At 37.3% G+C, this 72,089-nt stretch overlaps 1 pseudogene; it reads right to left on the reverse strand.

Moving 5' to 3' along the window:
- Positions 1-4,484: 4,484 nt before the first annotated feature.
- On the reverse strand, positions 4,485-22,558 carry LOC110584149 (annotated as a pseudogene).
- Between the last annotated feature and the right edge of the window lie 49,531 nt (positions 22,559-72,089).

A 72,089-nucleotide genomic window follows, 5' to 3' on the forward strand; every position in this document is an offset into this window, starting at 1 on the left:
TAAGCAGAGATTTTGCTTCTCACTTCTGGAGATTTTGCAGCACTATTGGAAAGAGAAGACAATTTTTGATGCAAATATTGATAAATATCAACAATATTAAGCTGGAGATGTTAGCAACAGCCACTATAAGTGGAGAGCTTGCTTGAGGAGAGATCCAATAAGAAAGAAAGCAATGCGAAGTTATGATGATGGAACAACTTTTAATGATTTGAATTCATGGATTTAGAGATGCTTGGGGCAGGAACTACATCTGGAATTACATGCACTAATAAATTCCCCATTGGTATTGAAGCCAATTTGAGTTGGATTTCTCACTTGCAACTAAAAGTAAAATAATGAAGGAATGAATGAATGAATAAGTAAATAAAACTAAATTAAAAATTCACGTGAAATCTGTTATTATGTTCCTATAAAAATTAATATTTTACCAAATTTGAAAAACTTGTTTACCTCCAACCAATATTAGTTATAGTCTTGGAGCTTAGAACTTTGAATGGAAAAAAATTATGCTCACAGAATGGAGAATAATTACAATACATAGTAGGTTATGTTGGGAATTAACAAAAAGACAACTGTAAGGCAGATTCTTTTAACAATATTGGAAACAACTCTTGCCAGTCATTGCAGATAGCTGGATGGAATGCCAGTCCCACCCACCAGTGCACCCACCAGTGCACCTGGGGCAAACCTGCCTACAAATGCACCCATAGCAATCAGGGCCCATCTTTGTAGACAGCTGAACTGAAGGCTGGCCCCACTTACCAATAGCAGTTATGGCCAGGCCACAATAGGAGGGCACCACAGGACACCTTCTACATAAGGCCACTATTTTCAAGACCAGAAGATCTAAATGACCTACCTAATAACTTAATACAAATGAACAAATACAGAGAGTCAAATAAAATAAGGAGACAGAATAATATTATCCAAATGAAAGGACAAGGCAAAACCTCAGAAAAAGAACTAAACTATATGGAGATAAGCAATCTACATGATAAAGAGTTCAAAGTATGGTCATAAAGGTACTTACTGGACTTGTGGGAAGAGTGGATAGATTCAGAACTACAACAAAGAGAAAATTTAAAAAACAACAAGTCAGAGCAGAAAAATCTAATAACTGAAATAAAACATACACTACAGGGAATCAACAGCAGATTAGAGGATGTGGAAGATTAAATCAGTGATCTGGAAGACAGGGTAGTGGAAAGCACCAAAGCTGAATAGCAAGAAGAAAAATGAATTTTAAAAATGAGCATAGGTTAAGGGACCTCTAGGACAACATTGGGCATACTAATGTTCACATCATAGGGCCCTAGAAGGAGAATAGAGACAGAAAGTGACAGAAAAATTATTTGATGAAACAAGAGCTGAAAAATTCATTAAGCTGGGGAAGGAAACAGATATCAAGGTCCAAGAAATCATGGAAAGTTCCAAATAAGATGAACTCAAGGAGGTCCACACCAAGACACATGATACTTAAAATGGCATAAACTAAATATAAAAAATTAAAAGAAGCAAGAGAAAAGCAAACAGTTATGTACAAGGGAAATCCCATTAGGCTATCAGCTAATTTTTCAACAGAAACTTTGCAGGCCAGAAGAGAGTGGCATATATTCAAAGTGCTGAAAGAAAAAATCTTGCAACCAAGAACCAGCAAGGTTCAGAATTGAAGGATAAAGAGTTTCTCAGACAACAAAGTTAAAATTCATCACCACTAAACCAGTCTCACAAGAAATTTTAAAGAGAGTTCTCTAGGTGAAATGAAAAGGCCATAACAAAAAGTAAGAAAATTATGAAAGGAAGAAACTTCACTGGTAGAAGAAAACATACTGTAAAGGTAGTAGAGCAATCACTCATAAAGCTGGTATGAAGCTTAAAAGACAAAAAGTAGTAAAATCAATTACATCAACAAAAATTAGTAAAGGGATACATAAAATAAAAAATGCAAAATATCATAAATATGTATATACTTCATATATACATATATCATATATAAGTAATATGTAGAAGAAAAGAGTAAAAATGTAGTGCTTTTAGAATGTGTTTGAACTCAAGTAACCAACTTAATATATACTGTTATATACAGAGGATGTTATATATGTTGTATATGTACCTCATAGTAACCCCAAACCAAAGCCTGTAATAAATTCATACAATATAAAGAGAAAGAAATCCAAGGATAACACTAAAGCAAGTCATCAAATCATAAGGAAAGTGAGCAAGAGAAAAAGAATAGAACAGAGAAGAACTACAAAAATATCCAGAAAACAATTAACAATATGGCAATAAGTACATACTTATCAATGATTAATTTAAATATAAATGGACTAAATACTCCAATCAAAAGACATAGGGTGACTGAATGGATAAAAGAAAACAAAATTCAGCTATATGCTGCCTGCAAGAGACTCACTTCAGACCTAAAGATACATAGAGACTGAAAGTGAAGAGAAGGAAAAATATATTCCATCCAAATAAAAGCGAAAAAAAAGGTGGAGTAGCAATGCTTTTATCAGACAAAAAAGACTTTAAATCAAAGACTGTGACAAGAGAAAATATGGGCTCTACACACACAATGGTAAAGGGATCAATCCAAAAAAAAAAAAAAAAGAAAATAACAATTGTCAATATCTATGCATCCAACACAGGAGCACCTAAGTATATAAAGCAAACATTAACAGACATAAAGGGAGAAATTAACAATAATATAGTAATAGTAGAGGACTATAACATCCCACTTACAGTACTGGATAGATTTTTCAGACAGAAAAATAATAAGGAAACAGCAACTCTGAATGACATATTAAACCAGATGAATTTAACAGATATATAAACAATATTATGTTCTCTTCAAGTGCACATAAAACATTTTCTGGGTTAAACCATATATGAAATGGGAGGGACAGATGAACCATGAGAGACTATGGACTCTGGGAAACCAGCTGAGGGTTCTAAAGGGGAGGAGGGTGGGGGGATGGGTTAGCCTGGTGATGGGTATTAAAGAGGGCACATACTGCATGGAGCACTGGGTGTTATATGAAAACAATGAATCAGGGAACACTACATCAAAAACTAATGATGTAATGTATGGTGATTAACATAACATAATAATAAAAAAATAGAAGAACAAAAAAAATACATATGTTAGGCTACAAAACAAATCTCGATAAATTTAAGAAGACTGAAATAATATCAAGCATCTTTTCCAACCACAATGCTATGAAACTAGAAATCAATTACAAAAAATTTTGAAAAAAAAAAGACGTGGAAGTTAAATAACATTCTACTAAGCAAGCAATAAGTCAGTGAAGAGATTGAAGAATAAATTTAAAAAATACATGGAGACAAACAAAAAGAGAAATACAATTGTTCAAAATCTGTGGGATGCAAGGCAACCTACAGGATGGGAGAAAATATTTGCAAATGACACATCTGATAAAGGGTTAGTATCGAAAATATATAAAGAACTTATAAAACTCAACACCCCAAAAAGGAATAATCCAATTAAAAATGGCCAGAAGACATGAATAGACATTTTTCCAAAGAAGACATACAGATGGCCAACAGACACATGAAAAGATACTCAACATCACTGATCATTAGGGAAATGCAAATCAAAACAGCAATGAGATATCACTTCACACCTGTCACAATGACTAAAATCAACAACACAAGAAACAACAGATGTTGGAGAGGATATGGAGAAAGGGAAACCCTCTTTCACTGTTAGTGGGAATGCAAACTGGTACAGCCACTCTGGAAAACAGTATGGAGTTTCCTCAAAAAGTTAATAATAGAACTACCCTAGGATCCAGCAATTGCACTACCAGGTATTTACCCAAATAATACAAAAATATTAATTCAAAAGGATACTTGCACCATGATGTTTATAGCAGTGTTCTCTACAATAGCCAAATTATGGAAACACCCCAAATGTCCACTGACTGATGAATGGATAAAGAAGATTGATTATATCTATTATCTATCTATCTATCATCTATCTATCTATCATCTATTTATCTATCTATGATGGAATATTAACCATAAAAAAGAATGAAATTGTGCCATTTGCAAGACATGGATGGAGCCAGAGAGTATAATGCTAAGCAAAATAAGTCAGTCAGAAAAGACAAATACCATATGATTTAACTCATATGTGGAATTTAAGAAACAAAACAAACAAGAAAAGAGGGGGGAGAGAGAGGCAAACCAAGAAATAGACTCTTAACTATACAGAACAAACTAATGGTTACCAGAGAGGAGGGGGGTGGGGGGATGGATTAAATAGGTGTTGGGGATTAATTTAAGGAGGGCACCAGGTATTGTATGGAAGTGTTGAATCACTATATTGTACACCTGAACCTAATATTTCACTGTATAATAACTAACTGGAATTTTTTTTCAATTGTTTTACTTTCATAGCTATTGACTTGTTTCTTTATGCCACAGAAATATCAGTTTTGAGGTCTGTGTGACTACACTGTTCACAGGATGGTCACAGGGTTGTTGGATCCTATAAACACTAAAATGGCATTTTCAAGTTCTTCTTGGGGGACTTTGAAGCTGAAGGATTTATTGCAGATAGGATCAATCCTGCCTCTTTAGAAGAAAGTCTTCTTTGTTTTCACAAGCTTGAGTCCATATATCAGCTGGATTTCCACAAAGGGGATGAACCTTGGCTCACATCTGTCTGAAGAAGTTGTTTGGCTCAAATGACATCAACATTTCATCTCCCAGCACTTGGGTGATAGTTCAGGGACAGACACAGCTCCCCTAGCTCTACTTCATTCTGAGAAGTTGGAATTCGCACCTTCTACCAGTGCCCACCCTTCACCAGTTCAACCTCCCACAAAGGCAGGGAAACCTTTTCAATGACACAGTGGCAAGAGAACTTATCAAAATCCACCACTGTTAGCAGCACCTCTAGGAAGGGTTTCTCCAAGGTATAACACTCCTTAAACAAGGGTTTCTGGGTCTTGCATTTGACCCACATCTGCTTAGAATTCTTCTGTTCTGACAGGAGACAGATCTTGATATAAGGGTTTGAGTGGGCCATGTCCTGGTATGAATCATCATGGGAGATGGGGGGTGACAGGTCCTGGCCTTGATCACCCTCACTATCAGGTGGTTGTCCATCAGGTCATACTGGTTGCTAAAGGGCAGCATGCCTAACTAGTACTTGGACAAGATCTCCTTATCTGTCCAGAAGCCCACATCATCACTGTTGGAGTTAAGGGAGTATAGCTGGGGCTCAAACTTTCTGAAATAGCCATCTGGGGCATAGGGCTGTCTGAGCATGGGAGCTAGGTGGGCTCTTTTTTGGTGCTGAAAATGCCAAACTCCATGTGTTTTATATCAATGAGTGGGGAGCTGGGTCATCTGGATTCAAGACTTGAAAGCCTCCGAGTCAGGCTATATGAAGACTTAGATGTGTCTGAGAATGAACATCTTCAACCTGGTATAACTAATTGGAATTTAAATATAAACTTAAAAAGCCACCAAAAACCAAAATCTATGGTATGCAATAAAAGCAGTTCTAAAAGGGAAGTTTATAGAAATGCAGGTCTGCCTCAAGAAAAAAGAAAAATCTCAAATAAACAATCTAAACTTACCCAAAGAAGACAGAAAAGAACAAAGGCCCAAGTTAGTAGAAAAAAGGAAATAATAAAGATCAGAGCAAAAATAAATGTAATAGAGACTAAAAATGCAAGAGAGAAGGTCAGTAAAACCAAGAGCTGGTTCTTAAAAAAAAAAATAAACAAAATTGATAAAACTTTAGCCAGGCTCATGATAATAAAAAGAGGACTCAAATAAATAAAATAGGAAATGAAAGAGCAGAAGTTACAGCCAATACCACAGAAATACAAAGGATTGTAAGAGACTACTATAAAAAATTATATGCCAACAAATTGGACAACTTAGAAAAAATAGATAAATTCCTAAAATATACGATCTTCCAAAACTGAATCAGGAAGAAACAGAAAATCTGAACAGACTAATTACTAGTAATGAAATTGAATTGATAATCAAAAAACTCCAAACAAAGTACAGAACCAGATGGCTTCCCAGGTGAATTCTACCAAACATTAAGAAGTGTTAATATTTATTCTTTTTAAACTATTCCAAAAACTAGAAGGAGGAAAACTTTCATTTTCATTCTTTGAGACTAGCATTACCCTGACACCAAAACCAGACAAAGACACTACAAAAAAAGAAAACTATAGGCCAATATCCCTGATGAATATACATGCAAAAATCTTAAACAAAATATTTGTAAGCCAAATTCAAAAATACATTAAAAGTTCATTTGCCACAATCAAGACTTATTCTGGAGATGCAAAGATGGTTCAATATATGCAAATCAATCAATGTAGAAATGACAATAACAAAATGAGATATAAAAGAGACATAATCATCTCAGTAGATTCAGAAAAAATATTTGACAAATTCATCATCCACTCATAATAAAAACTCAAAACAAATGGGTTTAGAGGTTACATACATCAACAAGATAAAGCCCATAAATGACAAAACTATAGCTAACATCATACTCAATGATGAAACACTAAAATCTTTTCCTCTAAAACCAGGAACAAGATAAGGATGTAAGTTCTCACTACTTTTATGACTGGGACTCCACCTTGGTCTTCTGTGCCCATGGCTTGCTGAACCCAGTTTTAATGAGTACCCCTGATCTTTGATATGTGAGCAAGATCCTCATTTCCCCCCACCTTGATATCTAAGCCATTAATCTACCTTTAGCAGGAACCCTGTTAAACCAGTTAAGGAAGAATCTCCCTACCCTTGAGGTCTCTTCTTAGCATTTTTTCATCTACTGATCTCTTCATTCTGCTTATAGGCTATAAATCCTTAGTTGTCCTTTCTGTATTCAGAGTTGAGCCCAGTTCTCAACTGAATTCAACTGAACTGAAGTCTCTTTCGTCTACTTCAACAGTTTGAATAAAATCTGTCTCACCATTTTTAACAAGGGTCTGATGCAAAATTTTATATTAGCAATTAATTGATGCCATTAAGGGGCGGAGCAAGATGGCGGAGGAGTAGGAGACCTGGATTTCATCTCCTCTCAGGAATTCAGCTGGATAGGGATCAAACCATTCTGAACACCTACAAACTCAACAGGAGATCGAAGAAAAGAAGAGCAACAACTCTCTCATCAGAAAAGCGACCACTTTCTGGAAGGTAGGACATACGGAGAAGTGAATCCGAGGCAATATTCGGGAGGACAGACAGCGGGGGAGGGGCCTCCGTCGGCCGCTTCTGGCAAGTGATAGAACCACGGAGCACAAAATCGGAACTTTTAGAAGTCTGGTCTACTGAGGGACGTCACTCCGGTGGCTAAGCGGGGGGTGGAACCCTCCGGGACAGTGTGGTCTCAGGACCCTCAGGGTCACAGAAAGACCGGGGGTACCTGAGTGTGGCAGAGCTCCCAGGTAACGGAGCAGGGAAGCCAGCTGCAGAGGCGGAGCCCAGGCGCGGGCTCTCAGCTCGGGGTTGCCACAAACCGTGATCCGCGGCACAGTCGGGCCCCTGCTCCTCCAGCAGGGACCCAACAAGCGGCAGATCCGGGGAGACTCACCTTCCTCCCCTGGGAGGACCGCGCGGGAGGGCGCCGCAGGGATCTGCTGGGTTTGGAGACTCCACCCGGGGTCGGGTGCCAGAGATAGAAACGCCCGGTCACAGGCCGGGTGAGCAGGGAGTGCGGCCAGAGACCGGGGAGACAGGAGTGACTGACTGCTTTTCTCTGGGGGCACACTGAGTAGCGGGGCCCCGAGGTCTCGGCTTCTATGGGGTGGAGATTGGGAGGCTGCCATTTTCACTCTCCGCCTCCAAAGCTGTACGGAAAGCTCGCAGGGAACAAAAGCTCCGGAGAGCAAACCCGAGCAGATTACTTAGCCGGAAGGGGGCAAGGGCGGGGCAGTTCCGCCTCCGGCAGAGACATTTGGAAACCACGGCAACAGGCCCCTCCCCAGAAGATCAGCGAGAACAGCCAGCCAAGACCAAGTTTACCCATCAATGAGAACGGCAGAACTCCAGGGCTAGAGGAATACTGCACATAGAATTCATGGCTTTTTTACCATGATTCTTTAGTCTTTCAAAGTTAATTTTTTTTTAACTGTCTTTTTTTTCTTTTTGAATTTTTCTTTTTCCCTTTTTCAACCAACATCTTATCAATCCCTTTTTTTAAAAAACATTTTTATTTTTCATTTTTAGAGTCATATTCTATCCCTTCATAGTAGTTACCCATATTTTTGGCATATATATATAAGTTGATCTCTCTTTAAAATTTTGAGATAGTTTCTTCTAACAGATTAAAATATACCCTAAATCTCTAGTATATGGTATTTTCTACTCCCCTGCCTGATCACATTCTCTCCCTTTTTTTTTCTTTTTTCTTTTTTTAAATCCTCTTCTTTCTTTTTTCAAACAACTTCTTATCAATTCCTTTTATAAATTTTTTTATAATTTCCATCTTTACAGTCATATTCCATCCCTTCATCATATCAACCCTTATTTTTGTACATATATAAATTTTTCGTTCTTTAAAATTTTGGGAGGCACTTTCTTCTAAAAGGCCAAATATACCCAAAATCTAGTGTGTGGCACTGATCTATATACCAGCCTGATCATATTTGATCACATTCTGGTTTTTTTTGTTGTTGTTCTTTTGTTTTGTTCGTTTTTGTTTGTTTTTATCTTTATCTTTTTCTTTTTCTTTTTTCTCTCTTTCCGTTACTTTTTCCACTGCTTCAGGTCTTTTCTGATTTGGTTAGAGTATATTTTCTGGGGACATTGTTACTCTGCTAGCATTTTGTTCTCTCATTAACCTATTCTCCTCTGCACAAAATGACAAGACAGAAAAAATCACCTCAACAAAAAGAACAAGAGGTAGTACCGACTGCCAGGGACCTACTCAATACGGACATTAGTACGATGTCAGATCTAGAGTTCAGAATCATCACTTTAAAGATACTAGCTGGGCTTGAAAAAAATATGGAAGATATAAGAGACACCCTTTCTGGAAAAGTAAAAGAACTAAAATCTAACCATGTAGAAATCAAAAAGGCTATTAATGAGGTGCAATCAAAAATGGGGGTGCTAACTGCTAGGATAAATGAGGCAGAAGAGAGAATCAATAATATAGAAGACCAAATGATGGAAAAAAAGAAGCTGAGAAAAAGAGAGATAAACAACTACTGGATCACGAGGGCAGAATTCGAGAGATAAGCGATACCATAAGATGAAACAACATTAGAATAATTGGGATCCCAGAAGAAGGAGAGAGAGGGGCAGAAGGTATAATGGAGCAAATTATAGCAGAGAACTTCCCTAATTTGGGGAAGGAAACAGGCATGAAAATCCAGGAAGCACAGAGAACCCCTCTCAAAATCAATAAAAATAGGTCAACACCCCGACATCTAATAGTAAAACTTACGAGTCTCATAGACAAAGAGAAAATCCTGAGAGTGGCTCGGGAGAAGAGATATGTAACCTACAATGGTAGAAACATTAGATTGGCAACAGACCTATCCACAGAGACCCAGCAGGCCAGAATGACTGGCAGGATATATTCAGAGCACTAAATGAGAAAAATATGCAGCCAAGAATACTATATTCAGCTAGGCTGTCATTGAAAATAGAAGGAGAGATAAAAAGCTTCCAGGACAAACAAAAACTAAAGGAATTTGCAAACACAAAACCAGCCCTACAGGAAATCTTGAAAGGGGTCCTCTAAGCAAAGAGACAGCCTAAAAGCAACATAGACCAGAAAGGAACACAGACAATATACGGTAACAGTCACCTTACAGGCAATACAATGGCACTAAATTCCTATCTTTCAATAGTTACCCTGAATGTAAATGGGCTCAATGCCCCAATCAAAAGACACAGGCTATCAGACTGGATTAAAAAACAAGACCCATCGATATGCTGTCTGCAAGAGACTCATTTTAGAACCAAAGACACCCCCAGATTGAAAGGGAGAGGGTGGAAAACCATTTACCATGCTAATGGACACCAAAAGAAAGCTGGGGTGCCAATCCTTATATCAGAAAAATTAGATTTTAAAACGAAGACTGTAATAAGAGATGAGGAAGGACACTATATCCTACTTAAAGGGTCTATCCAACAAGAAGATCTAACAATTGTAAATATCTATGACCCTAACATGGGAGCAGCCAATTATATAAGCCAATTAATAACAAAAGCAAAGAAACACATCGACAACAATACAATAATAGTGGGAGACTTTAACACCCCCCTCACTGAAATGGACAGATCACCTAAGCAAAAGATCAACAAGGAAATAAAGACTTTAAATGACACATTGGACCAAATGGACTTCACAGATATATTCAGAACATTCCATCCCAAAGCAACGGAATACACATTCTTCTCTAGTCCCCATGGAACATTCTCCAGAATAGATCACATCCTAGGTCATAAATCAGGTCTCAACCAGTACCAAAAGACTGGGATCATTCCCTGCCTATTTTCAGACCACAATGCTTTGAAACTAGAACTCAATCACAAGAGGAAAGTCGGAAAGAACTCAAATACATGGAGCCTAAAGAGCATCCTACAAAAGAATGAATGGGTCAACCAGGAAATTAAAGAAGAATTAAAAAAAATACATGGAAACCAATGAAAATGAAAACACAACTATTCAAAATCTTTGGGATGCAGCAAAGGCAGTCCTAAGAGGAAAGTATATAGCAATACAAGCCTTTCTCAAGAAGCAAGAAAGGTCTCAAGTACACAACCTAACCCTACACCTAAAGGAGCTGGAGAAAGAACAGCAAATAAAGCCTAAACCCAGCAGGAGAAGAGAAATAATCAAGATCAGAGCAGAAATCAATGAAATAGAAACTAAAAGAACAGTAGAACAGATCAACGAAACTAGGAGCTGGTTCTTTGAAAGAATTAACAAGATTGATAAACCCCTGGCCAGACTTATCAAAAAGAGAAGAGAAATGACCCAAATCAACAAAATCATGAATGAAAGAGGAGAGATCACAACCAACACCAAAGAAATACAAACAATTATAAGAACATATTATGAGCAACTCTATCCCAGCAAATTAGATAACCTGGAAGAAACGGAGGCATTCCTAGAGATGTATCAACTACCAAAACTGAACCAGGATGAAATAGAAAACCTGAACAGACCTATAACCACTAAGGAAATGGAAGCAGTCATCAAAAATCTCCCAAAAAACAAAAGCCCAGGGCCAGATTGCTTCCCAGGGGAATTCTACCAAACATTTCAGGGAGAATAATACCTATTCTTCTGAAACTGTTCCAAAAAATAGAAATGGAAGGAAAACTTCCAAACTCATTTTATGAGGCCAGCATTACCTTGATCCCAAAACCAGACAAAGACCCCATCAAAAAGGAGAATTACAGACCAATATCCCTGATGAACATGGTTGCAAAAATTCTCACCAAAATACTAGCCAATAGGATCCAACAGTACATTAAAAGGATTATTCACCACGACCAAGTGGGATTTATCCCTGGGCTGCAAGGTTGGTTCAACATCCGCAAATCAATCAATGTGATACAATACATTAACAAAAGAAAGAACAAGAATCATATGATCCTCTCAATAGATGCAGAAAAAGCTTTTGACAAAGTACAGCATCCTTTCTTGATCAAAACTCTTCAGAGTATAGGGATAGAGGGTACATACCTCAATATCATAAAATCCATCTATGAAAAACCTACAGCGAATATCATTCTCAATGGGGAAAATCTGAGAGCTTTCCCCCTAAGGTCAGGAACGCGGCAGGGATGTCCACTATCACCACTGCTATTCAACATAGTATTGGAAGTCCTAGCCACAGCAATCAGACAACAAAAAGAAATCAAAGGCATCCAAATCGGCAAAGAAGAAGTCAAACTCTCACTCTTTGCAGATGATATGATACTTTATGTGGGAAACCCCAAAGACTCCACCCCAAAACTGCTAGAACTCATACAGGAATTCAGTAAAGTGGCAGGATATAAAATCAATGCACAGAAATCAGTGGCATTCCTATACACCAACAACAAGACAGAAGAAAGAGAAATTAAGGAATCGATCCCATTTACAACTGCACCCAAAACCATAAGATACCTAGGAATAAATCTAACCAAAGAGGCAAAGGATCTGTACTCAGAAAACTATAAAATACTCATGAAAGAAATTGAGGAAGACACAAAGAAATGGAAAAACGTTCCATGCTCATGGATTGGAAGAACAAATATTGTGAAGATGTCAATGCTACCTAGAGCAATCTACACATTCAATGCAATCCCCATCAAAATACCATCCACTTTTTTCAAAGAAATGGAACAAATAATCCTAAAATTTGTATGGAACCAGAAAAGACCCCGCATAGCCAGAGGCATGTTGAAAAAGAAAAGCAAAGCTGGCGGCATCACAATTCCGGACTTCCAGCTCTATTACAAAGCTGTCATCATCAAGACAGCATGGTACTGGCACAAAAACAGACACATAGATCAATGGAACAGAATAGAGAGCCCAGAAATGGACCCTCAACTCTATGGTCGACTAATCTTTGACAAAGCAGGAAAGAATATCCAATGGAAAAAATGACAGTCTCTTCAACAAATGGTGTCAGGAAAATTGGACAGCCCCATGCAGAAGAATGAAAGTGGACAATTTCCTTATACCACACACAAAAATAGACTCAAAATGGTTGAAAGACCTCAATGTGAGACAGCATCAAAATCCTGAAGTAGAACACAGGCAGAAACCTCTTCGACCTCAGCCACAGCAACTTCTTCCTAGAAACATCGCCAAAGGCAAGGGAAGCAAGGGCAAAAATGAACTATTGGGACTTCATCAAGATAAAAAACTTTTGCAAAGCAAAGGAAACAGTCAACAAAACCAAAAGACAACCGACAGAATGGGAGAAGATATTTGCAAATGACATATCAGATAAAGGGCTAGTATCCAAAATCTATAAAGAACTCATCAAACTCAACACCCAAAGAACAAAGAATCCAATCAAGAAATGGGCAGAAGACATGAACAGACATTTTTCCAAAGAAGACATCCTAATGGCCAACAGACACATGAAAAAGTGCTCAACATCGCTCAGCATCAGGGAAATCCACATCAAAACCTCAATGAGATACCACCTCACACCAGTCAGAATGGCTAAAATTAACAAGTCAGGAAACGACAGATGTTGGCAGGGATGCAGAGAAAGGGGAACCCTCCTACACTGTTGGTGGGAATGCAAGCTGGTGCAGCCACTCTGGAAAACAGTACGGAGGTTCCTCAAAAAGTTGAAAATAGAGCTACCATACAGCCTAGCAATTGCACTACTGGGTATTTACCCCAAAGATACAAAAGTAGGGATCCGAAAGGGTATGTGCACCCCAATGTTTATAGCAGCAATGTCCACAATAGCCAAACTGTGGAAAGAGCCAAGATGTCCATCAACAGATGAATGGATAAAGAGGATGTGGTATATATATACAATGGAATATTATGCAGCCATCAAAAGAAATGAGATCTTGCCATTTGCAACTATGTGGATGGAACTGGAGGGTATTATGTTGAGCGAAATAAGTCAAACAGAGAAAGACATGTACCATATGATCTCACTGATATGAGGAATTCTTAATTGTAGGAAACAAACTGAGGGTTGCTGGAGTGGGGGGTGCGGTGGGAGGGATGGGGTGACTGGGTGATAGACACTGGGGAGGGTATGTGCTCTGGTAAGTGCTGTGAATTGTGCAAGACTGTTGAATCTCAGATCTGTACCTCTGAAACAAATAATGCAATATATGTTAAGAAAAAAAAAAAGAAGAAGAAGGTAGCGGGAGGGGAAGAATGAAGCAGGGGAAATCAGAGGGGTAGACGAACCATGAGAGACGATGGACTCTGAAAAACAAACTGAGGGTTCTAGAGGGGAGGGGGGGTGGGAGGATGGGTTAGCCTGGTGGTGGGTATTGAGGAGGGCACATTCTGCATGGAGCACTGGGTGTTATGCACAAACAATGAATCATGGAACACTTCATCTAAAACTAATGATGTAATGTATGGGGATTAACATAAGAATAAAAAAAAGATATATAATTGTTGCCATTAACACATGCACACATACACACACACTCACATCTTATTCAGGCTAAAGCATATGACAGATTGCATCTTTGCTTCATGAAATAGACCACATGAAAAGTAAGAAGAGTCTCCATGTCATTAAAGAAATTAATTATGAAACTTTTTATAGAACAGTGATACAGGTTTTATTAAAAGGACTCTTGCTGGTAGCCACCGGCAAGTGGTTCAATGGGTTAAGCATCCTCGTTCGCCTCAGGTCATGATCCCAGGATCCTGGGATGGAGCCCCACATTGGGCTCCCTGCTCAGGGGGGAGCCTGCATCTCCCTCTGCCTGCAGCTCCCCGTACTTGTGCTCTCTCTCTCTCTCTCTGTGAAATAAATAAATAAAATCTTAAAAAAAAAAAGGACTCTTGCAATAGATATAGGGACTATTGCATGGGGCTTTACATTAGGGAGGAGGAGTGGGCTCAACTGCAAAGACAACAAGGAAAAATGGAAATTTATAGTCAAGGAGCAGGGTGTGTGTGGCCAGTGGATGAAAAATTACTAAGAGGAAACACCAGGGGTAAGGGGATATTTTCTGGCTAAAGTGACCTAACAGGATTTTTGCTGTATGCAAGCCAGTGTGATCAGATATCACATAGAGGATCATAGAGAATGAGGAACCTGATCAGATATTGAGCATGCTTAGATATTGAGGGCGGGGAAATCTGGCTAAGCTGATGTAGCAGGATTCCCTCTAAAATTAGATAATGCAGAAATAAACAGGGAAGCCCCCAATCAGGTCCTACTTAAGAAGAGAGTTCAGAGGAGCCTCACCAGAGTTTGGTCAAGGAGAGAATCTTTTTCAATACTCCAAATATTTTTTCTCTAATTCAGAAATCTGAAATTTATTTATTTATTTTTTGAAATGTGTCAGTATTTTATTTTATTTTTTTGTCTTTTTTTATTATGTTATGTTAATCAGCATACATTACATCATTAGTTTTTGATGTAGTGTTCCATGATTCATTGTTTGCATATAACATCCAGTGCTCCATTCAATACGTGCCCTCTTTAATACCCACCTGTAGAGAGAAAGATAAGTGTTTCCTTACATTCTTAAAATGATATCCAGTGAGGCAGGTAGATAGCATTTCTCCTGTCCCTCAGCTCTCTATTTGTTAGTTTCCTTCATTTTGAGAAAAATGCAAAAATCCCAGCAAACTATTGGAAAGGAAGTAGGAGTGGATTGCTGGTAGAGAACTTTCAGGCAACTTCACACTCAGAAGAAGGACAAACTGAGAAAATTATTTTTTCCTGTACCATGTCAGTTTAGGTACCAGAGGACTGGGCAGTAGAGGAAAGAAGCAGATTAACCAGGAGAAATCTTATTAGAAACAAGAAATTTGACATGAAGATATTAACATCAACAGCCCTCCAACTGCAGAGAATAGAGATCAGGAACAGAGAATGAAGGAAAATGAAATAATCCCATGTCTGTGTAGATTTCCTGGGCTCAGGGATAGGTAAGAATAGAAACTAAATGTAGGCTATTAAAATCATTGTAGAATAAGGAGAAAAAAATCTCTCCTGGGACTCTGGAAAAGCAAAACTCTGCAAAATGATTTATTAGAGGATCTATTTAAAAATTCCAGGGAGATGTTTGGAATAATCTACAGAATAAATAGAGATACGGCCTCTTTGGAAAAGGGGCAGTGGGTCACACAGAGAGAACAAATGGAGATGAAAAGTGAAGAAAATGGAAGTGTAGGTAACAGAATAGCACAAAAAAGAAGGTAAATGAAGTAAAATAAGGATTTCAAATAAATAAAAACACAATATCCAAAGGGAAATTCATATTGGCAGTAACAAATGAAAATGCTTCTGAAGAAAATTCAAATAGTAAGGTGGAGAACAACTCCAGTACTATTTCCTAAATGCAGATGAAGAAACACAAAATTAAACTAATGAGATGACAGAGAATGTCAAGTATTCATATGCATAATAGATGTTCCCAAATTTAGTTCAAGACAAAGTGTAAAGACCCATCTATATGCTGCCTACAAGAGACTTACTTTAGACCTAAAGGCACACACAGACTGAAAGTGAAGGGATGGAAAAAGATACTCCATGCAAATGGAAGCTAAAAAAAAAAAAAAAAAAAAAAAACCTGGGGTAGCAATACTTATATCAGACAAAATATAAAAATATAATATATATATATATAAAATGTATACTACACATAATATATTAGACTTTAAAGCAAAGACTGTAAGAAGAGATAAAAAGGGTATTACATAATGATAAAGGATAAGGGCATCAATCCCAAGAAGGATCATTAACAATGGTAAATATCTATGCACCCAACATAGAAGCACCTAAATACATAGAGCAAATAGTAGCAGATATAAAGAGAGGAATTGACAGTAATACAATAGTATTAAGGGACTTTAACATCCTAATTACATCAATGGATAAATCATCCAGACAGAAATCAATAAAGAAACAGTGGCTTTGAATGACCCAATCAGATCATGTGAACTTAACAGATACATACAGAACATTCCATTCAAAAACAGCAGAATACACATTTTTTAGGCCACAGAAAGTGTCAGTAAAGTTAAGAAGATTGAAATGATATCAAGTATATTTTCTAACTATAATGGTATGAAACTAGAAATTAGTTACCAGAAGAAAACTGGAAAAAACACAAACATGTAGAGGTTAAACAACATGCTATTAAACAATGAATGGGTCAATGAATAAGCCAAAGAGGAAATAAAAAATAACTAGAGACTAATAATGGAAATGCAACAGTTCCAAATCTTTGAGATGCAGTGAAAGCAGTTCTAAGGAGGGGAAGTTTATACTGATACAGGCCTACACCAAGAAAAATGTCAAATAAACAATCTAAACATACACCTAAGGAAACTAGAAAAAGAAGAACAACCCAATCCCAAAATTAGTAGAAAGAAGGAAATAATAAAAATCAGAGCATGACTAAATGAAATAAAGATGAAAACTACAGTAGAAAAGATCAATAAAACCAAGAGCTGGTTTCTTTGAAAAAATAAACAAAATTGATAAATATTTAGCTAGATTCATTCTGATGAAAAGAGAGAGGGCTGAAATAAAATCAGAAATGAAGGAGGAGAAATAAAAACCAAATCCCAGAAATACAAAGGATTATGAGAGACTACTATGAAAAATTATATTATATTTGAAAATCTAGAAAGAAATGAATAAATTCCTAGAAACATACATTTGTCCAAAACTGAATCAGGAAGAAATAGAAAATCTGAACAGACCAATTACTACTAGTAATGAAATTGAATGAGTAATCCAAAACTCCTAAACAAACAAACGCAGATGGCTTCATGGATGAATTCTACTAAACATGTAGGAAGAGCTAATACTAACTCTGCTCAAACTATTCCAAAAACTAGAAGAAGGAAAACTCAATTTCATTCTTTGAGGCCAGCATTACCCTGATACCAAAACCAAAGAGACACCACAAAAAAAGGACAACCATAGGGCAATATTCCTGGTGAACATAGATGTAAAAATCCTCAACAAACAGTTGCAAACCAAATTTAAAAATACATTAAAAGAATAATCCACCATAGTCAAGTGAGACTTACTAAAGAGATGCCAGGATGGTTCATTATCTACAAATCAATCAACGTAGTACACCACAATAACAAAATGAAGGGTAAAAAACCACATGATCAAACTGATAGATTCAAAAAAAGCATTTGACAAAATTCAACACCCACTCATGATAAAAACTGTCAATAAAGTGTGTTTAGAGGGAACATACCTCAGCATAATAGAGGCCCTATATGAAAAACAGCTAACGTCATAATTAATAGTGAAAAACATAGCTTTTTTTCTAAGATTAGGAACAAGACAAGATGTCCATTCTTGCCACTTTTATTCAATGTATTACTGGAAGTCTTAGTTACAGCAATCAGATAAAAAAAAATCAAGAAGAAGAAGAAAAAGAAAGAAAGAAAGAAAGAAAAAGGAAGGAAGGAAGGAAGGAAGGAAGGAAGGAAGGAAGGAAGGAAGGAAGGAAGGAAGGAAGAAAGAAAGAAAGAAAGAAAGAAAAAAGAAAAAGAAAGAAAAAGGAGAAGGAGAAGAAGGAGGAGGAAGAGGAGGAGGAGGAGGAGGACAAATAAAAGCATCCAAATTGGTAAAGAAAAAGTAAAACTGTTACTATTTATAGATGATATGATTCTTTACATACAGAAAACCCTAAAGACTCCACCAAAAATCTATTAAAACTAATAAATGAGTTCAGTAAAGTTGTAGAGTACATAATTAACATATAGAAACCTGTTGCATTTCTATACACTTATAACAAAGTAGCACAAGGAGAAATTAAGAAAACAATCCTATTTGCAAATGATATATCTAATAATGAACCATGAGAGACTATGGACTCTGGGAAACAAACAGGGTTTCAGAGGGGAGGGGGTGGGGGGATGGGTTGGCCTGGTGATGGGTACTAAAGAGGGCACGTACTGAATGGAGCACTGGGTGTTATATGCAAACAATGAATCATGGAACACTACTTCAAAAATTAATGATGTAGTGTATGGTGACTAACATAACATAATAAAATAAAATTTAAACACAACTAATGAAGTACTGTATGGTGACTAACATAACATAATGAAAAAATTATAAAGAACTTATACAACTCAGCACCAAAATAATAATAATAACAACAACAACAATCTGGTTAAAAAATGGGACTTGAGGTTGACTCTCTTCCCACTTAAATACTTTTTTTTAAAGCACACTATTAATACATTATTATACATTATTATGAAGAGGGCTTCAATAACACTCATATTCTACCAGTCACAGATCTTAATTATATCTGCACAGAAATTGATGCTCACTGTTTTTTAAGCAGAAAAGAAAGGTACTAAAAGGATACTGGATAGTTCATAGAACCTCTAGAGGGTTAGGGAAGCAGGCTTGGAGCGTCTGCAACCAGAAGAAATGCCTGGACTCACCCATTGTGAGGATACTGCTGAGTTCTGGATGGGCAGCTTGCTAGGCTGACCGTATGGGCAGTGACCCAGACACCACAACTAGCACCATTGTCACTGCTGTCTGAGAACTGCAGGGGCCAGACAAGAAGCCCCACAAACCCCTTTACTGGACATCACTAGCTGGTTGAAAATCCACTTGATGATGTTGGGTCATGCGGCTGCGCGCTATATGCAAAGGGAGTTCAAGGGAGCAAGCATTTTCAGCTTTTATACTGTGAGGTGTTTCTAGATCATGGGCAGCCCCAAAACAGTGATGACGTCTCACAAGAGTATTTAGAATAAAATATGAAAATACTCAGCACCATCATCATTGTCTGTCCCCTTCCAACTCCTTCATGTGCCTGCGGCAATTATGAATTAATGGTAAAAGCATTTTGTTTGAATTTAACAATGAAATCGTTGAGGGTTTGCCATGTGTGTAAAAAAACATTTTTTAAATGTTTTAAATGTAAGATCACATTTAATTTATATAAACAAACATATCAAGTTGTTATTATTAGTATCCTCATAAATTTAGCCACAGAGAAGTTATAAAAATTGACCACAGAGCTAATGAGCAATATAAGGATTTTAATCCAGGAAATCTGGTTCCAATGTTCACACTCTGAACTCTGAGGCTAAACTTCCTCCCATATATCTTAAAATAACTTTTTTGTGGTGGTGGTGGGATATATACACATGTTTATTCTTGACCAGGTTTATTAGAATATCTTTCTATGCCAGTAATGAAGTGGAGGAAAACTATCATTTTGCCCTCAGTGTAGCTGCTCTATGTTACTGAACCTGGGGATGTTTTTGTTTTAGCTTAACTTGGACATAAGACTGTGATATGCATGTAAAGTGTTAGAATTTTTTCCCAGGAAAGAAAACATTTGTTAACAACGGAACATTTTCTTTACGATTTTCTTCCCACTTCCTCTCCTTTCCAAGCCTGTTTAAAAATGTTTTGACTTTTTGGTTTAAATACAGCATTTCTCAAGGTCAAAAAAGAAATTTGGATGAATTTGTAAATTACACATTAAATATCAGAAGACCCGTTAATGAAGGCAAAGGGCAACTGATTAATTACAAAGGGCAATTAATTCCCTTAATTAAATGTATGTGGATATTACCCTCCCATCTCTCAGAGTAAGAGTTCACCAGTTGTAGATACCTACATAAATTCCATAACTATCCCAAACTTTAAGAGAAGGCAAAACATATTAGTGCTACTCCTTTTCAACTAAAGGTACTACAGTATACAGATGAACTGTAACTAGAGTCAGTGGCTAGGATATAATGTAATATACAGATGGACTGGTGACTGCTGTATGTATACATCGGTGACCAGGTCCATCCATTTCGCTTTCTGCAAAGGTTAACACATGGCTTATACATGTGATTGCTCAAAAACTGCCCATGGGGACAATAGTTTTGAAGAATATCTGTCTAAGCAACTTTACATTTGTATGGTAATGATTATTACTTATCATAATTAATTCAAATTTAATAATGTCCCTAAACTATGAAAGCAATAGATTCTTATTCCTCAATCATTAAAAAATAAGTTGGGTAAGTATATATATTTATTAAATGTCCATTTCAATCCCAATGATATCGGCTGTTTACTTTTTTTTTTTTTAAGATTTTATTTATTTATTTGAGACAGAGAGAATGAGATACAGAGAGCATGAGAGGGAGGAGGGTCAGAGGGAGAAGCAGACTCCCTGCCGAGCAGGGAGCCCGATGCGGGACTCGATCCCGGGACTCCAGGATCATGACCTGAGCCGAAGGCAGTCGCTTAACCAACTGAGCCACCCAGGCGCCCTCGGCTGTTTACTTTTATGGCACCACTAAAATAGCAAGTGGTACTATTTCTGCCAGCATTTCAAGAAAAGTGATTTTCGATCAGATTTTTGACTTGTCAACTTGTGCACATTGACTTGATGCAAATGCTATGAAGCATTTAACGAATCACTTTCTTTTTTCATTCAGCTAAAGTTTCATTAGCTATGATGGCCACATTTTCAACACATGCATAAATTCATGGATTTCCTGAATAGCAAGACATAGACAAACAGAATTTAAATATATTTATAGAACATTCTACTTGGAGCAATCACTTGTGACTTTATAAAATTACATAGAAGACTAGTTCTCAGGAGTAGGGTAACTATTTATTCCCAATGTGGAGCCTCTAGGTTATGTATAGATTATATTTAGCTAAAGGAATCTATTTTGTCTTGCCAGGTTTTCTGTCAGGTATTGATGTTCCAACTAGCTTCCAGCTAGCTATTTGTTTCAATTCTATTCTCTATCAGGAACACAACTTTCTTTTCTAGCTGTTCATTTTCTTCTCTTAGGGTTCTTATTACTCTGTAAATTCAATCAAATATTGCTATAACTCAAATGAAGCCCTTATTGTGTATGCATTACATAACCACAAATAATTTGGAGGAAGTATTGAACTTGCCAGCCCAATTTTTACAGCTAAGTAGGCAAAGTTGATTTGGAAAACTACATCCTAAACTTTGTTAGTATATGATTCAATCAGTGATTTAAATAAGCATGTCTATTGGCTTGTGTATATTTTCATACTAAATATAAACTTTTTCTGTATAATTTCTATTAGCAGCTGTTACTGACTTCCTCCTCCAAGATGAATCCAAGAGTATTTGAAGATAAAAAAAATGACGAAGAAAATTGTGGAAAACCCTTAGGCAATAGGTGGATTGAGATCATTGGGGAAGGTGATGACTTTGACCTGAGCAGTAGATAGCCTCAATGGGTTGTTGTAGAAGTAGTAAAGGACACATTTCTTGGAGTTCGGCTCTTGCTTATCCCCATCATTGCCTTTAGAAATACACCTATAAATGAAGATCTCAGAAAAATAAGTGCATACTAACTGATCTCTAGCTTTTGTTTTTCCAAAGCCCCAGGGCTGGCAAATCATAATCTAAGGAGTGCCTTCCCATTGGGAAATGAAGACTAAATCCCTAGTTTTCTATAGAATTCAGAATGATAAAGCCACTTGGGACAGAAAACTAATCTTCAGTAGGGAAAAATCATCAGTTTATATTTGCTAGGACAAAAGGTCAGTTCCTTCAAAGTAAGATTTTTTAAAACTCTTAGACTTTAGCTTTGAAGATAGCAAAGTATTAATACATAAATTTTCTACTTCTTTTAAAAGACTGTTCTGTGTCTAGTAGTTCCATAAGCCTGTGGATATTAAAAAGGTTTGTTTGTGAGTGAATCTTGGAAAGTGTTAAAACTAGGCTTATTTTTGCCTTTCCTGATACAAATTTGACTAAATCTTTTCACCAAATAGATCATGTTTATTTTTATTAAATACCTGTTGAGGTAGCTAAGCTCTTTTATGATCTCTGCAAATGTTCTGGATCTGATACTTCCTTGAATATCTACATCCATAGCCTTTTCACTCAGTTTATGTTTTGTAGATTTGAAAAAAAAGCTCTGGAAATATCCTTGACATGGCAAAAGTTTCATCAGTACAATATTTATAATATTTAGCTTAAGCTATCAAAAAAGTCTTAGCTAAATTATAAATTTGCATCCAATAACTGTGTTGACTTTCTAGTTCTGAAAGTTCTTCAGTTCTGAAGTGATAATGGAAATTGTTTCAAATAATGACTAGTCAGTATTCTTGCTTAATTGGGAGTTGAAGAAACTATTTTCTTAATAAGCAATTATTAATTAATATAGACATTTGTATGTATGTCAAATTAAAAGTTGCAAAAAAGGATTTGTATGGGGGGAAAGATGGCGGAGGAGTAGGGGACCCTATTTCAACTGGTCCCCAGAATTGAGCTGGATATCTACCAGACCACTCTGAGCACCCACGAAACCAGCCTGAGATGTAAGAAGATCTGGATCTCTACAAGCAGAATATCGCAGGCGGTTGGTTTTGAGGTATGAAGCGAGGAGCTGTGATCCTGCGGGCAGATATTGGAGGATAAACGGCAGTGGGAGGGAGCCTGGCCGTGGGGATCCTACACTGCCGGTGAGCGACAGCCTCGCGTGCTATGGACGGGGCACAGACTCACAGACCGGTAGTGGCGGGGAAAGGACTTTAGGGCAGCCCCCAGGGCAGAAACCCAGAGTGGCGGGGTCACGCACGCGCGAACTGGGAGTGGCTGGTGGTTTTAGAAACACAAAGTGCCCCGACCTGGAGGCAGGACTGGGAGCACTGCAGAGGGGTGCACAAACCAGGACGCTGCAGTTTATAGCAGCATGGACAGAAATGGAGACAGTGTGGCCTGGAGAGCTCACTGAAAAACAGACTGCGATCTCTCCGCTCTGAGGCAGAGGGTTGGAAATGGTCTCTTCTGCTCTGACTCGCGGAAGAGACACGGAAAGCCACCAGGGAAAGGCACCAGAGAACAAAAGCCCCAAAGACTGATTCCCACTGAGCCCATCCCCCACCACAGGGGTGCAGGGCAACTCTGCCCAAACAGGGTTGCCTGAGTAACAGCGTGGCAGGCCCCTCCCACAGAAGACAGGCTGGGAAAACAAGAGGCCAGCAACCCTAAGGTCCCAAGAAAACAGGTGCATCTTGCTTGGGTTCTGGTCAATAATTTCGACTCTATACATTCCCTCAAACACCCATCAACAGAATGACTAGGAGGAGGAGCCCCCAAAATAGAAGAGACTCAGAGATTATGACTTATGCTGCAGATTTACAAATGGATGCAGATATAACCAAGATGTCAGAGATGGAATTCAGGCTAGCAATTGTGAAGACAATGGCTAGAATGGAGAAATCAATTAATGGCAACATAGAGTCTCTAAGGGCAGAAATAAAAGGTGACTTGGCAGAACTTAAAAATGCTATCAATGAGATCCAATCCAATCTAGATAATCTAACAGCTAGGGTAACTGAGACAGAAGAGAGACTAAGTGACCTGGAAGACAATAAAATAGATAAAAAGGGAAAAGAGGAGGCCAGGGAAAAACAACTCAGAATCCATGAAAATAGAATCAGAGAAATAAGTGACACCGTGAAGCGTTCCAATGTCAGAATAATTGGAATCCCTGAGGGAGTGGAGAGAGAGAGAGGACTAGAAGATATATTTGAGCAAATTGTAGCTGAGAACTTCCCTAATCTGGGGAATGAAACAAACATTCACGTCCTAGAGGCAGAGAGGACCCCTCCCAAGATCAAGGAAAACAGGCCAGCACCCCGGCATGTGATAGTTAAACTTGCAAATCTTAGAACCAAGGAAACGATCTTAAGGGCGGTCAGGGGTAAGAGATTCCTTATGTACAGAGGGAGGAACATCAGAATAATGTCAGACCTATCCACAGAGACCTGACAAGCCAGAAAGGCTTGGTAAGACATATTCAGGGTACTAAATGAGAAGAACATGCAGCCAAGAATACTTTACCCGCAAGGCTTTCATTTAGAATGGATGGAGAGATGCAGAGCTTCCACAACCGGCAGAAACTGAAAGAATATGTGACCACTAAGCCGGCCCTGCAAGAAATATTAAGGGGGGTTCTATAAAAGGAGAAAGACCCCAAGAGTGATATACAACAGAAATTTACAGGGACAATCTATAAAAACAATGTCTTCACAGGCAACATGATGACAATTAATTCATATCTTTCAATAATCACTCTCAGTGTGAATGGCCTAAACGTTCCCATAAAATGGCACAGGGTTGCAGACTGGATAAAAAGACAGGAACATCCATATGCTGTCTACAAGAGACTCATTTTGAACCTAATGATACATCCAGACTGAAAGTGAAGGCATGGAGATCCATCTTCCATGGATCCATGGAAGCCATGGACCATGCCAGCGGACCTCAAAAGAAAGCTGGGGTAGCAATTCTTATATCAGACAAATTAGATTTTAAACTAAAGTCTGTAATTAGAGTCACAGAAGGACACTATATCATTCTTTTTTTTTTAAAAGATTTTTATTTATTTATTCATGAGAGACACAGAGAGAGAGAGAGAGAGGCAGAGGGAGAAGCAGGCTCCCAAGGAGCAGAGAGCCCGATGCGGGACTCAATCCCAGGACCCTGGGATCATGACCTGAGCTGAAGGCAGATGCTCAACCATCTGAGCCACCCAGGCCCCCGACACTATATCATTCTTAAAGGGTCTATCCAACAAGAAGATCTAACAATTGTAAATATCTACACCCCCAACATGGGAGCAGCCATCTACATAAGCCAACTCTTAACCAAAATAAAGAGTCATATTGATAACAATATGTTAATTGTAGGAGACCTCAATACTCCACTCTCAGCAATGGACAGATCACTGAGCAGAAAATCAACAAGGAAATAAGAGCTTTGAATGATACATTGGACCAGATGGACCTCATAGATATTGACAGAACATTCCACCCTAAAACAACAGAATACTCATTCTTCTCGAGCGCACATGGAACTTTCTCCAGAATAGACCACATACTGGGTCACAAATCAGGTCTCAACCGATAACAAAAGATTGAGATTATTCCCTCCATATTCTCAGACCACAATGCTTTAAAACTGGAACTCAATCCCAAGAAAAAATTTGGCAGAAATTCAAACACTTGGAAGCTAAAGACCACTCTGCTCAAGAATGTTTGGGTCAACCAGGAAATCAAAGAAGAACTTAAACAATTCATAGAAATCAATGAGAACAAAAACACATTGGTCCAAAACCTATGGGATACTGTGAAGGCAGTCCTAAGGGGGAAATACATAGCCATCTAAGCCTCACTTAAAAAAAACAGAAAAATCCCGAATTCACCAACTAACTCTACACCTTAAAGAACTAGAGAAAAAGCATCAGACAATGCCTAAGCCATGCATTAGAAGAGAAATAATTAAAATTAGAGCAGAAATCAATGAATTAGAAACCAGAAACACAGTAGATCAGATCAATGAAACTAGAAGTTGGTCTTTGAACGAATTAATGAGATTGATAAACCACTGGCCAGACTTATGCAAAAGAAAAGAGAAAGGACCCAAATTAATAAAATTATGAATGAAAGGGGAGAGATCACAACTAACACCAAGGAAATAGAAACAATTATTAGAAATTATTATCAACAACTATATGCCAATAAACTGAGCACTCTGGATGAAATGGACGCCTTCCTGGGGTTTACCTATAAGCTGCCAAGACTGAAACAGGAAGAAACTGACAACCTGAATAGGCCAATAACCAGTAACGAGATTGAAGCAGTGATCAAAAACCTCCCAAAAAACAAGAGTCCAGGGCCTGATGGATTCCCTGGGGAATTCTACCAAACATTCAAAGAAGAAATAATACCTATTCTACTGAAGCTGTTTTCAAAAAATAGAAACAGAAGGAAAGCTTCCAGACTCATTCTATGAGGCCAGCATTACCTTAATCCCCAAACCAGGCAAAGACCCCATCAAAAAGGAGAATTTCAGACCGATATCCCTGATGAATATGGATTCCAAAATCCTCAACAAAATCCTAGCTAATAGGATCCAACAATACATTAAAAGGATCATCCACCACGACCAAGTGGGATTTATTCCCGGGATGCAAGGGTGGTTCAACATTCGCAAATCAATCACTGTGATAGAACACATTAATAAGAGGAGGGAGAAGAACCACATGGTCCTCTCAATTGATGCAGAAAAAGCATTTGACAAAATACAACATCCTTTCCTGATTAAAACTCTTCAGAGTATAGGGATAGAGGGAACATTCCTCAAGTTCTCAAAATCCAGCTATGAAAAACCCACAGCGAATATCATCCTCAATGGGGAAAAGCTGAGAGCCTTTCCCTGAAGAGCAGGAACAAATCAAGGATGCCCACTCTCGCCACTATTGTTCAACATAGTACTAGACGTCCTAGCAACAGCAATCAGACAACAAAAAGAAATAAAAGGTATTTAAATTGGCAAAGAAGAAGTCAAACTCTCTCTTTTCACAGATGACATGATACTTTATGTGGAAAACCCAAGAGACTCCACCCCCAAATTATTAGAACTCATCCAGCAATTCAGTAATGTGGCAGGATACAAAATCAATGCACAGAAATCAGTTGCTTTTTTATACACTAACAACGCAACTATAGAAAGAGAAATTAGAGAAATGATTCCATTTACAATAGCACCAAAAACCATAAGATACCTCGGAACAAACCTAACCAAAGAGGTAAAGGATCTATACTCTAGGAACTACAAAACACTCATGAACGAAATTGAAGAAGACACAAAAAGATGGAAAAATATTCTATGCTCATGGATCGGAAGAATAAGCATTGTTAAAATGTCTATGCTACCCAGAGCAATCTATACCTTCAATGCCATCCCAATCAAAATTCCAATGACATTTTTCAAAGTGCTGGAACAAACAGTCCTAAAATTTGTATGGAATCAGAAGAAACCCTTAATTTCCAAGGAAATGTTGAAAAAGAAAAACAAAGCTGGAGGCATCATGTTGCCCAATTTCAAGCTATAGTACAAAGCAGTGATCACCAAGACAGCATGGTACTGGCACAAAAACAGACATATAGACCAATGGAACAGAATAGAGAGCCCAGATATGGACCCTCAACTCTATGGTCATATAATCTTTGACAAAGCAGGAAAAAACATGCAATGAAAAAAAGACAGTCTCTTCAATAAATGGTGCTGGGAAAATTAGACAGCCACATGCAGAAGAATGAAACTCGACCATTCTCTAACACCACTCACAAAGATAAACTCAAAGTTGATGAAAGACCTCAATGTGAGGCAGGAATCCATCAAAATCCTAGAGGAGAACATAGGCAGTAACCTCTTTGACATTGGCCACAGCAACTTCTTTCAAGATACATCTCCAAAAGCTAGTGAAACAAAAGCAAAAATGAACTTTTGGGACTTCATCAAGATAAAAAGCTTCTGCACAGCAAAGGATACAGTCAACAAAACAAAGAGGCAACTCACCAAATGGGAGAAGATATTTGCAAATGACACTACAGATAAAGGGCTGGTATCCAAGATCTATAAAGAACTTCTCAAACTCAACACCCAAAAAACAAATAATCAAGTCAAAAAGTGGGCAGAAGATATGAAAAGACACTTCTCTGAAGAAGACATACAAATGGTAACAGACACATGAAAAAATATTCATCATCATTAGCCATCAGGGAAATCCAAATCAAAACCACACTGAGATACCACCTTACACCAGTTAGAATGGCAAAAATGGACAGGGAAAGAAACAACAAATGTTGGAGAGGTTGTGGAGAAAGGGGAACCCTCTTACACTGTTGTTGGGAATGCAAGTTGGTACAGCCACTTTGGAAAACAGTGTGGAGGTTCCTCAAAAATTTAAAAATAGAGCTACCGTATGACCCAGCAATTGCACTACTGGGTATTTACCCCAAAGACACAGATGTAGTGAAAAGAAGGGCCATATGCACCCCAATGTTCATAGCAGCAATGTCCACAATAGCCAAACTGTGGAAAGAGCTGAGATGCCCTTCAACAGATGAATGGATAAAGAAGATGTGGTCCATATATACAATGGAGTATTACTCAGCCATCAGGAAGGATTAATACCCAACTTTTACATCAACATGGATGGGACTGGAGGAGATTATGCTAAGTGAATTAAGTCAAGCAGAGAAAGTCAGTTATCATATGGTTTCACTTATTTGTGGAACATAAGGAATAGCATGGAGGACATTAGGAGAAGGAAGGGAAAAATGAAGGGGGGGAATCGGAGGGAGAGATGAACCATGAGAGACTATGGACTCTGCGAAACAAACAGGGTTCTAGAGGGGAGGGGGTTGGGGGGATGAGTTAGCCTGGTGATGGGTATTAAGGAGGGCACGTACTGCATGGAGCACTGGGTGTTATACGAAAACAATGGATCATGGATCACCACATCAAAAACTAATGATGTATTGTATGGTGACTAACATAACATAATAAAATTAAAAAAAAAAAAAGATTTGTATATACACTCAAATTAAAAGATTAAAATTATATAAGATTTCATTTTAAAATAAGTTACTTAGTTCATTATAAAGAAAAACTTTATGAATATATATGATGGTTATTTGGAAATTATATCAAACTCATGAAAGTGAAAAGTGAATGGAAGGCTGATATGTGGCTGACATTGCTTCAGGTGATGGAACAGCATCATATCTTTCACCAAACAGGTGGTCCCTGACTTACAATGATTTAACTTATGATTGATTTTTTTGACTTTACAATGGTGCAAAAGTGATATGCATTCTATGGAAGCCATACTTTGAATTTTGAGTTTTGATCTTTTCCTGGGCCAGCAATATGAGGTATGATACTTTCTTGTGATGCTGGGCAACAGCAGCGAGCTGCCGCTCCCTGTCAGTCACACCATCACAAGGGTAAACAGCCAATACATTAACAACCATTCCATACTCATACAACCATTCTGTTTTTCACTTTCAGTACAGTGTTCAATAAATTACAAAGATATTCAACACTTTTGTGTTAAATTATTTTGTCCAACCGAACATTAATGTAAGTACTCTGAGCATGTTTAAGGTCAGCTAGGCTAAGATATCATGCCAAGTAGGTTAGGTATACTAAATACATTCTCAATTTATGATATTTTCAACTTATGATGGGTATATCAGGATGTAACCTCATTGTAAGTCACAGAAGTTCTGTGATTTTCTTTCCGTCTTTCTTTTTTTCCTCCCTCCCTCCCTCCCCCTTCCCTCCTTCCTTTTTTTCTTTCTTTCTCTTCCTTCCTTCCTTCCATTTTTTCTTTCTTTTCCTTCCTTCCTTCCTTCCTTCCTTTCTTCCTTCCTTCCTTCCTTCCTTCCTTCCTTCCTTCCTTTCTTCCTTCCTTTCTTCCTTCCTTCCTTCTTTCTGAACAAGTTGTATTATAAGATTCCTGGTTTCTATGAAATATCAATAGGTCTTTAATAGATGAAAAGTGTTTAGGGGTCAGGAGAGAAGATTTTAATAACTTTTAGGTTACTAAGAGAACCTGGTACAAGCTTCATAATAAATTAATGCATTACATATGTCAGGCTAAATTAAAAGAAATTTACATGTCTTAAACCATTTAATACAACAATTCTATGAGGCAGAAAAATTTTGCAAATTATATATCTGGTAAGTGACTTGTATCTAAAATATAGAAATAACTATTAACAACTCAATTGTAAAAAGACAACCCTGAAAATTGGGCAAAGGATCTGAGTAGACATTTCTTGTAAGAATATACTGTTATTTTCATTTTATAGAAAAGGAAACTGAGGCAGATGGTATCTGAAAAATTGTCCATGGTGACAGAGTCAGGATTTGAATCTGAATCCAAATCTGAAACTGGATCATAACTTGTACATAATAATTATATCTTGAAGTTACCTTCTTTATGGTATTAAATCCATTTTCAGAATTCAGGATGATATTTCTCCAGAAGAATCTAAGTATCATTGTTTTAAAAACCTGCATTACTTTGGCTTCAAGTCAATGTTATGTTTAAACCAAGATTTTTGTTGCTGTTTTTGTTGTTTTTTTAAAGGGATGGCAAAAAGGGATGGTTTAGAGGCATTTAATTCTTAAAATTCAGTCTATTTTACTGGCATGTGGTGGCACTGATATCTATTTCCTGCCTAGAAATTTACCTTTGCACTTGTATAAATCTGTTAAAACTCTGGCTTCAAAACCACAGTCCACGGGCGCCTGGGTGGCTCAGTTGGTTAAGCAACTGCCTTCGGCTCAGGTCATGATCCTGGAGTCCCTGGATCGAGTCCCGCATCGGGCTCCCTGCTCGGCAGGGAGCCTGCTTCTCCCTCTGACCCTCCCCCCTCTCATGTGCTCTCTGTCTCTCTCATTCTCTCTGTCTCAAATAAATAAATAAAATCTTAAACAAAGGGAAGAAAAAAAAAAAAAAAACACAGTCCAACAATGAGCAGAAGGGATGTTGTTATCTTAACAATAATTCTGAGGTACCAACTCCCTGGATCAAAAAAGCCAAGAAAAAGAGAATTTATTTTTTTTCTAGCAAGTGTGGAACAAGTCCAAAATCAATTCCTCAATTGTAAAGGGACAGTAAAAGGAGACAATGAGATGAATATCTTTGGGTAATTACTTCCATTCTTTCTTTTCTATCCTCATCCTTTCCTTTCCATTCTTTTCCTCATTCCCCGTCTCTGGTTTACAGATGTTTAAGAGACTACTGTACACACAAGTATTGCAACTGAGTATATGGAATAAACACAAGTATGGGATATATGAAATAAACACAAGTATTACAACTGAGTAGTTATGGAATATATGAAATAAAAATTTTCATCAGGAGACTGGTTTGCTACAAATTAGTATGAATTTTAAATAACGATACATATTTGAAAGATAAACATATATGCTGTTATTTTAGCTGGTCTAAATTTAGAGAGGTCATTCATCTCTATGATTCACATAATTAACTAGCCCCAGAGGATTTTTTTTGGTGGCTTAGAACAGTGTCAATATAAACATTGAGAAAATAATTATTTTGATAAGATTGTAATAAAATATAATACTTATTATTGGCACCAAAATTGGACTAGGTAAATTTACCTGATTGTGCAATTCATGTTATTCTCCCTTTATATGCTCTTAATTAGAAAGCATCTGGCAAATGAGCACCTGACAGGCAGAAAGGTAATAGGATGGGATAATAGCTCTTCATATTGTTTAATGGGCTGTACTGAAACAACTTTTTCAGATCATGAAACCTTTTGATTATTACCAAATAATTAGTGCTGCAAAGCACCATTAACTTTTTTTTGTTCACCTGCGTTAAAGAGAATAATGAAGGGAAAACTCACAGAGCTTGGCTTACTTTCTGGTGTCAGAGATGGTTATTTCAGTTTATATTTTCCCTAGAACCTGATCATTACACTGCTACAATGAAGTGATTTATACTCATTTCTGAGTGCCCCAGAGTTTGCTATGACATCACATCTTTTCAAAACTGTACATACCAAGTTCTGTTATTTTTTTCCCATCAAGACCTACTTACATTTTTGATAATTAGTGGACTTGTGCATTTTTTTAAATAGTGTTTCTTGACTACAGTCTTATGGATGAAGGAACTGTTGGGCTTGTGAAAAAGATTCCTGAAGTTCTTATAAGATGTCATTTAGTAAGAGTATAACAAACTTCATCCAAGCCTCAAAGATTTAATCAATCCAAAAGTATTATAGTCAACTGGAGTATAGCATTTGGCTATGTATAGTTTACTGATTACCAAGGTTATTGAATTTTTGAGAAAAGAAATGGATTCTGTTGAACTAGAGAGTATCTCAGAGCAGATATGGAGTGACTAATGTCAGCCACCTTGATGGTTCTGCATACTGGGTTGAAGTCTCATTAAATTGATCTAAGCATGAAAAAAGCTCTGATCCAAGTTTCAACCACTCAGTAATTCAGGAGGGACTATATGATACATATAAAAATAACTGCATCACTGAATGTAATTTGACCCATTAATTAATTAATTAAGTAAATATTTCTTGAATGCTTATTACATGCCAAACAATATTCTAAATCTAGACGTAACAGCAATAAGTGGAAAAAGAAAAACTTTTGTTTTCATGATGCTTTCTCTCTAGTATTCTATTTGAGGCATGGAAAAATATGTCTTAAAGTTATTCAATATTTAAGTATATTATTGCATATTTATTAATATAGTTTTTCAACCAATTGAGTTTAATTTGTCTCAGTTTATCAATAAATTTTACTTTTTAAATTGAAACTATGGAAGCTTCATATTTAATCAAAACTATGGAAGCTTCATATTTAATCAAATCAAAATCAAAGTATTTAATGGAGTTTGAAACTTCTATTGTCTGCAAAGCAAATGGGTTTATAACCCTTTTTATTTATATCCAGTTTGTTACCTCAGAGATCATACTTTCATGAGGCATATAATGGCTTTATTTTCAGCTCAAAAGGTGGTCATAATTGATATCTTTTAGAAATCTTCAAAAACTTCTAAGACAAATTTCTGTTTTATAATGAATGTAAGAAATCCTCCACTGTCTGATGCATTGTTATCTTGTGTGGCATTATGAAAGCAGAAATGCCCAAGGTGAGATATCAAAGGGCTACACTCTTAGTGTAAAGATAAAAATAAATGAGGGATGCCTAAGTGGCTCAGTCGGTTAAGTGTCTGCCTTTGGCTCAGGTCATGATCCCGGGGTCCTGGGATCAAATCCCGCATCGGGCTCCTTGCTCAGCAGGCAGCCTGCTTCTCCCTCTGCCTGCCACTCCTCCTGCTTGTGCTCACTCTCTCTCTCCGACAAATAAGTAAAATCTTAAAAAAAAAGATAAAAATAAATGAAACCACCATGTAGATGGAGAAAGCAAGGAAACCTTCAAGTCTTAATCTTGGCACTAGATAGTAGAAGAAAAAAAAGTGTATTTCCTCTGGAAATTTGAACCACAACTAGGTTTGTGTTTTGAATTTACACCAACAATGTGGTCCAAAAACTCATAAATTGTAATTTAAAATGATCTCAGTTTATCCCAACAATGACTGAAAGACACTATTGATTACAAAATGCAAACTGATTTAAGAGATACTAAAATGTTAAAATGCATCTTATATTTAATAAAACATAACCAAATTTATGCTACATAAAACTATATATAGTATTTCCAATACCAAATTATAAGAGACTTATTTTTCAGATAAGGAAGTCAAGTTTATGTAAAACTTTCATCTGCAAGCACCTTTTTATCAAGACATATTTAAAATGACATAAAATTTTGTGATTAAAGATCAACCATAAAGGCACTTTATGATTACTTTTCTGCACTTAATACCTGTTCATTTGTTTTAGTAATTTATATGTTGAATTGGTTAGTTTTCTCTTCTCCCTGCTTTCTAGGTGCCCTCAAAGTTGGCAAGCATTTTTTTCATTTCCTGTCACAATCTATCCAATGGCCCCTAGCTCAGTGAAGAATACTCAGGGAATGCTGAGTTTATAAAATGTAGTATTTGCTTCTTTTATTTTCTATGAACAATACCTAACATTATAAATAGTCAAATACTATTACATTAGTTTTACTGAAACAAACAGTAATGAAATCACCATTATTTTGAAAGGTGTATTTGTGAAGTTGCTTTCTCTTAAAGACAATATCTTTTCTACCAGAGTCTAACTGTAGCAGATACATTCCTTTGGAACACTTTCAATGCATCTAAAGAACTGTTTATGTCAAAAAGAAATTGTTTATGGGTGGAGGATTCAAGATGGCACTATAGGAGGATTCTGAGCTCACCTTCTACAAACACAACAAATACACAACTGTAAATGAGTAATATTCTCAGAAAAAAATCCCTGAAAACTGAATGAACAGAGCCTCCACAATGAAAGATGAAGAACCAGCATTGAGATGGGTAGAAGTGGTAGAAACAAGGTCTTGTCAAATGAAGAAAAACTCTGCTCCAGGTACAGCAATCCACAATTGTGGAGGGACTTCAAAAACTCAGAACTTCTCCCTGAAGAGCAAGGGGTTGGATCACCACAGCAGGCACTCCAACCCTGAGATCACAAGAGAAATGAACCCATAAAAATCTGGGCTTTGAAAACCAACATGAAAACCATAGAGGTATAGGGAAAGGAGGACTCACTCTTAAAGTCTCATGCATAGTCTCACTTGCCCTGAGACTCAGTGCTAATACACTAATTGGAAAAGCATCCAGAACATAGGTGAAGGAGACCCACTTACTATTGCTGGGCTATCTCCCAGAGAGGCAGGAAACTCCTGAGACCCTCCCTGTGGACAGAGAAACTGTCAGGTGCCATTTCTGCAGCAGAATCTACCTTGCTAGTGCCCATGCTAGTGGGTGCCATCTTGGAACTCTCACTTTAACATACTGGTGGGGTGCCCCACTGATAGCCCTGCCCAACAGCCACACCAAGGCAGCTACTTCTGTGGGCCTCAGCCAGATGGTCTGGAAGTATAGACCTGCACAGCACTGCATCTGCTGCAGATAGGGCAACCAGCAAGCTGGGCCAGGAAGAGAGCTCTGTCCACCACTCCAGCGGCAGCAATGACTATAGTACCCCACCCAGCTGGGTAGGGGGAGAACCCTATGCATGACCACAGAGGCAGCACACTATACCCACCAACCAGGCCAGGGAAAAACCCCTCCAGATTGCCATAACCCCAGGGAGCCAGGTTGGGGGGGACCCCCACCCACCCATCAGGCTCCAGCCAATGACCTACCACAATATGTGGTTGCACACAGCTCACACAGGAAATGCCCATTGAAAACCTGGATCTGGTGACAAAGGGGGTGGGGGGCCATATGCTTCTGGGCCCTGCAGGACATCTCTTACACAAAGCCACTCCTTTAAGACTGAGAGAGGGAGTTGATTTGCCTAATACATAGAAACACACACTGCGAGTCAAAATGAGGAGAGAGAGGAATACAATCTAAATAAAAAATGAAGACAAACTTCAGAAAAAGACCTTAATGGAACTGAGGTAAGTAATCTACCTGATAAAGAGTTTAAGGTAGTGGGCACAAAAATAATCACCAAACTCTAGAGAATAATGAATGAATACAGTGAAAACTTCAAAGACAGAAAATATAAGACAATACCAATAAGAGCTAAATAACACAGTAACTGAAATGAAAAATACACTAGAGGGGATCAAGAGCAGATTAGGCAATAAAAAATATTGGATTAGTGATCTGGAAGATAAGGTCTGATTGGGGAATCACCCAATCAGAATGGTAAAAAGAAAAAAGAAATAAAAAACATAAGGGACATCTGGAGCAACATTAAGTAAGCTAACATTTGCATTTAGGGCTTCTAGAAGGAGAAAATGGAGAAAAGGGAACAAAACTATATTTGAAAGAATAATGACTGAAAACTTGCCTAACCTAGGTAAGGAAACAGACATCCAGGTCTAGGAAGAAGAGTCTCAAACAAGATGAACCCAAAGAGATTGACACCAGGCACCTGGGTGGCTCAGTCAGTTAAGTGCCTGCCTTTGGCTCAGGTCATGATCTCAGCATCCCAGGATGGGTCCCACATTGAGCTTCCTGCTAAGTGAGGAGCCTGCTTTTCCCTCTCCCTCTGGCCCTCCTCCCTGCTCATGCTCTCTCTCTCTCTTAAATAAATAAATAAATAAATAAATAAATAAATAAATATCTTTAAAAAAAATAAACTTACAAAGAGATTGACATCAAGACATAGTATAATTAAAATGGCAAAAGTTTGGGATGGCTGGATGGCTCAGTCGGTTAAGCATCTGCTTTCAGCTCAGGTCATGATCCTGGGGTCCTGGGATCAAGCCCCATATCGGGGGGAGGTCCCTGCTCATCAGGGAGTCTGTTTTGTCTCTCTCCCTCTGCCCCCCCCACTCATGCTTTCTCCCAAATAAATAAATAAAATCTTTTTTAAAAATGGCAAAAGTTAAGGATAAAGAGAGAATCATAATAGCAACAAGAGAAAAACAGCTAGTCACATACAAGGAGACCCCCATGAGGTTATGAACTGATTTTTCAGCAGATACTTTGTAGGCCAGAAGGGATGGCATGATATACTCAAAGTGCTGAAAGGCAAAGACTCACAACTCATATACTACCTGGCAAGGTTATAATTCAGAATTAAGGACAGATAAAGAGTTTCTCAGATGAACAAAATTTAAAAGAGCTCATAAACACTAAACCAGAAAAGGTTAAAAGTACTTCATTAAGTAGAAACATCCAAAACTAGAGATAAGAAAATACAATAATATAATAAAGGTAGTGGACCAAAACCTTAGAAAGCTAGTAGAAAGGTTAAAAGACAAACGTAGTAAAATGAACTACAAGTATACAAGTATACTTGATATATATATCAAGTATATATATATACATATATATATATCACACACTAAAAATATACATATATACATACACTAAAAAGACTGATATATATAAATATATGCTATATATATACAATATATGTTATTGATATATATATAACTTATAATTGATGCACAAAAATAATGTGAAAGGAATCCAAATATTACACTACAGGAAGGTATCAACCACAGGTGAGGAGAGCAGAAAAGAAGAAAGGAACAGAGAACTACAAAACAACCAGAGAAAAATGGATAAAATGTCAATAACTACATACTATTAATAATTACTTTAAATTTAACTAGATTAAAATTCTCTAATCAAAAGACATAGGACGGCTGAAGGGATAAAAAAAATAAGAACCATATATACGCTGCCGACAAGAGACATAAAGGTATACACACACTGAAAATGAAGAGATGGAAAAAGATAATCCATGCAAATGGAAATTAAAAAAAAAAAAGCCAGAGTAGCAACATTTATAACAGACAAAATAGACTTTAAAACAAAGATGAACAAGAGACAAAGAATTGCATAACATAATGATAAAGATATAAATTCAACAAGAAGATATAAGAATTGTAAATATCTGTGCAGCCAACATAGAAGTGCACCTAAATATATAAAGCAATTATTAACAGAAATAAAGGGTAAAGTTGATGAGAATACAATAGTAGGGAACTTTTAATACTCAATGACATTAATGGATAGATTATCCAGTCAGAAAATCAATAAGAAAACATTGGCCTTTACACAACATACCAGATGGACTAAGAGATACATACAGAACATTCCATTCCAAAACAGCAGAATACACATTCTTTTCAAGTGCACATGGAACATTCTCCAGAATAGACAACAAATTAAGCCAAAAAACAAGCTTCTAAAGATTTAAGATTGAAATAACATCAAGCATCTTTTCCACTCATAACAGTATAAAACTACAAATCACCTCCAAGAAAAAAAGTGAAAAAACACAAACACATGGAGGCTAAAAAACATTCTACTAAACCACCAATGAGTCAATAAAGAAATCAAAGAGGAAAGTGAAAAATATCTTGTGACAAATGAAAATAGAAACACAAAGTTTCAAAATCTATGGAACTCAGCAAAAGTAATTCTCAGAGGGACGTTCATAGTCATACAGGCTTCCCTCAAGAAAAAAGAAAAATCTCAAATAAAGAACCTAACTTCACACCACACTTAAAGGATCTAGAAAAAGAACAATAAGCAAAATCCAAAGTTAGTGGGAAGAAGGAAATAGCAGATCAGAATGGAAATAAATGAACTAAAGACTAAAAAAACAGAAAAGATAATGCAAATAAAAGTTAATCCTATGAAAAGATAAAATTGATAAACCTTTAGCCAGATTCATCAAGAAAAAGAGATAGCCCAAATAAAATAAAATCAGAAATCAAAGAAAAGCTACAACTGATACCACAGAAATATAAAGGATTATAAGGGACTACTTTGAACAAAAATATGTCAACAAATCGGACAGCCTAGAAGAAAGGGATACATTCATAGAAACGTATGATTTTCCAAGATAAAATCACAGAAAATCTGAGTACACCAATCACTAATAATGAAATTAAATCAATAATATAAAAACTTCCAACAAACAAAAGTACACGGCCAATACATGACACTGTCACAGGTGAATTCTATTAAACATTTAAGGAAGAGTTAATACCAACCTTTCCCAAATTATTCCAAAAATTGAAGAGGTTGAAATGCTTCCAAACTCATTTTATGAGCCCAGCATTACTCTGATACTAAAACTAGAGGAAAACACTACAAAATAAAAAAAGAAAACTACAGCCAATATCACTGGTGAACATAGATGGGAAAATCCCCAAAAAAGTACTAGCAAACTAAATTCAACAATACTTTAAAAGGATCAACTACACCATGATCTAGTGGGATGTATTCTAGGAATGCCAAGATGGCTTAACATTCCAAATCAAACAATGTGATATACCACATTAACAAAACAAAGGATAAAAATAATATGATCATCTTAATGCACTAACACAAGAGACAAAATTCGACATTCATTCATGATTAAAAACTCACAACAAAGTGGATATTGAGGAAACATACCTCAACACAATAAAGGCCATAAATGACAAAAAAGCTAACATCATTCTTAATGGTGAAAAGCTGAAAGTTTTTCTTCTAAGATCAGGATCAAGACATTGATGCTCACTCTGATCACTTTTATTCAATATAGTATTGTAAATCCTAGCCACAGCAATTAGGTTAAGCAAACACAAAAAGGCATCAAAATTAGAAAAAAAAGAAGTAAAACTCTATTTGCAGCATGATACTATATTCAAAAACCCTAAGGACTCCACCAAAAAACTATTAAGCCTAATAAATGAGTTCAGTAAAGTTGAGGATACACAATTAATATACAGAAATACGTGGCATTTCTATATACTGAAAATGAACTATAGAAAGAGAAGTTGAGAAAACAATCTCATTTACAATTGCATCAAAAAGATTAAAATACCTAGGAAGAAATTTAACCAAGTTGATGGAAAACCTGTAATCTGAAAACTAAGACATTGATGAAAGAATTGAAGATGACATAAATAAATGGAAAGATGTATTGTGTTCATGGATTGGGAGAATTAATAATGTTAAAATGTCCATACCAATCTATAGTATCAATTCCATCCCCATGAAAATGCCAATGACATTTTTCACAGAACGAGAACAAATAATTTTAAAATTTGTATGGAATGACAAAAGAACCCCGAATAGCCAAAGCAATCTTGAGAAAGAATAAAGCTGGAGGTATCACACTTCCAGATTTCAAGATATATTACAAGTCTGTAGTAGTCAAAACAGTATAGTGCTGGCACAGATACAGACACATAGATCACTGGATGAGAATAGAGAGCGCAAAAATAAACACATGCTTATACAGTCAGTTAACCTACAACAAAGGAAACTAATACACAATGGGAAAAAGACAGTCTCTTCAGTAAATGGTGCTGGGAAGACTATAATGCAAAAGAATAAAACTGGACCACTTTTTTTTTTTCTTACAGATTTTATTTATTTATTTGAGAGAGAGACAGAGATAAAGCATGAGCAGGGGAGAGGAGGCAGAGGGAGAAGGAGAAGGAGAAGCAGACTCAGGGAGCCTGATGCAGGGCTTGATTCCAGAACTGGGATCATGACCTGAGCTGAAGGCAGATGCTTAACCAACTGAGCCACACATGTGCCCTGGATCACTTTCTTATACCACATAGAAAAGTAAGCTCAAAATGGATTAAAGACTTAAATGTAACATCTGAATCCATAAAACTTCAAGAAAAAAAAAAAACAGAAGCAAGAAGCTCTGTAACATCAATCTGAGCAATATATTTTAAAAATCTGTCTTATCAGGTAAGGGCAACAAAGAAAAAATAAACAAATGGGACTATATCAAACTTAAAAGCGGAAGACATGAATAGACATTTTTCCAAAGAAGACATACAAATGGCCATCAGACACATAAATTCATGCTCAATATCACTCATCATCAGGGAAATGCAAATCAAAACTACAATGAGATATCACCTCACACCTGTCAGGATGGCTAAAATCAACAATGCAAGAAACAACAGGTGTTGGTGAGGATGTGGAGAAAGGGGAACCCTCCTACACTGTTGGTGTGAATGCAAACTGGTGCAGCCACTATGGAAAACAGTATGGAAGTTCCTCAAAAAATTAAAAATAAAACTACCCTAGGATCCAGAAATTGCACTACTAGTTATTTACCCAAATAATACAAAAATACTAATTCAAAGAGATACTTGCACCATGATGTTTATAGCAGCATTATAAACAATAGCTGAATTGTGCAAATAGCGCAAGTGTCCATTAACTAATAAATGGATAAAGAAGAAGTGGTATATACATACAATGGAATATTACTGAGCCTTAAAAATAAATGAAATCTTGCCATGTGCAATGACATGGACGGAGCTAGAGAGTATTATGCTAAGAGAAATAAGTCAGTCAGAGAAAGACAACTGCCATATGATTTCACTCATATGTGGAATTTAAGAAGCAGATCAAGTGAGCAAAGGGGGAAAAAGAGAGAGAGAAGCAAACCAGGAAACACTCTCAACTATAGAGAACAAACTGATGGTTCCAGAATAGAAGTGGGTGGAGAGATGGGTTAAATGGGTGAAGAGGATTAAGGATGCACTTGTGATGAACACTGGGTGTTGTGTGGAAGTATTGAATCACTGTGTTGTACACTTGAAAGTAATACTTTTTTAAAGATTTTATTTATTTGTCTGAGAGAGAGAGCACAAGTGGTGGGGAGGGCAGAGACAGAAGGAGAAGCAGACTCTCCTGCTGAGCAGGGAGTCCAATGCAGGGCTTGATCTCAGGACCCTGGGATCATGACCTGAGCCAAAGGCAGACACTTAACTGACTGAGTCACTCAGGTGCTCCATCCTGAAAGTAATATTACACTGTATGTTAACTAACTGGAATTTAAATAAAAACTTTTTTAAAAAGCTTTTTCATAGAGTAGGAAGTCATGAATAAAATGAAAAGGCAACCTACAGAATAAGAGATATTTGCAAATGATATACCTGATAAGGGGTTATCACCTAAAATACATAAAGAACTCATACAAGTCAATATCAAAAAGAACAAACAATCTGATTAGAAAATGGATGGAAGACTTGAATAGACATTTTTCCAAAGAAGACATACAGATGGTCAACAGACACATGAAAAGATGTTCAACATCACCAATCATGAGGGCAATGCAAATCAAAACTACAATGAGATATCACCTCATACCTGTCAGAATGGCTAGTATCAAAAAGACAAGAAATTTCAAATGTTGGTGAGAATGTAAGAATGGAGAAATGATAACCCTTGTGAACTGTTTGTGGGAATGTAAATTAGTGCAACCACTCTAGAAAATATTCCTTAAAAAAATTAAAAATATAGGAGTTAAGATGTTGGAGTAGTAGGAGGACTCTATACTTGCCTTGTCCCTCGAACACAGCTGGATAAATATAAATCATTCTGAACACCCAAGAAATTGATCTGAGGACTGACAGAACAAACTATACAACTAGAGGGAGAGAAGAGGCCACATCATAAAAGGTAAGAGGTGCAGAGGCAGGATCTAGGGGAGAAATGATTGTGGGTGCTGTGGAGGGAAGGGAACGCTAATCTCAGAGAGAGGAGACAGAGAGAGAGAGAGAGAAGAGAGCAATGCAGAGGGGATTGCACAAGGAAAACACATGAAGCCATTGACTGATAAAATGAAAGGAGCTGATTGTCATGAGGTTTTTTTCTCCCCCACAATATATTTTATTTTTTTATTTATTATTTATTTATTTATTTATTTATTTATTTATTTATTTATTTTTATGTTATATTTAAAAGCCAGCAGAGCTCCATGCCTAGAGTTTTAGAGGTCTGCCCAGTGGCTGGTGTTGAGCCTGGCAGGCACTGCAGTGCTCCTGTGGAGAAAGAGAGCAGGGGCCTGGAAGCAATAGTGAGAGCTGAGGTTCCCCTGGGATGTACTGGGAAAGATGATTCTCCCTTCTTGGAATGCATCTGGGAGATGTGGCATTGCCTCTCCAGGGACAAAAGAGCCATTGGGCACCATTGGGCTCCCTCCCACGCAACTTAAGCATGGGGCAGAGACACCTGCTGACTGCAACTAATCTGGACTCAGGGTTTTTGCTGCACTTTACTCTAAAATTCAAGCTCCTGTGCATTAGTGCAACTGCCCTTCTGGAACAAACTAGCACCAGTCCCAGCATAGGTCCCCAGAGGACCAGCATAGGTCCACACCATGCTGTGTCCCTAAAGTTTGGAGTTTTGAAACTCAGACAATGTGCCTGGGATAAAGCACAGGTGCACTGTGCTGGTGGATGGGCAGGTGGCCTGGACACAGATAGGTGAAGTCAGCGATCTGAAGGATGGGTGGGACACATGAGGGGAGATCGTTTGCTCTTCTGTGAGGGTTTCCCAGATGTTGGTAGGTACGAACTCCTCTCTCCTGGGAGGACGGAGAGGGCTAGTGCCATTTTTCTCCCTCACGAATAAGCACAGGCTGACTTCAGTGAGCAGCATACTACCAACAGTGGAGACCTGATATGCTTACACCAAGCCCCATCCCCACTTCACTCTGCAGGTGCTTCTTTACTAAGACAAGTGCGCCTGAGAGTCAGAGCATCAGTGAGCTCCTCCCCTAGCAAAAATGCCCTGTACACACCAAGTCTACTGATAACAGAGTGCTGCAAAGCTTCAGCTCTGGTGGACATAGGATTAAGCCTCCTACACCTAGTTAAAACTCACCACACAGTGGACAAGTTCCAAACACTGTCCACTGTAGGCAAGGAGAAACTCTGCAGAGGATTGAGTCGAGGAAAAGAGCAGCTAAAACACAGCAGCAGAGTTCACACAGCATATACCAGAAACACTTCCTGAAGCAACAGGACCTGAACAGTATGTGATTTCTTCTTAATACTGCCATTACTCTTAGGAGCAGGAAACATAAGAGGCTTTCCTAACACACAGAAGAAGATACCTACACAAAATGACAAGATGGAGGAATTTATAATTTATCCCAAAAGAAAGAACAAGAAGAGGTCACAGCCAGGGATCTAATCAAAACAGATATAAGTAATATGCCTGATCCAGAATTTAAAACAACAATCATAAGGATGTTAGCTTGGCTTGAGAAATGCATAGAAGACACCAGGGAGTCCCCTACAGAGATAAAAGACCTAAAAACTAATCAGGCCAAAAAAAAAAAAAAAAAGCTAAAACTGAGATGCAAAACCAACTGGATGTAATGACCACAAAGATGGAAGAAGCAGAAGAATGAATAAGTGATACAGAAGATAAAATTATGGAAAATAATGAATCTGAAAAGAAGAGGGAAAGAAAAATATTGGATCATGAATGTAGACTCAGGGAACTCAGCCACTCCATAAAGTGTAATAATATTTGTATCATAGAAGTCCCAAAAGAAAAGGAGACAGAAAAAGAAGGTTTATTTGAGCAAATTATAGCTGAAAACTTCCCTAATCTGGAGAAGGAAACAGACATCCATATCCAGGAGACATCAAAATCAACAAAAGCAGGGCAACAGCAAGATATGTCATAGTAAAATTTGCAAAATACAGAGATAAGGAAAAAATCCTAAAAGCAGCAAGGATAAAGCAATTCTTAACTTATGAGGGAAAACAAATAAGGTTAGCAGCAGATCTCTCCACAGAAACTTGGCAGGCCAGAAGAGAGTGGCATAATATATTCAATGTGCTGAATGGGAAAGATATGCAACCAAGAATACTTTATCCAGGAAGACTACCATTCAGATTAGAAGGAGAGATAAAGAGTTTCCCAGCCAAACAAAAACTAAAGGAGTTTGTGACCACTAAACCAGTCCTGCAAGAAATATTAAAGGGGATTCTGAGTGGGAAAGAAATACCAAAAGCAACAAAAACTAGAAAGGAACAGGAACAATCTCCAGAAACAATGACTTTACAGGTGATACAGTGCTACTAAATTCATATCTATCAATAGTCACTCTGATGTAAATGGACTAAATGCTCCAATCAAAAGACATAGGGTAACATATAATGTATTATTCAGAGGGGGAGACGAACCATGAGAGACGATGGACTCTGAAAACCAAACTGAGGATTCTAGAGGGGAGGGGTGTAGGAGGATCGGTTAGCCTGGTGATGGGTATTAAAGAGGGCACGTTCTGCATGGAGCACTGGGTGTTATACGAAAACAATGGATTGTAGATCACCACATCAAAAACTAATGATGTAATGTATGGGGATTATCATAACATAATAAAAAAAAGACATAGGGTATCAGAATGGATAAAAAATAAAAACAAAAAAACAAGACCCATCTATATGCTACCTACAAAAGACTCATTTTATACCTAAAGACACCTGCAGATTAAAGTGAGGGGATGAAGAACCGTTTATCATGTTAATGGATGCCAAAATAAAGCCGGAGCAGGCATACCTATATAAGACAACCTAGATTTAAACCAAAGACTCTAATAAGAGATGAAGAAGGGCACTATAGCATAATAAAGGGGTCTATCCAACAAAAAAATCTAACAATTGTAAAATTTATGTCCCCAACCTGGTAGCACCCAAATATATAAAATAATTAATAATAAACATAAAGAAATGCATTGATAATAATATAACAATAGGGGACTTTCTACTTACAGCAATGGACAGATCATCTAAACAAAAAAATCAACAAGGAAATGATGGCTTTGAATGACACACTGGACCAGATGGACTTAACAGATATATTCAGAACATTTTAACCTAAAGCAGCAGAATACACATTCTTTTTGAGTGCACATGGGACATTCTCCAGAATAGATCACATCCTGAGTTACAAATTAGGCCTCAACAGATACAAAAATATTGAGATCATACCATGCATATTTTCCAACCACAATGCTATGAAACTTGAAGTCAATCATAAGAAAAATTTGGAAAGACCGCAAATACATGGAGGTTAAAGAACATCCTACTAAAGAATGAATGGGTTAACCAGGAAATTAAAGAAGAAATAAAAACTACATGGAAACAAATGAAAATGAAAATGCGACAGTCCAAAACCTTTGGGATGACCAAAAGCAGTCATAAGGTGCAAGTATAGAGTGATACAGGCCTACCTCAAGAAGCAAGAAAAACCTCAAATACACAACCTAACTTTACATCTAAAGGAGCTAGAAAAAGAAGAGCAAATAAAGCCAGCAGAAGAATGGAAATAATAAAGATTAGAGCAGAAATAAATGATACAGAAACAATAAAGAAAAAATCCAGTAGAACAGATCAAAGAAACTAGGAACTGGTTCTCTGAAAGAATTAATAAAATTGGGTGCCTGGGTGGCTCAGTTGATTAAGTGTTGGGCTTCAGCTAAGGTCATGATCTCAGGTCCTAGGATCAAGCCTCATGTTGGGCTCCCTGCTCAGCAGGGAGTCTGCTTCTCCCTATCTCTGCCTCTCCTCCCTGCTTGTGCTCTCTTTCTCACAGTCTCTCACTCTCAAATAAATAAAATCTTTAAAAAATAAAGAATTAATAAAATGGATAAACCCCTAGCCAGACTTATCAAAAAGAAAAGAGAAATGATCCAAATAAATAAAATCACAAACAAGAGAGGAGAGAAATGATCCAAATAAATAAAATCACCAACATCACAGAAATAAAATTTTTGTTTTTAGAGAGAGAGGGAGAGAGAGTGGTGGGGGAGGGGCAGAGGGAGAGGGAGAGAGAAAGAATCTTAAGGAGGCTCCACACCCAGCATGGAGCTCCATGCCAGGCTTGATCTCACACCTCTGAGATCATGACCTGAGCTGATACCAAGAGTCAGACACTTAACCAAAATGAGTCACCCAGGTGCCCCAGAAATACAAACAATTATAAGAGAATAGTATGAAAATTATATGCAAAAAATTGGACAATCTGGAAGAAATGGATAAATTCCTAGAAACATATAAACTATGAAAACTGAAACAGGAAGAAATAGAAAATTTGAACAGACTCATAACCAGCGAAGAAATTGAATCAGTAATCAAAAATCTCCCAACAAACAGAAGTCCAGGGCCAGATGGCTTCCCAAGGGAAGTCTACCAAACATTTAAAGAAGCATTAATACCTATTCTTCTCAAACTGTTCCAAAAAACAGAAATGGAAGGAAAACTTCCAAACTCATTCTATGTGGTCAGCATTACCTTGATTCCAAAACCAAAGACCCCATTAAAATGGAGAATTATAGGCCAATATCCCCAATGAACATGGATGCAAAATCTCTGAACAAAATACTAGCAAATCAAATCTAACAGTACATTAAAAGAATCCTTCACCATGATCAAGTGGGATTTATTCCTGAGTTGCAAGGAAAGTTCATTATTCACAAATCAATCAGTGTGATACACCACATTAATAAAGGAAAGGATAAGAACTATATGGTCCTCTCAGCAGATGCAGAAAAAGCATTTGACAAAATACAGCATTCATTCTTGGTAAAAACCCTCAACAAAGTAGGGATAGAAGGAACATACCTCAACACATAAAGGCCATATATGAAAGACCCACAGCTAGTATCATCCTCAACAGGGAAAAACTGAGAGCTTTTCCTTTAAGGTCAGGAACAAGACAAGGATGTTCACTCTCACCATTATTTAACATAGTACTGGAAGTCCTAGCCTCAGCAATCAATCAGACAACAAAAAGAAATAAAAGGCTAGGAAGAAGTCAGATTTTTACTATCCATAGATGACATGATACTCCACCGCAAAATTGCCGGAATTGATATATGAATTCAGCAAAGTCACAGGATACAAAATCAATGTACAGAAATCTATTGCATTTCTACATGCCAGTAGTGAAACAGGAGAAAGAGAAATCAAAGAATTGACCCATTTATAACTGCACCGAAAACTATAAGGTACCTAGGAATAAACCCAACCAAAGAAGTAAAAGATCTGTCTCTGAAAACTATAGAACACTTTGAAAGAAATTGAAGAGGACACAAAGAAATGGAAAAACATTCCATGCTCATGGATTCAAAGAACAAATATTGTTGAAATATTTATACTATCCAAGGCTATTTACATATTTAATGCAATCCCTATCAAAATACCAACAGAATTTTTCACAGAGCTAAAACAAACAATCCTAAAATTTGTATGGAACCACAAAAGACCCTGAAGAGACAAAGCAATCTTGAAAAGAAAAGCAAAGCAAAGCTGGAGGCATCACAATTCTGGACTTCAAGCTCTATTACTAAGCTGTAATCATCAAGACAGTATTGGATTTGCACAAAACCAGACAAATAGATCAGTGGAACAGAATAGAAAACCCAGAAATGGACCCACAACTATATGGTCAACTAATGTTTGACAAAGCAGGAAAGAATATCCAATGGAAAAAAGACAGTCTCTTCAAAAAATGGTGTTGGGAAAATTGGACAGCAACATGCAGAAGAATGAAACTGGACCACTTTCTTACACCATACACAAAAATAAATTCAAAATAGATGAAAGACCTAAATATGAGATAGGAAACCATCAGAATCCTAGAGGATAACATAGGCAGCAATCTCTTTGACCTCAGCCATAGCAGCTTCTTACTAGATACATCTCCAGAGGCAAGGGAAACAAAAGCAAAAATGAACTATTGGGACTTCATCAAGATAAAAACTTCGGCACAACAAAGGAAACAGTCAACAAAACTAAAATGCAGCCTACAGATGGAGATAGAAGATATTTGCAAATGACATATCAGCTAAAGGGCTAGTATCCAAAATCTATAAAGAATTTATCAAACTCAACATCCAAGAAAAAAATAATCCAGTTAAGAAATGGACAGAAGACATGAATAGGCGTTTTTTCAGGGAAGACACACAGATGGCTAACAGACAATGAAAAGATGTGCAACATCACTCATCATCAGAGAAATACAAATCAAAACAATGAGATACCACCCGATACCTGTCAGAATGGTTGAAATTAACAACACAGGAAACTACAGATGTTGGCAAGGATGCAGTGAAAGGGAACCCTCTTACACTGTTGGTGGGAATACAATCTGGTGTAGCCACTGTGGAAAACAGTATGGAGTTTCCTCAAAAAGTTAAAAACTGAACTACCCTACAACCCAGCAATTGTACTACTAGGTAATTACCCAAAGGACACAAAAATATTGATTCAAAGGGGCACTTGCACCCCCATGTTTATAGTAGCATTATCGACAATAGCCAAATTATGGCAACAGCTCAAATGTCTTTCAACTGATGAAAGCATATATATATATGATGGAATATTACTCAGCCATAAAAAAGAAGGAAATCTTGCCATTTGCAATCACATGGATGAAGCTAGAGAATATTGTGCGAAGCAAAATAAGTCAGTCAGAGAAAGACAAGTTCCATATGATTTTACTCATATGTGGAATTTAAGAAACAAAACAGATAAATATAGGGGAAAGAAACAAAAAAGAGAGGGAGGGAAACCATAAAAGAGACTCTTAAGTATAGAGAACAAACTGAGTGTTGCTGGAGGGGAGGTGGTGGGGGGATGGGCTAACTGGGTGATGGGGATTAAGGAGGGCATTTGTTGTGATGAGCACTGGGTGTCATATGTAAGTGATGAATCACTGAATTCTATTCCTTAAACTAGTATTACATTATATGCTAACTAACAAAATTTAAATCAAAACTTGAAACATTAAAAAAAATTGAAAATATAACTTCCATATGATCCAGCAATTCACTCTTGGGTGTTTGTTTTTCTGAAGAAAATCAAAATATTAATTTGGAAGGACATACAAACCCCTTTGTCCATCACATTATTCACAAAAATCAAGATATGAAAGCAACCTAAATGTCCATCAGTAAATAATTAGAAAAAAAAGATATGATATATATATATGTATATACATGTATATCATGATATATATATATATTCAATGGAACATTACCTAGTCATAAAAGGAACGAAATCATGTCATTTGCAGCAATATAGATAGACCTAGAGGGTATTATGCTAAGTGAAATAAGTCAGACAAAGAAAGAGAAATACTATATGACTACTGAGTGCAATCTAAAAAACAAAACAAAACAGAAACAGACTAATAAATACAGAGAGCAAACACTTGTTTGCCACAGGAAAGAGTGGTGGGCAGACTGATGAAATAGGTGAAGGGAACTAAATTTACAAACTTCATGTTATAAAATAAATAAGAAACAGGGATTTAATGTACAACTTAGGGAATATGGTCAATAAGATTGTAAAAACCATGTACTGTGCCACATTGAAACTAGACTTATGGTGATCATTTTATAATGTATATAAATATCAAATCACTATGTTGTGCACCTGAAACTAATATAATATAGTGTCAGCATGCTTTAATCAAAACAAAAAAGCAGTAGTCACTTAAAAATTACCTTCTTCTAGGGAATTTCATTGGAACTGAAAACAGCTTTTTATGTTGCATAGAATCTTATCAAAGTAATTATATGACTGTATACTTTAGAACCTTATATAAGTTACAAATATTTCAAAATTATAAAAACCTAAAGTTATTATCAAAGAAATATGTCCAATATAAGAAAAAGGCTTACATAAAATTAAAAAATCATTCTTAGCTTTTTAAGTAAAATTCAATAGAATATGCCAAATTAAGCTATTAATAATCTTGAAGCAGTTTTTAGCCATAACATTTGAGCTAAGAGATTTTCATTTTTTTCTCAACTCAAATACTAGCTATCTAACTTAAACAGGGCATTTTTAAATACTGTTTTGCATTCGTCTGAACAGTAGATGAAGACTGTTCTATGAATTTTCATTTAATTCCTGTTTTTGTTGTTATTGTTGTTGTTTTGCTTTAAAATGAGTTTATTTATTATTAATTAATTTGTTTGTTTGAGAGAGAGAGTGTGTGAGCGGGGAGTGGGGGGAGAGGGAGAGGGAGAGAGAGAATCCTAAGCAGTCTCCACGCCCAGTGTGAAGCCTGATGCCTTGATCTCTCAACCCTGAGATAATGAATTAAGCTGATATCAAGAGTTGGATGCTTAACTGACTGAGCCACCCAAGCACCCCTAAAATGTTTTTTTTTTTTAATTCATTATTTATTTTTCTTATTCTCCTTTAGGGGGATGTATTTCTTCATGTTCTGATGGAATGTAACCATTCTCAGTGTTTCACTTTTAATTTGTCAATGAGAGGGCCACTGATCATTAAACACTGCTTCTCTTCCACTCATAAAGGACACTTCTCCTTCAGTTAAATTACGTTTTTGATATTTAAATCTGTGACTTCACCTTCATTTTGATAGTCACTTCATTGCCATTTGGGAGGTAATCTTCCCAGTGTATTCAGCAAGGATAAGCCAGGATATGTGTACACTTTTGGCTATACAATTTAAGAGTTTGGAGTATTTAGAAAGTATTCAGAAAAAAGCTATAAATTTGATGAAAAAGTAATAAAATAAAATCTATGAGGAGTGATTAGAAAGCAACATTGATAGGTTTTCTAGTAGTCAAGAATACTTAATGTGAGTTATGACATTCTATTTGAAATTCATTCTTATATCATCCAAAGGTATTAAATAGGAAAGTTCTTTAGTTAAAAAAAAAAAAATTGAGTCCAAACTTTTCTCTATTGCTTTTCTTTTGTCACTATAACCTTTCTGTGTCTTAGACTCACAAAGTGAACAACTTGAGTTGAAAGCATGATATGAAGAAATTCAAGTGAACCCATCCTGATCAGAATCAATTGCCATAAATTATAAATGCAGACCCATGGGATAACTCTGTTTTAGGCTAGCACACTTTTCTAATCCCTAAGTCTTATGGTTGCTGTTCTTTGCTCTAAATTTATCTTGCTTTCACCTTCCAGTTTCAATGGAAATTACTACTATTGGCTCTTAAAGAGAAAAGCTATTTCTTGTTTCGATCTTAAGAACACACCTCTTGGGCTTCTAGTGGAAACAGCTACCGGTATAGCAAATTTCTCCGCCCAAATTAGCGGTGGTCCATGGCTTTGACTTTAAACTTTCTAAAGTCTTTTACTCTCTAAAGGTCTCATATGTGTAGTCAATCATCTTAAATTATATTTCTTTTCAGTTTCTCTTTTTATCTCTCTGCTTTTTTCCAGAACACTCTATTTTATTTTCCACACATCTGCTTCTCATTTAGGACTTATTATTTACAAATACCTTTCCACAATTTTCTTAGTTAGAATCCAAAAGTATAACTCACTCTCATTTCCATGGAAGAAGCTTATAACTTTTTTTTTAGAATTTTTTTTTTTTTTGAAGATTTTATTTATTTATTTGACAGAGAGAGACACAGCAAGAGAGGGAACACAAGCAGGAGGAGTGAGGGAGAAGCAGGCTCCCCGCAGAGCAGGGAGCCCGATGCGGGACTCGATCCCAGGACCCTGGGATCATGACCTGAGCTGAAGGCAGTCGCTTAACCAACTGAGCCACCCAGGCACCCAAGAAGCTTATAACTTTACACAAATTAAAAATACTTAAATCTAGATTTGCTGGCAAGATGGTGGTGCCAGCGTAAGAATTACAAAATGTATTACAAAACAGAGAAAATATTTGTAATTAAGTAAAATGTAGACTGGAAATTAAAAAGAGAATGAATATCATGTGCCTATCAAAAATCTGAAGTATTTCTACTAAATGTATTGTTGATGAGACTGTGTGGGAAAGCAAAATTGAGGACAACTATATAATTATCTTCCTGAGAGAAAAAGAATGTTCTCCCTTTATTCCCTGCCCTGGAAAGAAGACAGATACCCTGGCAGAAACCCATAGACAACTCTTTTGTCTGAGAAGTAAAAATTGTGTTTTCTAAGAGATGGAATCCCACAAGGAGTTCAGGAGCTAATCAGAGATTTCCATTTCACTACCACATACCTCTGTGAACAAGGACATTGTGGCAGGTACATTAAGAATGAACTACTTCTAAAGAAGATAGACCAGTCATAACGATGGACCCTTCCTTAAGGGGACTATCTAGATTTATATAGAGATGTGACTCATGATTATGGCTCTGTCAATGATTAACATTTCATTTTCCTCTCCACTCTTTTTTTTTTTTTCCTCTCCACTCTTTTAAATGATGTACTGCCAGACTTTTGCTTTTCTTTTTTTCCTTAAATTAAGACCTGATGTGTCCTTTAGGAAAAATTTAGATTTTGAATAATGCAATGCTTATCTTGGTTTTAAGTAATTTAATTCTTGCCAGACTATAATACAACCTTGGAACAGCATTGAGACTTCTAAAGAAGGATGAATAAACAAAGAGAAGTGACAATGGGTATGAAAAGATCCTTCATATCAGTAGAAGGGGTTCCCTTCTAGAGATTCAAGGCATGTATCCCTCTTAAATATGCAATTTAAGATATATTCACAAAAATACTTTAACCTTGTTTTTAAGATCACTTAAAAAATTACTTTCCATGAAACTTCTCAATGAGAACCCAGGTACAGTTGTATAGGAGGAGGCAGATGAATAGAAGATTTGACCCAGAAGAAAATGAATTAATGAAAAGAAAAGACAGGCCACACAAATTCTCTCAAAATACAGAGGGAAAAAAATGAGAATAAAGTCCGGAAGATCATAATAAAATAGGCATCTCACCCAGTAGATCATAAGCTTCTTAAGAGATAACAAAACAATTAGAACCACAAAGACATGATCCATGAAAAAAATTGGTAAACTGGACTACATTAAAATTAAAAATTTCTCCTCTGCAAAAGATAATGTTAAAAGAATAAGATAAGCCACAGATTGAGAGAAAATATTTGAAAAAGACACATCTGATAAAGGACTGTTATCCAAAATATGCAAAGTAATTGTAAAATCCAACAGTAAGAAAATGAGCAATCTGATTAAAAAGTCGGCAAAAGATGTGAACAGACACCTTCATCAAAGAGGATACACAGATGGCAAGTAAGTTTATGAAAAGATGTTTGACATCATATGTCACTAAGGATTTGCAAATTAAGACAACAATGAAATATCACCGCACATCTATTTGAATGGCCAAAATCAAAAACCCTGTCAACACCAAATACTGGTGAGAATGCCGAGCAACAAAATTCATTGTTGGAGGGAATGCAAAACGGTACAGCTACTTTGCAAGACATTTTGACAGTTTTTTTTTTTTAAATAAAACTAAACATATTCTTACCATATGATTGTTCTTTGGTATTTATCCAAAAGACTTGAAAACTTATGTCCACATAAAAACATGCACAAGGATGTTTATAGAAGCTTTATTCTTAACTGCCAAAACTTGTAGGCAACCAAGATGTCCTTGAGTAGATGAATGAATAAATAAACTGTGGTATATAAAGACAATAGAATATTAGTCATCTCTAAAAAGAAATAAGCTAACAAGTTATGAAAAGTCATGGAGGAAATTTAATAGCATATTACTAAGTGAAAGAAACCAATCTGAAAACGCTACAGATTGTATGATTCCAACTATATGACATTTTAAAAAAAGGCAAATATGGAGACAGAAAAAGATCAGTGATTTCAAGGAATTAGGGGGGAGTAAGGGATGAATAGGCAAAGAGCAAAGGATTTTTAGTGCAGTAAAACAATTCTGAATGATACTACAATGGTTATACATGTCACTACAGATCTGTCCAAACTCAGAATGTACAGCACCAAGAGTGAACCCTAATGTAAACTATGTGGACTCTGGGTGATAATGATGTGTCAGTGTATGTTATCAGTTATAACAAATGCGCCACTCTGATGGAGGATGTTGATAGGAAGGTTGCCTATTGGTGGAGCCAGGAGCATATGGGAATTTTCTGTACTTTCTGCTCCATTTTGCTGTGAACCTAAAACTGCTGTAAAAAATTATTAATTAAAAAAAGAAACCATTCCTAATCTAAAAGTTTCAGTGAAGTTTACTGCTATGATAAGGATGATGGCAGTGTGATTGGACTACCTGTATTTATCCTTACTCTGTCATTATTAGAGAAAATTCCTGGAGAACCACAAAACAAAATTTCCAGTTTTTTCACTCTGAACACATAATAACCAGAACTGACCACTTGGATGAGATATACATCCTTCAGAGGATAGAATTATCACAGGAGAGAACATCCTGGGAAGGTGAGGTTGATAATTTCTATATGGTTGGAATACGTAAGAGAGCATACTTTAATTCAAGTATTTAAATGAATAGATTTGTATATTTTAATTGTGCGTTGTGATGCAGGATAAATTGCTGCTATTTGTGGGAGGGTATTGGTGAGCAGGCAGTCTGGCATTACCCCTGTCTTTTTACAGGCAGTGTTAACTAGTGCAGAAATTTCTAGCCATAAAAACAAGGACATTAGAAATTTGTCCAAGTAAAAGTTAGAGAATAATGTAATCTTTGGTTCTGGTCCATGGGTCTTCAGCATGCAGACCCCTGAAATTGATGCTCTGGTAGCTCAGACTCAGCACTACTTTGAACTTCCAGAAAAACTTTTTTCCCAAGGTCTTCCCACTGTGCCCGAGGGATGGGCTTTCCAAGCAACTAGCAGACTCTACTTGAATAATCATATCTCTTGCCTTCCGCACCTTCTAATTCCCACCCAATTAACAAAATCTCCTTTTCTTTCAGTCCACAAAGCTTCCCTTAATTTTTGCCTAGGATTATGGCAACTGTTCTGTGAGGAAATTTTACCTTGTTGTTTGTTGCTATCAATCCTAAATAGAGGCTGCTAAAGCATTCTTAAGGAAAAAAAAAAATCACACAACTATGCAGGTTGAGTGACATGACAAATGACAAATTTGTGTACCATGACCAATTTAGTTCCCAACCTCAACTGGGCCCTGAATACTGCTTTGTAGATTTTGCTGCTTTCTTTTTTCTTAGATTCTTTATTGCAAATTAAAAACTTTACTACTCCACTTAATCCCCCATTCCCTCACTAGCAGGAGATGATCTTTTATTTTAACCAGGCTATTCTTTTGCCTACCTTAGCAAAGTTTACTTATTCCTAATAAGATATCATTTTTTACCTCTTTCTCAAAGATAACTTTTTGACCTCCACAAGCCTAACTGAATTGAGCACTTCTATCCCTAAGGAAATAGCATGTTTTTAACACTTTTGTTATAGCACCATCACTGAGACAATTTTTTTACATGTCTACTCAATCCCTAAAGCTTGTAATGGAGGAAGGTGCCAATGATTTTTTATTCAGCTTGCATCCCTAAGGCTGAACACTGTAGTGCTGGGTACATAGATAGCTATAGTGGGCAGATGGCCCTATTGTTTGCCCATTAACTTTCATTGGGGAAACCACATTTATTTCATATCCTATCGGTTTTGTGGGTAGAATATCATATTTTTTTCTTCCCTTTTTTTAGACATAGTCAAGATTTGGTTTGTCATGTTCTATTTTGAGTTTGATGAACAAATACTGGGAAAGGAAAAAAATCTTCCCATGTGCTAGAGTTGATAAGCTGGGATGATTTAATTCTAGAGCTACTAGTGACTGTCTTCTCTGATTATATAAAGGGTGAAGACAGAAAGAGAAAAATGAAAATATTCCCAGAACCATCTGGGAGCCAATAAGAAGCCCCAGACAACAGGAGTAATCTCATCCTCTCCCAACAGGGATCATACTGGGCTCTATGAACTGGGACTTCTAGTCCTTCCTCTGTTACAAGGGCTTGAGAGGGCAAGAAGGGCCATGGCGCTCATAAAAATATCCTCAGGCATACTTCTTAAAAAAAAAAGGGCAAAGGTAAATCTCTGACTTGTCTTTCCACTTGGAGGAAGCCTACCCTACTTCTTTAAGAGGGTCAAGAGTGAATCCTTGGAAGGACTTACACTTGTAACAATGGTGGATAGCTATTTATGACCTACTCTCTTGCTGAAAACAACTAGAAAAACTGAGTAAAATTTAACAAACATTGGTAGCTAACAAGGAATTGCAAAATTATTAGACAAAAATCCAGAAGATGGAAATTGAGAAAGGCAAATTTAGAATTTAAGTGTACTGTTCCCTTGGGTGCATTTGCTGATTCCCAAAGAGGTTGATGAATTTATTACAGACTTGTGGAACCCACCATGTAAGGGCAAACCTTACTTCCCTAGAAGTAAGGCTGACCTTGAAATAGAAAAGGAGGGTACATAATCCGATTCATCTTCAATTTAGCAAGCATAACCTTAAAAAAAATACTGCAAGAACATTTCAAGAAAGGATAATTACAGACCAATCTCTCTCATCATTATAGATGCAAAAATATTAGCAAAGCAAATCTATGTATATATACATATATCTATATACAGTATCTCTATATATCTCTTTTTATAAATGTAAATGTATATATATGCACATATGAATGAATATATGTGTATTACATGTGATGCCATGTACATACATGCATATGTATTTGTGTATGTGTAATTGACAGGTTGATTTTACAATGGAAATAAAGGGGCGCCTGCATGGCTCATTTGGTTGAGTGTCTGACTCTTGATTTCAGCTCAGGTCATGATATCAAGCCCTGTGTTGGGCTCTGCACTTAAGTTGCTCCCTCTCTCTGCCCCTTCTCCATTCATACTCTCTAAATAGAAAAATACAATCTTTAAAAAAATTAAAATAGGCGCGGTGGAGCAAGATGGCGGAGGAGTAGGAGACCTGGATTTTGTCTCCTCTCAGGAATTCAGCTGGATAGGGATCAAACCACTCTGAACACCTACAAACCCAACAGGAGATCGAAGAAAGGAATAGCAACAACTCTCTGAACAGAAAAGCGACCACTTTCTGGAAGGTAGGACGTGTGGAGAAGTGAATCCGAGGCGATATTCGGGAGGATAGACGGCGGGGGAGGGGCCTCCGGCGGCCGCTTCTGGCAAGTGATAGAGCCGCGGAGCACAAAATCGGAACTTTTAAAAGTCTGCTCCACTGAGGGACGTCACTCTGGTGGCTAAGCGGGGGGTGGAACCCTCCGGGACAGTGGTCTCAGGACCCTCGGGGTCACAGAAAGACCGGGGGTGCCTGAGTGTGGCAGAGCTCCCAGGTATCGGAGCAGGGAAGCCGGCTGCAGAGGCGGAGCCCAGGCGCGGGCTCTCAGCTCGGGGTGGCCATAAACCGCGATCCATGGCATAGTCAGGCCACTGCTCCTCCAGCAGGGACCCAACAAGCGGCAGATCCGGGGAGACTCACCTTCCTCCCCCGGGAGGAGCTGCGCGGGAGTGCGCCGCAGGGATCTGCTGGGTTTGGAGACTCCACCCGGGGTCGGGTGCCAGAGATAGAAACGCGCGGTCACAGGCCGGGTGAGCACGGAGTGCGGCCGGAGACCGGGGAGACGGGAGTGACTGACTGCTTTTCTCTGGGGGCACACTGAGGAGTGGGGCCCCGAGGTCTCGGCTTCTATGGGGTGGAGATTGGGAGGCTGCCATTTTCACTCTCTGCCTCCAAAGCTGTACGGAAAGCTCGCAGGGAACAAAAGCCCCGGAGAGCAAACCCGAGCAGATTACTTAGCCGGGAGGGGGCAAGGGCGGGGCAATTCCGCCTCCGGCAGAGACATTTGGAAACCACGGCAACAGGCCCCTCCCCAGAAGATCAGCGAGAACAGCCAGCCAAGGCCAAGTTTACCGACCAGTGAGAATGGCAGAACTCCAGCGCTAGGGGACTACTGCACATAGAATTCATGGCTTTTTTACCATGATTCTGTAGTCTTTCAAAGTTAATTTTTTTTTAACTGTCTTTTTTTCTTTTTTTTTCTTTTTGAATTTTTCTTTTTCCCTTTTTCAACCAACATCTTATCAATCCCTTTTTTAAAAAAAAAAAACATTTTTATTTTTCATTTTTAGAGTCATATTCTATGCCTTCATAGTAGTTACCCGTATTTTTGGCTTATATATATAAGCTGTTCTCTCTTTAAATTTTTGAGATAGTTTCTTCTAACAGATTAAAATATACCCTAAATCTCTAGTATATGGTGTTTTCTATACCCCTGCCTGATCACATCCTCTCCCTTTTTTTTTCTTTTTTCTTTTTTTAAATCCTCTTCTTTCTTTTTTCAAACAACTTCTTATCAATTCCTTTTATAAAATTTTTTATAATTTCCATCTTTACAGTCATATTCCATCCCTTTATCATATCAACCCTTATTTTTGTAAATATATAAGTTTTTCTTTCTTTAAAATTTTGGGAGGCACTTTCTCCTAAAAGACCAAAATACACCCCAAATCTAGTGTGTGGCACTGATCTATATACCAGCCTGATCATATTTGATCACATTAGTTTTTTTTTTTGTTGTTGTTGTTGTTGTTTTGTTTTGTTTGTGTTTGTTTTTATCTTTATCTTTTTCTTTTTTTCTTTTTCTTTTTTTCTCTCTTTCCCTTTCTTTTCCCCCTGCGTCAGGTCTTTTCTGATTTGTTTAGAGTATATTTTCTGGGGACATTGTTACTCTGCTAGCATTTTGTTCTCTCATTAATCTATTCTCCTCTGCACAAAATGACAAGACAGAAAAAATCACCTCAACAAAAAGAACAAGAGGTAGTACTGACTGCCAGGGACCTACTCAATACAGACATTAGTACGATGTCAGATCTAGAGTTCAGAATCATCACTTTAAAGATACTAGCTGGGCTTGAAAAAAATATGGAAGTTATTAGAGAAACCCTTTCTGGAGAAGTAAAAGAACTAAAATCCAACCAAGTAGAAATCAAAAAGGCTATTAATGAGATGCAATAAAAAATGGGGGCGCTAACTGCTAGAATAAATGAGGCAGAAGAGAGAATCAGTAATATAGAAGATGAAATGATGGAAAATAAAGAAGCTGAGAAAAAGAGAGATAAACAACTACTGGATCACGAGGGCAGAATTCGAGAGATAAGCAATACCATAAGACGAAACAACATTAGAATAATTGGGATCCTAGAAGAAGAAGAAAGAGAGAGAGGGGCAGAAGGTATAATGGAGCAAATTATAGCAGAGAACTTCCCTAATTTGGGGAAGGAAACAGGCATGAAAATCCAGGAAGCACAGAGAACCCCTCTCAAAATCAATAAAAATAGGTCAACACCCCGACATCTAATAGTAAAACTTACGAGTTTCATAGACAAAGAGAAAATCCTGAAGGCAGCTCGGGAGAAGAGATATGTAACCTACAATGGTAGAAACATTAGATTGGCAACAGACCTATCCACAGAGACCTGGCAGGCCAGAAAGGACTGGCAGGATATATTCAGAGCACTAAATGAGAAAAATATGCAGCCAAGAATACTATATCCAGCTAGGCTGTCATTGAAAATTGAAGGAGAGATAAAAAGCTTCCAGGACAAACAAAAACTAAAGGAATGTGCAAACACAAAACCAGCCCTACAGGAAATATTGAAAGGGGTCCTCTAAGCAAAGAGACAGCCTAAAAGCAACATAGACCAGAAAGGAACACAGACAATATACGGTAACAGTCACCTTACAGGCAATACAATGGCACTAAATTCCTATCTTTCAATAGTTACCCTGAATGTAAATGGGCTCAATGCCCCAATCAAAAGACACAGGCTATCAGACTGGATTAAAAAACAAGACCCATCGATATGCTGTCTGCTGGAGACTCATTTTAGAACCAAAGACACCACCAAATTGAAAGTGAGGGGGTGGAAAACCATTTACCATGCTAATGGACACCAAAAGAAAGCTGGGGTGGCAATCCTTATATCAGACAAATTAGATTTTCAACCAAAGACAGTAATAAGAGATGAGGAAGGACATTATATCCTACTTAAAGGATCTATCCAACAAGAAGATCTAACAATTGTAAATATCTATGCCCCTAACATGGGAGCAGCCAATTATATACGCCAATTAATAACAAAAGCAAAGAAACACATCGACAACAATACAACAATAGTGGGGGACTTTAACACCCCCCTCACTGAAATGGACAGATCATCTAAGCAAAAGATCAACAAGGAAATAAAGACTTTAAATGACACACTGGACCAAATGGACTTCACAGACATATTCAGATATTCCACCCCAAAGCAACAGAATACACATTCTTCTCTAGTGCCCATGGAACATTCTCCAGAATAGATCACATCCTAGGTCATAAATCAGGTCTCAACTGGTACCAAAAGATTGGGATCATTCCCTGCCTATTTTCAGACCACAATGCTTTGAAACTAGAACTCAATCACAAGAGGAAAGTCGGAAAGAACTCAAATACATGGAGGCTAAAGAGCATCCTACTAAGGAATGAATGGGTCAACCAGGAAATTAAAGAAGAATTAAAAAAATACATGGAAACCAATGAAAATGAAAACACAACTATTCAAAATCTTTGGGATGCAGCAAAGGCAGTCCTAAGAGGAAAGTATATAGCAATGCAAGCCTTTCTCAAGAAATAAGAAAGGTCTCAAGTACACAACCTAACCCTACACCTAAAGGAGCTGGAGAAAGAACAGCAAATAAAGCCTAAACCCAGCAGGAGATGAGAAATAATCAAGATCAGAGCAGAAATCAATGAAATAGAAACTAAAAGAACAGTAGAACGGATCAACGAAACTAGGAGCTAGTTCTTTGAAAGAATTAACAAGATTGATAAACCCCTGGCCAGACTTATCAAAAAGAGAAGAGAAATGACCCAAATCAACAAAATCATGAATGAAAGAGGAGAGATCACAACCAACACCAAAGAAATACAAACAATTATAAGAACATACTATGAGCAACTCTATCCCAGCAAATTAGATAACCTGGAAGAAATGGAGGCATTCCTAGAGATGTATCAACTACCAAAACTGAACCAGGATGAAATAGAAAACCTGAACAGACCTATAACCACTAAGGAAATGGAAGCAGTCATCAAAAATCTCCCAAAAAACAAAAGCCCAGGGCCAGATGGCTTCCCAGGGGAATTCTACCAAACATTTCAAGAAGAATTAATACCTATTCTTCTGAAACTGTTCCAAAAAATAGAAATGGAAGGAAAACTTCCAAACTCATTTTATGAGGCCACCATTACCTTGATCCCAAAACCAAAGACCCCATCAAAAAGGAGAATTACAGACCAATATCCCTGATGAACATGGATGCAAAAATTCTCACCAAAATACTAGCCAATAGGATCCAACAGTACATTAAAAGGATTATTCACCATGACCAAGTGGGATTTATCCGTGGGCTGCAAGGTTGGTTCAACATCCGCAAATCAATCAATGTGATACAATACATTAACAAAAGAAAGAACAAGAATCATATGATCCTCTCAATAGATGCAGAAAAAGCATTTGACAAAGTACAGCATCCTTTCTTGATCAAAACTCTTCAGAGTATAGGAATCGAGGGTACATACCTCAATATCATAAAAGCCATCTATGAAAAACCTACAGCGAATATCATTCTCAATGGGGAAAAACTGAGAGCTTTCCCCCTAAGGTCAGGAACACGGCAGGGATGTCCACTATCACCACTGCTATTCAACATAGTATTGGAAGTCCTAGCCACAGCAATCAGACAACAAAAAGAAATCAAAGGCATCCAAATTGGCAAAGAAGAAGTCAAACTCTCACTCTTTGCAGATGATATGATACTTTATGTGGAAAACCCAAAAGACTCCTCCCCAAAACTGCTAGAACTCATACAGGAATTCAGTCAAGTGGCAGGATATAAAATCAATGCACAGAAATCAGTGGCATTCCTATACACCACCAACAAGACAGAAGAAAGAGAAATTAAGAAGTCGATCCCATTTACAATTGCACCCAAAACCATAAGATACCTAGGAATAAATCTAACCAAAGAGGCAAAGGATCTGTACTCAGAAAACTATAAAATACTCATGAAAGAAATTGAGGAAGACACAAAGAAATGGAGAAACGTTCCATACTCATGGATTGGAAGAACCAATATTGTGAAGATGTCAATGCTACCTAGAGCAATCTACACATTCAATGCAATCCCCATCAAAATACCATCCACTTTTTTCAAAGAAATGGAACAAATAATCCTAAAATTTGTATGGAACCAGAAAAGACCCGCATAGCCAGAGGAATGTTGAAAAAGAAAAGCAAAGCTGGTGGCATCACAATTCCGGACTTCCACCTCTATTACAAAGCTGTCATCATCAAGACAGTATGGTACTGGCCAAAAACAGACACATAGATCAATGGAACAGAAGAGAGAGCCCAGAAATGGACCCTCAACTCTATGGGCAACTCATCTTTGACAAAGCAGGAAAGAATGTCCAGTGGAACAAAGACAGTCTCTTCAACAAATGGTGTTGGGAAAATTGGATAGCCACATGCAGAAGAATGAAACTGGACCATTTCCTTACACCACACACAAAAATAGACTCCAAATGGTTGAAAGACCTCAATGTGAGAAAGGAGTCCATCAAAATCCTAAAAGAGAACACAGGCAGCAACCTCTTCAACCTCAGCCGCAGCAACTTCTTCCTAGAAACATCACCAAAGGCAAGGGAAGCAAGGGCAAAAATGAACTATTGGGACTTCATCAAGATAAAAAGCTTTTGCAAAGCAAAGGAAACAGTCAACAAAACCAAAAGACAACCAACAGAATGGGAGAAGATATTTGCAAATGACATATCAGATAAAGGGCTAGTATCCAAAATCTATAAAGAACTCATCAAACTCAACACCCAAAGAACAAAGAATCCAATCAAGAAATGGGCAGAAGACATGAACAGACATTTTTCCAAAGAAGACATCCAAATGGCCAACAGAGACATGAAAAAGTGCTCAATATCGCTCGGCATCAGGGAAATCCAAATCAAAACCTCAATGAGATACCACCTCACACCAGTCAGAATGGCCAAAATTAACGTCAGGAAACGACAGATGTTGGTGGGGATGCGGAGAAAGGGGAACCCTCCAACACTGTTGGTGGGAATGCAAGCTGGTGCAGCCACTCTGGAAAACTGTATGGAGGTTCTTCAAAAGGTTGAAAATAGAGCTACCATATGATCCAGCAATTGCACTACTGTGTATTTACCCCAACGATACAAAAGTAGGGATCTGAAGGGGTACATGCACCCCGATGTTTATAGCAGCAATGTCCACAATAGCCAAACTGTGGAAAGAGCCAAGATGTCCATCGACAGATGAATGGATAAAGAAGATGTGGTATAGATATACAATGGAATATTATGCAGCCATCAAAAGGAATGAGATCTTGCCATTTGCAATGACGTGGATGGAACTGGAGGGTATTATGTTGAGTGAAATAAGTCAAACTGAGAAAGACATGTATCATATGATCTCACTGATATGAGGATTTCTTAATTGTAGGAAACAAACTGAGGGTTGCTGGAGTGGGGGGTGCGGTGGGAGGGATGGGGTGACTGGGTGATAGACACTGGGGAGGGTATGTGCTCTGGTAAGCGCTGTGAATTGTGCAAGACTGTTGAATCTCAGATCTGTACCTCTGAAACAAATAATGCAATATATGTTAAGAAAAAAAAAAAGAAGAAGAAGGTAGCGGGAGGGGAAGAATGAAGCGGGGGAAATCGGAGGGGTAGACGAACAATGAGAGACGATGGACTCTGAAAAACAAACAGGGTTCTAGAGGGGAGGGGGGTGGGAGGATGGGTTAGCCTGGTGGTGGGTATTGAGGAGGGCACGTTCTGCATGGAGCACTGGGTGTTATGCACAAACAGTGAATCATGGAACACTTCATCTAAAACTAATGATGTAATGTATGGTGATTAACAGAAGAATTAAAAAAAATTAAAAAAAATTTAAAATAAAAGGGAAATACAGGAGGACAATGTTAGAAAAGACACTCTTAAAGAATAAGAAAATAATAATCTCTCTACTGGATAAGAAGACTTTATAAAGTCATAGAAACTGAGAGAGTGTGGTGTTGAGTCAAAGGGAAAAAATAGAATAACAGAATAGAACAAAATAGAATAGAATAGTCCAAAAGGCTTGTTGAGGACATTGTCTATTTACGACTCAGTATCATGTTTATATGAAAAAAATAATAGTAACACGAGACTAATGTAGTTAGCGCATAAAAAAATACCACTTGTAAAAACTTAATTGGTTATAGTTTCAATTCACTTAGCAAAATTTAGAAAAAAGGTATTTTGACAGGGTAGGAGTAAAAGAAAGAGGAGCCTTAGAGAGAGAGAATAGAAAAAAACCCAGAAACAGTTAAAGCACAACGTCATTTGGAACACAGGACAAAAAATAAGCAATAAGTATAGTTAGTAGATTAAGATGTTCCTAGGAAAGAGAGTAACATGATCTTTAAAAAGGAAAAGAACAAATTAAGTTCAAGATGCATTGGACAAATAATTATTATGTTTCTTTATAAGAAAAAATAAAAACGAACTAGTTATACGAAATCAGAAAATTTTGGATGATATAATTCTGAGCATGTGTCACCTTATCATAATGCCATATATGTCCATGATTCAGGGTCTCAGATGATATGCAGACCTTATTCTCTTTTTCTATCTTTCAGCTCTATTTCATTCATGCATACATGAAATGAATAGGTATCTATGGTGTTCAGTACATTCTATGTTCTTTGTAATGTTACATGAATGCACACAACTAACAAAAATTCCCTCTGTGTGGAGCTTTCATTCTTTTTTTTTTTTAAGTTTTTATTTATTTATTTGAGAGAGAGAGAGAGTATGAGCAGTGGGAGCGTTAGGCAGAGGGAGAAGCAGACTCCCTGCAGAGCAAGGAGCCCGAGGCGGGTCTCGATCCTGGGACTCCAGGATCGTGACTTGAGCTGAAGGCAGTAGCTTAACCAACTGAGCCACTCAGGCACCCTTCATTCTAGTTGTGAAATAGAGACAATAACAAATAATGTAATAAATACATTTTATAGTTTGTTAGATGGCAATAAGTCGGTCCCAGGACCCTGGGATCATGACCTGAGCTAAAGGCAGATGCTCAACCGACTAAGCCACCCAAGCATCCCCACATTGCTATTTTAAATAAGATGGTTGGGGGTACTTCTTTGAGCAGGGGATACTTGAGCAAATACCTGGAGCAAAGAAAGTAGAGTAGTTAACAGCATATCTGAAAGTATGTTGCGGTCAGAGAGGATATGGCCCTAAGATGGCCAGTGTCTCATGTCCTCTTTGTAGAATAAATAAAAATGGTAGAAACTCAATTAGAAAAGTAATGAAACATCAGACATGGTAAGTCCTGTGAGCCACCATGAGGACCTTGGCTTTTACTTGAGTAAGATGGGAGGATACTGGAGAGGTAGAGGAGTGACAATATCTAACTTGTGTCATTAAAGGATCACTCTGGCTGCAGTTGAGAATAGGCTACAAAGGAGTCAATGTTAAAAGCGGCAAGACTGGGACGCCTGGGTGGCTCAGTCGGTTAAGCGTCTGCCTTCGGCTCAGGTCATGATCCCAGGGTCCTGGGATCGAGTCCTGCATCTGGCTCCCTGCTCCGCGGGGAGCCTGCTTCTCCCTCTGCCTCTGTCTCTCTCTCTGTGTCTCATGAATAAATAAATAAAGTCTTTTTAAAAAAAAAAGCGGCAAGACTATTTGCAATGACATGGTTGGAACTGGAGGATATTATGCTGAGCGAAATAAGTCAATCAGAGAAAGACATGTATCATATGACCTCACTGATATGAGGAATTCTTAATCTCAGGAAACAAACTGAAGGTTGCTGGAGTGGGGGGTGGGGTGGGAGGGATGGGCTGACTGGGTGATAGACACTGGGGAGGGTATGTGCTCTGGTAAGCGCTGTGAATTGTGCAAGACTGTTGAATCTCAGATCTGTACCTATGAAACAAATAATGCAATATATGTTAAGAAAAAAAAAAGAAGAAGATAGCAGGAGGGGAAGAATGAAGGGGGGAAATTGGGGGGGTAGACAAACCATGAGAGACGATGGACTCTGTTGATGGTTACTCAGGGGTAATCCAGTTAAATGCACATGGTGGCTCCAACCATAAAGGGAACAATGGAGATAGTGACATGAGTTATTTATTCACATACATTTTGATGGCCATAAAGATTTTATGACTGATTTGGATAGTAAATCTATGAAGAATCAAGATGACTAAGAATTTTAGCTTGAGCAACTGAAAGGATAGAATTCCCGTCAAGTATGATAGGGAAGATAATAAACTTAATATTTCGGGGAAGGGAGCCAGAACCAGTAGTTTAGTTTTAGACATATTAATTTGGATATGGATATGCCACATTCTAGCAGAGATGTTGAATAGACAGTTGGATATACAAGTCTAGAGTTCAGAACAGAAATCCTGGCAGGAGGGGTGCCTGGGTGGGTCAGTCGGCTAAGCATCTGACTTGGGCTCAAGTCATGATCCCAGGACTCATAATCCCAGGGTCCTGGGATGGAGCCCCACATCAGGCTCCCCGCTCAGAAAGGGAGTCTGCTTCTCCCTCTCCCTTCTGCCACTCCCCTGCCTTGTACTCTATCTCTCTCACTCTCTCTCTTAAATAAAAAATTAAAAAAATTAAAAAATTAAAAAATATAAATACATCTTCTTAAAAAGAAATTTTGGCAGGAGATTAATAAAAATTAGAGTCATTTGCATGTAAAGGGTATTATACCAAAGAGACTAGATGAAATTACCAAGAGATTGTGTGTGAAAGAAGAGGAGAAGATAAAAGACTGAGTCCTAGGCCACTCCAAAGTTAGGGTGCCAGGGAAAAGAGTGGGCATTTGCACAAAAGATAGAACCTGTGACTTGCAAGACAAAACAAAGGAGAGTAGTATAAGTCCAAGTGAGGAAAATGTATTAGTGAAGAAAGTGAATTCCATTTCTAAAATCTGCTAATAAATGAGATCACTGGTAACATTGACAGAGGCACTGTTTGGAAGTGTAGAAGAAAAGCTTGATTGGACACAATCTGAGAGAGAACAAAAGAAATTAAGTAAACAGAGAAGTTATAATCTTTTGAGGAGTTTGTAGGAAAGGGGAGCAGCAAACGGGTGGTAGCAGGTGGGGAAAATGAGGTCACAGGAGGTTTTGTTTGATAGAGAAGCAGATTCTACATGACTTTTACTTAAAGTGACCTTCATAAAAGTCAACTATTTATCATTAAAATATAACTTTTCAAAGGGGACTCTTCAAAGGCCAACACAATATTCCATCAAGTACATATAAGTTTGGTTAAAACATTATCTTTTGTAACATTGCATTAAAAAATTAAAATACTGATTCTATGCTATATACAGCTATATTTTATTTGTTAAAAAAATGAATACTTAAAGTGTGTATATTTTGGATGAATCCTTTGAAATATATTGACCTTTACCTGGTGATTTTAATCGAGTATGTGGAACACTTTGAGACATCCAAGTAGATGGATTTATAAAAAAAAAAAAAATAGTACACATATTCTCTAAAATATAAATGATTTCAATGTTTTCAGTATGACACATTGTACTAAATAATCTTTTTCTTTGATTTTACTTTCCACAAAATGGGCTGAGAAATATATGATATTAAACAGGTATCCCCATTTTACAGGTGGGGCAACTGATGCTTATCATATACAAAAGTCAAATTGTATAAGATTGTACAGATATTCCAGTCTTCCTCCTAATACTCAGTATTCTAAATGTATGGAACAAACACTTTTTGCATTGATGTTTACATCAGTTCATTGCATTCATTGTTTTGCATTCTTTTATACACATATACCCCTATGTGGAAATTTTTGACAGGAGGAATTGTATTGCTATTTCTTTTTCATATATTCACCACACCAAATTTGGTACCATATGTGTTTAACAAATATTTCCTAAATTTATGAATAAACATTCTAAAATATTATGATTGATATCTCCTTATAAAAGCAAAGACTAAAAATTAGGAGATAACTGACTTCAGTTTTAAGATATACAAAACTCAAACTGTGCTTTTAGGCATTTAGTGTATCAAAAGTTATGCAGGGGCACCTGGGTGGCTCAGTTGGTTAAGCATCCAACTCTTGATTTTGGCTCAGGTCATGATCTCAGGGTCATGAGGTCGGGCTCCTTGCTCAGTGCAGAGTCTGCTTGTTCCTCTCCCTTTGCTCCTTCCCCCTGCTCACTCTCTTGCTCTCGGTGCCTCTCTGTCTCATCAATCAATCAATCTTTTTAAAAAAGTTATGCAAACAGCTAAGATAGCGCAACAGCTCAATTTTCCCTATCAGCTGATTTTCTCTCAATTATAATTAAAACACTGTGACACTTGACAATTGTTGAAAGTATTTTCAGTGTTTTTATGCCGTGTCTTTTATCATGGGACAGAAAACTTTTTCTCCTTTCTCAGAGTTACCTTCAGTCTCTTTGTTCACTGGGATGGGACAAAATAGACTTCTTTACACAGAGACTTCAAAGGGAATGTTTGGAAAAAGAGAAATGTATAATCCTTTTGTCTTATGATGCCCAGATGAAATTTAACTGAAGACATCTTTAAGATTTAGTTCTTGGGGCACCTGGGTGGCTCAGTTGGTTAAGCGACTGCCTTCAGCTCAGGTCATGATCCTGGAGTCCCGGGATCGAGTCCCACATCGGGCTCCCTGCTCAGCAGGGAGTCTGCTTCTCCCTCTGACCCTCCTCCCTCTCATGCTCTCTGTCTCTCATTCTCTCTCTCGCAAATAAATAAAAAATTAAAAAAAAAAAAGATTTAGTTCTTAATTTTAACTCTTAGATATTGACAAAAACAACATTGAGCTCTTCATCTTAACCTTATTGACTTCCCTCTCATTATACCTATTCTTTCCTGTTATTTTACATTCTTTCTCATTGCCTTATGGTGCCAATTTTATTAATTTTTATTTTCTGACATAAAAATCTTCTGACTACTAATTTCTCCCCTTTGCTATCTATTAATAGTGTTTCTTGACAGCCTTGTGTGATTAATGACAGCTTTGTAAAAAAAACATTTCACATGCAGCAGTAATTTGAGAAATACTGCTTGAAGTAAATACTTGTAAAGACCTAAAACTTTTAGGACTTTTGGCAGATGAAAGTGATTTTGTTTGGAAACCTGTATAATCCAATATACATTTTCCAGTGTATATTCAAAAAGTGTTTTTTGCTGACATTCCTAAGTCTGTTCAGATATGAATACTACCTATCTTTATAACAGGAGAGACAAGCTATGTGCATGTTGCTAATAGACTACCACAGGAGATGACCAAATCACCAAATAAATCAATACATTTAATGATGAATTTCATAGTAGATTCTCAATGATTATTATTGACTAGTTGACTTACTGCACTTATTTGTTACTGATCATTGATCTCTTTTTCTTCAACATGAAATATACATTGCTTTCTCCCCTTTTTTATTAAATATGAAATTCTCGTACCTGTTGATCTAATGGAACAGATACCTGGAAAGCTTTTGTTTTCAAGTGTTTTAAAATGTCACAGTTACCCAGGCTTCTTGAGTTTTAATAATTGGTTCTGTAATGTTGTTAAGAACCTTCACACAGCTTATTAATATGGGCAGACTTCTACATCTTCTTCCCTTTTCTCAACTTAATTAACATAGCTCCATACTGAAAGTGGAAGAGAAAGACCAGTCTTACTTAGCAGTACAACAACTTAACCATAAGCCAACACTAATAAGGAACATTAACTGTAAAATATTACAGTACCTCACTGAATATCTCATCAATTGGGCATGCCATCTCTTTTAAGATCTTGGAACATACCTTTCAGATGATGGTTGCTTAGCATTTTCACATGGAATGTGTAGCAATATTTCCTCTCTAGTGCAAATTTACTTTAACTGAGCCGAGCATGGAGACCACACGGGGCTCAATCTTATGACCCTGAGATCACGACCTGAGCCAAAATCAAGAGTTGGACGCTCAACCAACTGAACCACCCAGGCATCCTTAAATCATTCTTTACATTATTCCCTGGTGTGAGCATTTTAAATCCTACTTAAATAAAAATCCTGCAGAGGCTTGCCATTACATGACTTCTTAGTTGAATATATATGATTTTGCAGGTAGGAACCCAAGTTTATGTTCTAGCCTCATCTCCTGACACTTGACCTTATTTAGTTCACCGTAGCATGAGACTGAGCTACTCACTGTGACTATGCTAGACTCTGCCTAGACGTTCTTCTCCTTTTCTATTTGGTGAATTTTTGCTTATTTTCAGCTCCAATGTTGACACTACTCTGAAGTATTTTCTATTTTCCATGAGGAATTAGTTACTCCCTCTTTTCTGTCACCATATACATGCCCTTTTTAGCATCATGTTGTCATAATTAGTTATTTGCCTATTTCCCCCTCTTCAAGTGTGGAAATCAGAGCTTATACTCTGTCCACTTCCAAGTACAGCACCTGCATATCATGAAGGCTCCTCAATCATTATAAATAAATGGCTCTTGGGCTCTTGTCAGTATTTTTGTTTTGGTATTATTTTATAAACTACTACTCTCTTATATCTGGGACACTTAATATTTTATTAAATAAAATAGCATATAATTTGGGATGCCCTTTTTGCCTTAAGGGCTTGAAGCTGACATGTAAATATGGAATTAACAAAACGGAAAAGATGATGAACCATAACCAGCCTATTCAATGACTATAGATTATATTACACATCCCATATAGAAATGTAGTCTCTGCAAGTCATATAAGAGGCATCCATTCTCTAGATAAGAAATACAGTATCCTTTCCTAGTGGTTAGGAACCTTGAAAGTCACAGAAGTCTTCTTATGGGCCAAATGAAATATTTCTTAATGAAGTTTAATTCTGTTTCTTGGTTCATTCCTCAAGGATAATTGATAATGGCTGAGTCTCATCAATCAATTAACAAATCAGCAAGTACTATTTATTGAGTTCTTACCACACAGTCATCACTATAATTACAAAATTGGGAAACATAAGATGTATAAGACATCACAGTTGTTCTTTTGCAGTTTTCATTTCCTTATGATATGCTCCATGGAAAAATCATTTATTAATTAATCCAAAAATATTTACTGAGATTCTGATTTGTTCTAGGGACTGAGCAAAGCACTAGGGTAACAGGAAGAAGATTTGATCTCTTTAAGAAATACAAAATAGTCTATCCTATCCCAAAATACAGCCTTCTTAATGTGAACACTTGCACCGAAATGTCATGAGTTTTGTTTGAGGCATGGATGCTGACTCTACTCCATAGCTGCAGAAGTCAAGGTTGTTAGAGTAGCATTTATTGTTGCATGTATCAGTTATCTGTTGCCATAATAATACTATACATCAAAGACCCACAAAACTTAGTAGATTAAATCAACAAGCATTTATTATTTCTTTTTTTTTTAAAGATTTTATTTATTTATATGACAGAGAGAGAGATAGCGAGAACAGGAACACAAGCAGGGGGAGTGGGAGAGGGAGAAGCAGGCTTCCCACCGAGCAGGGATCCCCATGCTGGGCTCGATCCCAGGACCCTGGGATCATGACCTGAGCTGAAGGCAGACACTTAATGACTGAGCCACCCAGACACCCCGCATTTATTATTTCTTTCAAACTTATAGGTAAGTAGCTTCTGCTGAAACAAAGCTTAGCAAAGTTTACTCATGTATCTTTGGTTAACTGTGTGTTGGCGAGGTGAGTTT

The sequence above is a fragment of the Neomonachus schauinslandi genome, chromosome 2, assembly GCF_002201575.2.
Source record: "Neomonachus schauinslandi chromosome 2, ASM220157v2, whole genome shotgun sequence".
NCBI lineage: Eukaryota > Metazoa > Chordata > Mammalia > Carnivora > Phocidae > Neomonachus > Neomonachus schauinslandi.